Genomic DNA, 72,089 nt, shown 5'->3' with positions numbered 1-72,089 from the left:
CACACGGCCTAAAGTTAGCTGTTCTACTGATCAAATTTGCCCTTTTTCTCAAATATATCAAACAGCAAAACTCCTCAGATTCAATTACAAACACGATACAGTTGGCAGTCTATAAAAAGGATCAAGACAAGGATTTACTCCCAAGAGTATGATATTTATTTATAAATATGAGACACATTTAATTACAAACAGTGCCTTAACCAGTAAAAACAATAATTTATTAGTTCATCAACAACAAGAATATTATTTAAAATGGTATCCAGCCTATAGAAAAGCTGACTAAACGAGCGCAGACAATTACTGTTGAGGGGGCAACAAGCAGGTAAAATCTAAAGATTACTCACCGCCACTCACATGTGACCTGTACAGACACAGCAAACTGAAAAGAAAGTGATAAATTAGGAAAGACACACACGCACACACACACACACACACACACACACACACACACACACACACACACACACACACACACACACACACACACACACACACACACACACACACACACACACACACACACACAGGCAGTGAAGTGCACGTGAGGGCCTAATACCGCTGAATTCCACCTCCCAAGGCTGCCGCTCACGTCAGGGGGCTGGATCCCTCGTAAAAGACCCAAAACACAAAACACAACAGTATATCAGCTCATTGGATACAGATTTATACTGATAATAAAAACACTAATACTCTTGGGAGATTAGAAATTGGAACAACAATGTAAACAAAGGCATCAAAAACGAACTAACAAATCAAAACCAGGGACACAAAACAGCAGAAATGCCGCCATAAACCTTATCTTTATAAAAACTATGAGCGCTCTTACCTTATGTATCTCCAAAAGCGCAGCCCCTCACTAACCCACACAGTACTGCTGGTCTTGTTACCGTCACGTACAAAGCTACAGTCTGCTGGAGTAAGGTATAAAAGTCAACAACCAGAGCCTAACATGCCACTACGTCGATGATTGTGGAGACTTACCGGAAACGTCTCGCTCGAACGAGACAGAACTATCAGGTATCAGCTGTTTAAATATTGTTTACCAAGTGAATGGAATGCGGAAGTGGTTAGTACCACTGTGGCGCAATACTACGGTGGCCAAAAGGTAGTTTACATTTATGGTCGGCTACATTCTATCCCAGGGTTCTTAAATTGGCGGCCCGACAATTGACTTAAACCAAGGTCTAAAGTAGGCTGAGGTAGAACTACTAGTGCTAGGTACCTGGGAAGCTGTAGCCCCACTTGCTCTATTCCCTACTGCCTCTGGCAAATGGTGAGGGTTAGAGTGTCTACCAGCCGTATCACGTGTAGATCTCCTTACCACATCAGGACTTGGGGCTGGACCAGCGATGGCTTCATTGGGCAGCTCTGTGGGAGTTGTCACAGCTGGAGCTGCCATCAGTGTTGAAGGACGAGTCATTGAGGCAACCCTGGGCAGGGTCTGCCTTCTAAGAGAATAAGGGACTCTTTCCTCAATGGCAGGATGAGCCATCACCACGAGGTCCCCTTCCTCGATACTCCTAGTCCGTGAACTTGGCCTAGGTGATGGGACAGGACAACAACCAGGAATGGGTTTAAGCATAGAGCGATGAACTCGACGTACCTCGGCTGGCCTCTTCTTGTGGTGCAACAGCATACACTGCACCTCCTAGCTCAGGAGGTCTCACCACCTGAAAGACTTGAGGGGCCCAAGTATCTTGAATTTGGTTCCTTCCCCCAGGGCAGGGATTCCCAAAGTGTGGAACCCCCAGGGGTGCGCGAGCTGCCACCAGGGGGTGCGCGAGATGAAAAATGTAATGGTGGTCTGGTGCTGGTCAAAAACTAATAACGCTAGGATATTTACGCGCAAACTCGTTTAATCTTTCAAATATGATTAACTGGCTGAAATCAGGGAAACTGTCAAGTGGAACGTCTCATGACAAAGTTTTTACTCATGGAGGAGAGGGACCAAGAGAGAGTGAAGATTTGGAGGCAACAGAGACAGAGAGAATAGGAATGAGTCCGAGAGAAGAAAATGAGCGGGAGTCAGGAAATGATGCGCCGGAGGAAACCGAAGAGGAGGAAGGAGATGGCAAAAAAGAGGTGATGAGTGTAAAAATAGTATTGTTATGTAGTGTTTGTTGCAACACGGACGGGTTAGAGTGTGACACCTAGGAACGGTAGCTGTACAGAGTTGCAAATACTATGTTGTGAGCCAGTGATGGATTGAAATAAACAGTGTAAGCAAACTGGAATATGCTTTAAGCATCCATTCTGTGTCGGGTAGAGACAGGGCAGAATGAAACATGGTGGCAGCGGAAACTTAAAGAGGACGGAGCAGAAAAACTGACTTCTACGGTGCAGCTAACTAGCTAACGTTAGCGGGCCGGCTAACAAGAAAATCGCGGGAGTTCATCATTTTCAGAGGAGAGAGAGCTGTCATCCCGGACACACTCCGCAGTGAGATCATCCGCCGTATTCACTCCACTCACCTGGGGGTGGAGGGATGCCTCAGGCACGCGAGAGAATGTGTCTACTGGCCGGGAATGAACGAACATATTAAGACATTCATAGCAAAATGTGACATTTGCAGATCAGTTGATGTAAAACAACAAAAAGAGACATTACATCCACATGAGGTACCAAGTAGACCGTGGGCCAGGGTTGGTACAGATTTGTTCACTTATGACAACAAAGACTACCTAATTACAGTTGATTACTATTCCAACTTTTGGGAAATCGACTACTTACCAGATACAAAATCAAGTACTGTGATAAGGAAGCTGAAGGCTCACTTTGCCCGTCAGGGTATTCCAGATGTAGTTGTTTCAGATAACAGGCCACAGTACAATTCCCAAGAGTTCCAGCGTTTCTGTCAGCTGTGGGAGTTTCAGCACAGAACTTCATCTCCTGGATACCACAAAGCAACGGGAAGGCAGAGTCTGCTGTGAAAACAGCAAAACGACTGATGAGGAAAGCCAAAGCTGCAGGAGAGGACCCATACCTGTCAATGTTGGATCACCGCAACACACCAACTGAAGGACTAAAGACAAGCCAAGCTCAGAGACTGCTGTGTAGGAGAACCAGAACCCTACTACCAACAAGGGATAGTCTTCTGCAGCCAGAGGTAAAAAATTAAAAAAGGAGAAAATGTTGGAAAGCATTGTTAAATGTTATTTGTACAATATTGTTTTGAGATTTTGAGAAGATTTATTTTCAACATTGATAAGGAACAAACTTTTATTTGGTAATGTGTTTATTGTTAACAGAAGATACAAATAAAGTGACATGGTTTAGGTTTACAGTTAGGTGGTGTTATTCGAGTAAGACTGTTGAATAAGATATCACACTTCAAAAGGAAAAGAAAAAGGATGTAAAAATAGTATTTTTATGTAGTGTTTGTTGCAACACGGACGGGTTAGAGTGTGACACCTAGGAACGGTAGCTGTACAGAGTTGCAAATACTATGTTGTGAGCCAGTGATGGATTGAAATAAACAGTGGAAGCAAACTGGAATATGCTTTAATCGTCCATTCTGTGTCGGGTAGAGACAGGGCAGAATGAAACAATGAGGGTGAACACCAGACGGGGAAAAAATAAGGAAATATGATGAATCTGGGTCTGGGCTTCACTTGGATCGGCGATACAGATTGCCAAATGCCTCAGTGCTTGGTGTGCATTGAGGTTCTAGAAAACAGCTGTCTGAAGCCTTCTTATCTCCGTCGTCACCTGCACACAAAACATGGCAATATACATCAAAAGCCCCTCACATTTTTTAAACAAAGTTGGAGGAATTGCAGAAAAGCCAAAAACAAATGCAGTTTCATTCATGCGTTGGGTCTACGAAAGACGCATTACGGGCTTCATATCTGCTCAGTTACAGAGTAGGGAGAAAGGAGCAGCCGCACAAAATTGCCGAAGACGTGTGTTTGCCAGCGTCCAAAGAGATGGTGGAGTGTATGATTGGAGAGAAAGAGGCAAAAAAGTTGTAGAGGATTCCTGTGTCCAATAACACTGTGTCGCGCCGCATTGATGCCATGTCTGAAGACATCCTGGCTACACTAGTCAGCCGTGTGAAGAAAAGTGAGTTTTACTCTCTGCAAGTAGACGAGTCTATAGATGTTGCAAATCTGGCCAATCGTCTTGTGTATGTCCGTTACCTTTTTGAAGGAAAAGGTATAGCCAAATACCGCCAGCTCAGCTACCCAGCGATGCTCTGAGGCCCCCAATTTTGCAATTCCTAAATGGCTGAGGGGGTAATTATCAGTCCAAACTATGCATTTATGACCTAGCAGGTACTCACAGAACTTTTGTGTCATGGCCCACTTCATACCCAAAAATTTCAATTTCATGGAGCTATAGTTTTTCTCTGCTGGGTGTAGGCTGCGGCTGGCGTATACAATGGGTCTGACCTTCCCCTCCTGTTCCTGGGATAAGACCGCTCCCAATCTGTCATGGCTGGCATCCACCTATAAAATTAAGGGAAGTTTAAAGTCAGCATAGGTGAGTACAGGTGAGGATACCAGCATTGCCTTGAGGTCTTTAAAGCCATTTTCACACTGAGCTGTCCATGCGTCACTTAGACCAACGTTTTTGGTTTGTCTTTCTCTGCAACAGGGACTTGATGGTAACCACTGGCCAAATCTAGTGTGGAAAACCACTTGGATCCTGACAGTGCATCTAAAGACTCTTCAATCCTTGGGAAATGCGTCTTTGCGCGTTTTGCCATTTAACAGTGTAGTAATCCACACAAAGTCTCAGGCTGCCTTCTTTCTTTCCCACCGGGACAATAGGAGAGGCATAGGGGCTACAGCTTTCCTTTATAATCTGGCTGTCTAACGACTGACGAATGTGAGCCCTAACTTTGTTATAGTCAGATGGGGGAATTCGCCTGTACCTCTGCCTAATTTGCACCTCATCAACCAGGGGGATGTCATGCGCTAAAAGGTTGGTGCAACCCAGGTCAGAGTCAGAAGCTGCAAAGACAGACTCATGCTCTCTCAACATAGACCTTACCTTTTCCTGATCTGACTGAGCTACACAAGATAAAACTGCATTCTCTATATGCCGCCTTACTGGGTTCACCTGACCTTCTTGGGAGGAAAGGGTAACTGTCACACCACCTGACTCATGTGTTACAGTGGAAACACCATCTGGCAAACTTACAATTTGTGCCCGACTCAAAAGTCTTATAGGAAGGCAAGGATGGAGAACAACATCTGTCTCACCTACATTTACCACTGGAATGTACACCCTGCCCTTGGTGACCATTGCTGAAGAGAGCAACACACACTCAGGGAGAGAACGACCATCATCAAGGGGCTCAATCAACGCAGCACCTGTAGGCTCACTAAAGTGAGGGGAACATGTTGCAGTAACCCACTTTACTGTACCCCCTGGGGAGGTTATGGGACGCTTACCTCTCACTCTCGCCAAACCTGTTTTAGGGTGTGTTGCATGTAGCTGAACATGTTGACAATGTTGTAGTGCATGCTGCACTGTAGGAAGAGCAAACAGATCAGAGCCATCCTCACTGAACAGCTGGTGATAGCATGCTCTGATCACGTTCATGCCTAAGACAGGAACTTCTGAGGGGGATATTTGGCCAGGGGGGTCTTTAACAACCAAAACACCTCGCCGGGGTATAATCTTGCCCAAAACTTCTACATCTAGCTCTGCATACCCTACATATGGAATTTCCAACCCATTGGCAGCACGAAGCTGAAGCCAATGGCAAGACCTATGGGCATCCTTGAAGTGTTGCAGGAAGAAACTTTCAACCATAGTAGTGACCATTGATCCTGTAGGCAGTTAACAGGTAAACCTCCCAGACCTACAGCTAACTTTAGGCCGTGTGCACGGCCGTGGTCACATATGGGTTAAACTGAGGCTGCTGCAAGAGCACTGCATTCTCAAAGATCATCTTCATCACTGTGAGCTGAGAGAAACACATCTCGTGCAGTCTTTTGAGGAAACATGGCTTAGAGGCCAGGCATGAGGTTATTTCTGCTACCACTCAGATTCAATTTTTCCCCCCATCTTCTGAAAACAATCAGCCTCCAGGTTAAAAACAAAACCTCTAGACTAGCTGAATGTATTAATCCAGCACATTGGAAATAGGGAGGGAGGCCAAGCCATTGTGCCAGCTTAATAATTAAAATGCCACCAGATAAGCCGCTGTTTATTTCAGGGGATTCTCTCTCTCTAAGTGAGTGTCTGGAGGGGTGGGTGATGGTAAAGGGGTTTGTGGGAGCATAATCCTTGGCCTTTTCATTGGCCTGTAATGATACCAGGGCTTGGCGACTAATAGGGCATTATCCCGGCCCCTGCCTGGTCAGACAGCTGATTAATGTCATAGGAGAAGACACGGGGCTGGCTGGGGCCTGATAAAAGGGCTCTGGGATTGGAGGCAGCAGGATGATGAACGAGCTACAAAGCTAACGCCCGTGTCTCATTAGCACACCTCTGCTCTTTGGCGTTGAGCTAATGTTGCGCGTCGGCACTGCGGTCAGAGTGGCCAGAACAGCGAAGAGCTCTGTGGCTCTGAAGAGTCAGAGACCATAGCAAGGACGAAGTTGTACAGAGGGTGTGCGGGGGGCTCATCATTACAAGCACATAAAACAGACAGGTATTACAATACATCATGATCAGCGAATCAAATGAAGTACCAACGACAGGTGAATGCTGTGGAGATCCTGCTGGTGATAATAAATTAGCCATACATAGTCACACTTACAGCTTGGGCAAGTCAAATTGGAGAAGTCAGCTAGATCTTTACAGTGATCCAACTGAAAAACCCAGCCCAATGTTGACAACTCTTTCCCAATCAAAGTAGATAGCAGCACTAGCTCTAACAGTTGTGTCAGGATATCAGACATTAACCTATAAGTGCAGGATCCAACATAAGGTTAACAGACAAAATGATGTACTTTGCAGTAAATAATATTTGGATTTACCTGATATTGATACAAGCTTACCAGTCAGCAGCTCAATTCCTACTCAGTTCCTGCTTCATTGTTTGTCATTTGTTTTTTTATTAATTACTCGGCCATTAAGTCCCTTTAATTTATTGTATTTCTTTGTGTTGATTAAGCCATAGCTTTTTAATATAATGTCAGAATTAGAATCAGTATCAGGAATCATTTATTAGTCCTTCAGCGGGGAAATTCATATTTGTCACAGCAGAAGTGGCATAGCAGGTAAAAAAAGATATAATAATACAGAATAACCTAACATATTAGTATATAGCAGAAATGCACACATTGGTTATACTAGAATAAAGTAAGTAAGTAAATACACATCCATGGCTAAAAAATGATGTGTTGAGACATTATAAAAATGATGATTGATGATGATGATGGTGATTATAAGTTTCTATATTGCACGTTGCTGTTTATTGCACAAGATCGGTGTGTGTGTGTGTGTGTGTGTGTGTGTGTGTGTGTGTGTGTGTGTGTGTGTGTGTGTGTGTGTGTGTGTGTGTGTGTGTGTGTGTGTGTGTGTGTGTGCTTGTGTATGCATGTGAATGCATGTCATGTATGTGTCTGGGGCACATGCTACACATTTATGAGGATGTATCCTTTCTCATTTACTGCCACCAGCTGTACGCCCACTGCCCTCCCCCCTACACCTCTTTCCCACACACACCCCCATAAAAAGACAATTACCCCCTGGGCTACGGAGCTCATTGATAGCTAATTAGATTATTGTTAAAGTGCTGTTGTCCTTGTGGCTGAGAGGGCGATGTGACAGCATCTGACTGATAGAGGGAGTTGTCCCAGGATGAACCCCTGACCCCGACCCGCATCGGAGGGTCGCAGTGCCACATTCAAATGAGAAAAGAGCCCGTCTGCTGGTGCAACGCTCCACATCAACGCCCGTCCTCATCAACACAAACATTCATATACAATAGAGACGAAGGAACAGGGAAACACATCTACACAAAAAATTGTGTTGAGAATAATTATGAGCCAAATATTGAGCCATGTTCTGCTGATCCGTGCAATAATGAAAACAATCTAGCAGCACTAATCATGTGCTTCATCCTCCAGAACCCTCTCGTGTTGAGGTGTGTACGCAGGGAAACTGTGTACAGTGCAGTGTCTTTGAATAAAATCCCAGCAGCAGTCACTGTGGGTGGCGGGCGGCAGAGTTGTTTAGGGATATATGACCCCATGGGGGGGGTCAAAGGTTTATTAAAGAACCAGTAAGTACTTGTTCAAAATAGAGCTCTGACCCATTACCCTCTCTCCCCACCCCCCACCTGCTCTGCTAACACTGACACACACACACACACACACATAGCACCTGTTCCAAATGTGCTAGTTGCTGAGTGCTGGCTCTGAATTCAGTCATCACAGAACAACAAATACACTGTCAGGTGATAACATAAAATCATGTAATCAAGCTCCATATACTGTAAATAGTTTGTATATTTGTATTTATTTAAACCATTACATGTTTTAATAAATGTGTATCTAGTTAATATGATTTCATTAAAACAATCTTATTTGATTTTAAACATAAGAATGAGTACCATTTTGTCATATAGAGATTTAAGCAAGCAGGAGTGTAAGTTTGTAGAAAACAATATTTTTATTAAAGATAGCAAATAGTGGAAAACAGCATTGGTAATGGAAGAAACCCCAAGTTGCATGCATAAATGCAAAACAGTGTGTTCCTTTTAATGTATATGTTGTTTCTTGTCAAAACTTGTCAAAGATCTAACTCTGATTAAACTATTCTGAAAGATTGTGTCAATATCACTGGTAATAATGTGAACAGAAGTGATAGGTGCTGTGTAAACGCTGTGTGGCGGATCTAGAACATTTTACATGGGGTGGCAAGAACACAGACACAGAACACAGAAATACATGTAAACCATTAATTTACATGCCCAGTGATCAAACAAATCAAGAAAGTGCAGCTTTTAAAAAGTTAAAGTTTCAGCAAAATTAAAATAACAACAATAATTTCTGCTAGGATTTAGTCGATTAAAAATATAAAACAGCAGGTAAAAAATAGTAGTAGATTACCTTCACTTTTTCACAGTGCACAGTACAGTAAAATTACTCTGTTACAATTTAAGTCCATGGACATAAAGACATATATTTTAAGATAGCTTAAGGTGACGGTTGTTGTACTGTGCAGAAATATTTTACACAAATATCTAATATTCTATTGTGTCTTTGGAAGTGGCCTTCTTCCAGTCTTTAAAATAGCAAAATTTCTGCATGCAAAACAGTATGCTGCACCTTGAGACAGGGAATACTCACGCCATGGCAGAAATGTAGCACTCCTTGTGAAAACTTCTCTTTGCTGCTCCATGAAGTGTTTTGGGAAATGTGTTAAAGGTCTCCTATCATGCTATATTTTAACAATATATCATAGGGCCATATCTATACATAACATGTCTGTGAAGTGTTTTGTTCAAAATACCAAACAGATCCCCCATTGTAGCATGCCTCATTCCCCTCTATTTCAGCCCTGTTCCTGAAGTGCTGATTCTGTGACTGTAGCTTTAAATGAACTAGCTGCTGCTGGCCACGCCCCTTTGGAGCTGCTGGCCACGCCCATTTGGAGCTGCTGGTGGCCACGCCCCTTTGGAGCATCATGATCTCTCCTCTGAAGAGAGTTTTCTACCGGGAGAAACTCAGCTAAACGCTGCTGAGATTAAACGCCATATTATGTTCCAAACCACATCCAGCATTATTTCTGAAACACTTCTCAGTGTTTACCACTAGAACAGAGACATTATATGTATTATATAAACAACAACTCTAAGTCCCTCCTGCAGACATCCTGGTGAATACACACACACACAGAGGTGCTGCGGAGGGGATTCAGCTCGCGACTGTATATGGGGACGATAGGTTGGGACGTGTCACGTGGGCGGGACGTTGCCAGGAGTTCAATGTCAAGCCAGCCCACATTTCGGATATCACGTCATATCGGCAGCAAATCTGGATCAGCTCGTTTGTACCCCCGTTTTTAGAGATGTGGGTAAAGACGATAAGAGAGAGGGCTGTATTTTCTGACAGGGTGTGATAGAAACTTCTGAAGAAATGGAGACGAAACTCAGAGAGTCACAGGAGAGCTGGAACTTGATGGCAAACACTGATGGTTTATTTGAAGTTACGGCCGGAGAACTGACAAGACATTTGCTGCAGCCACAAGGTGACACAGCAGTTGCCAAATCAATTCTGAAGAACTCTTCTGTTGCTTGAGGTTTTAACTACTGTATAATCAACATTTATCATCAGCGAGATTAAACAAATATGGACCCTGAATCTACCTAAAGTTGTCGTCTATAGAAAAGAATGCACGCCAGGGAACTTACGTTCCAGAAGAGATGGACTTCTTGACGTCCCTGAACAACAAACTATTATCATCGCAGCTTGTGCTCAGTCATAGACTGGCAACTCCACACAGTGAAGGAGAAAATGATGAACTGTGTCAAAGTTTAACTACCTAAGCCAAAAATTCCCTAACACAGGGGACACATATTTATGTATAAAAGACAGCAAAAAGTGCATTTTGCATAATAGGGGACCTTTAAGATGGGGCTGCACTGCTGCATCACCTTTGCATGTTGATCAATCTAAAAGAAAGATAGGAGAGTGGCAAATACTGTCACAGTCTGCAGTCTCTCTATTTCCACATCCTGCCCCTCACCTGATCTCAGCTCCTGGCACACCTCTCTCCTCAGCCTGACTCTGCTCACCTGCTCACACACCTGCTTCACATCCAATCTGCCTGCTATTTAAGCTCCTGCCTCACTACACCTGTTCGCTCGCTCCATGCAAGACCCTCCCGCACTCTGTTCCGGACTGGGTTGTCGTTGCTGACTCTGCCTGTTTTGGCCCTACCTGTTATCTGGATTCCCCATCGAACACCTCAGCCTTATGTCCCCTCTTGATCCCAGCCTGTTGGTTTCCTGGTTCCTGTTTGCCTGTTCTGGTGGCTGCTAGGCCTTTCTCCGGTTCGTGTTCCAGAGTGGGTTTTCTCTATTTCCTGCTGTGGATTTATACTGCCCTGAACTGAGAGGCAACATCAGTTCTCCTGAGAGTTTTTGTGAAGGATTTTGCATTGTGAACTGCTTTATGCCTGCATCTAGTTTACTAAAAGTCATTACAAACTAAAACTCTTGTCTAAAGTGCTGCAATTGGGTCCTCACTACCCCTGTTACAAATATACAGGGGCATCTCAATAAATTAGAATAATTAGAATTTATTTCATTAAGTCAATTAAAAAAATTAAACTCATATATTATATGGATTCATTACACACAAAGTTAAATATTTTAAGCCTTTATTTGTCTTAATCTTGATGATTACAGCTTACAGTTAATGAAAACCCAAAAATCGGTATCTCAGAAAATTAGTATATTACACAAGACCAATAAAAAAAAACGATTTTCAGTACAAAAATGTCGTCTTTCTGAAAAGAATGTTCATTTGTATGCACTCAGTACTTGGTTGGGCCTCCTTTTGCATGAATCACTGCATCAATGCAACGTGGCATGGCCTTCAGCTCATCTGCATTTTTGGGTCTCGTGTCTCTCATCTTCCTCTTGATAATACCCCATAGGTTCTCTACAGGGTTCAGGTCAGGCGAGTTTTCTGGCCAATCAAGCACAGTAATTCCGTGGTCATTAAACCAGGTGTTAGTATTTTTGGCCGTGTGGGCAGGTGCCAAGTCCTGCTGGAAAATGAAATCAGCATCTCCATAAAGCTTGTCAGAAGAAGGAAGCAAGTGCACTAAAACTTCCTGGTAGACAGCTCTTTTGACTTTGGACTTGAGAAAACACAGTGGATCAACACCAGCAGTGGACATTGCGCCCCAAATCATCACTGACTCTGGAAACTTCACACTGGACTTCAAGCAACCTGGATTCCTCCTCCAGACTCTGGGACCTTGATTTCCAAATGAAATGCAAAATGTACTTTCATCTGAAAAGAGGACTTTGGACCACTGAGCAATAGACCTGTTCTTTTTCTCCTTAGCCAAGGTAAGGCGCTTTTGACGTTGTCTCTGATTCAGGAGTGGCTTGACACGAGGAATGCGACAGTTGTAGCCCATGTCCTGGATACGTCTGTACGTAGAGGCTGTTGATGCACTGACCCCAGTCTCAGTCCATTCCTTGAGAAGCACCCCCAGATTGTTGAATGGCCTTTTCTGGACAATCCTCCTAAAGCTGCAGTTATCCCTGTTGCTTGTGCACTTTTTCCTTCCACTCAACTTTCTATGAATATGCTTGGATACAGCACTCTGTGAACAGCCATCTTCTTTAGCAATGACCTTTTGAGGCTTACCCTCCTTGTGGAGGATGTCAATGACTGTCTTCTGGACAACTGTCAAGTCAGCAGTCTTCCCCATGATTATGAAGCCTACTGAACCAGATTGAGAAACCATTTAAAGGCTCAGGACACCTTTGCAGGTGTTTTGAGTTAATTAGCTGACTAGAGTGACACCGTGAGTCTGCAATATTGAACTTTTCCACGATATTCTAATTTATTGAGATGCACCTGTAATAATCTAATGCAGTCGTAAAGTTGTTTATCATAGCATTTGTTTGATCACTAAAATAATAAGATACATTTGTAAATCTTTACCTAAGTAATACTGTATAACACATGAAACGGAAAGTAGGGATAAACATTTTGTTTTACATCAGTGACATGGGTTTAAAAACATACCATTTGGTCCTGCTAGAATGGCAACTGCCTCCCTGCCATCTTCCTCAGCCTCCCTCTGAATTCCTGCTTCTATCCCTCTTTCTGAGTCTGAACCCTCTTCTTCATTTCTCACACCAACTTCTTCTCTAGCCATATCTTCCTCTCCTTCTGGGGCCTTCTCCTGTTGTGACCCTCTTGGTCGCTCAGTGTTTCCTCCTCATTTCCCTCTCTCTTGTCCTCCTTTTCACTTCTCTGACTTTTTGTGCTAAAGAAATAAGCAATATCCCCTTGTCTTATTGTTGAATTAGTCCATGTACTCTGGCCTGCAAGACTTAAGATGTAAAGCACTGGTTAAAATCATTGTAACACTGTATGGCCATGTAGACAATAAACAAACTAAAATCAAATCAGAAAAGTAAAAAAAACTAAGGCATTTATGTTTACAATTGTCAGGGTCTCAGGTTTGTATTTATTGTTTACGGTTTTATTTTGAAGTATATCTTGTTTTGTCACTTCCTGTCTTGTCTTGTTCACTTCCTGTCTTGTCTAGTTTACTTCCTGTCTTTAGTTTCCCTCCTGTCTGATTGTCTGATCGTGCTCACCTGTTGCCCCTGTGTGTCTGTGCTTTCCTTTGTGTTCTTTGTCGTGTCACCGTCATTGTTTGTCCTCTCTTGCTGTTTCCCCGTGATGTCTTGGATCGCCCTTTATCAGCCCTCCTTTTTCAGCCCTCCTTTTTCCACTGGTTCGTCTGAATTTTAATTTGATACTTTTCCTTGGTTGTACTTTTTGTCTGCGTTTTAGTCAACAGCTTTTTTTATAGATAAAAGCTCACCCTCTGTTACGTTGGAACCCCTGCCTCCTCTATTTGCGTCTGCACCTGGGTCCTTCCCCTAATCCTGACAGTACAACACGACCAAAGAATGGACCCAGCAGAAAAATTCAAGGATGCCTTCCCAGGACAAGAGGTCTTGATGGCCCACCAGTTAACCTCGACCCAGGTACCTCTGCTGCCTGACCTCCACGTCATGATGCAGCGGCTGGCTGCCATGATAGAACAGCTGGTCCCCATAGAGGCTATTCTACCTCCGCCCTTAGCTCCGGCACCTGTTCCAGCTCCTGACCTGACTGGATACGCTATGGAGCCTCGTGTGGGAACGGTCGAACGCTACACTGCCCTTGTCCCGTCCTCCTTGTCTCTTCAAGGTTTTGCCCCGGCCTTCACATTGTTCCCAGGTCGAGTCCCGGCACACATGCTTCCAACTGCGGTCTGGCCCACTCCATTCCCTCCTACCCTGTTGGTGGTCCGACCGACCCCAGCCATTCCTGTCCTGACGGCGGCCCGGTCGACTCCAGCCACTCCTGCCCTGTCGGCAGCCCGGCTGACTCCAACCACTCCTGTCCGGTCGGTGGCCCAGCCCACACCAGTCCCGCCTGTCCAGTCGGCTCCAGCATTGCCTCCAGTCTCGCCAGTCGTGTCGACTCCGGCCTGGCCACTTCTGTTGACTCCGGCCTGGCCTGTCGTGTTGACTCCGGCCTCGCCTGTCCAGTCGGCTCCAGCCTCGCCTGTCCAGTCGACTCCAGCCTTGCATCCAGTCTCGCCTGTTCCTGCTCCGTTGGGGGTCCTGCCTTCACTTGTTCCGATGGGGGTCCCGCCGACACCTGTTCCTGCTCCATTGGGGGTCCTGCCGTCACCTGTTCCGATGGGGGTCTCGCCAACACCTGCTCCTGTCCTCTTTGGGGTCCCATGGAGACCTGTTCTGCCGGGGGTCCAGCGGACATCATGTCCTGCTCCGTTGGGGGTCCCACCGTCACCTGTTCTGATGGGGGTCCCGCCAACACCTGCACCTGCTCCGTTGGGGGCCCTGCTATCGCCTGTTCCGATGGGGGTCCCGCCAACACCTGCTCCGTTCCCGTTGGGGTCCCACCATCACCTGTTCCGATGGGGGTCCCGCAAACACCTGATCCTGCGCCGTTGGGGGTCTCGCCGTCACCTGTTCTGATGGGGGTCCCGCCAACACCTGCACCTGCTCCGTTGGGGGCCCTGTCATCGCCAGTTCCGTTGGGGGTCCCGCCAACACCTGCTCCGTTGGGGGCCCCGCCGTCACCTGTTCCGATGGGGGTCCCGCCAACACCTGATCCTGCGCCGTTGGGGGCCCCGCCATCACCTGTTCCGATAGGGGTCCCGCCAACACCTGTTCCTGCTCCAGGTCCTCCGGCGCGGCCCCGCAGCCCTCCAGAGGGGTCCCACTGCTTCCTACGTCATCCTCGAGCATGGTCCTGTCATCCTCCAGCCCGACCTCCAAAGGCATCTCGCCGCATTCCAGCCCGTCCTCCAGAGGCGTCTCGCCGTCTTCCAGCCCGTCCTGCAGAGGCGTCTCGCCGTCTTCCAGCCCCTCCTGCAGACGCGTCTCGCCGTCTTCCAGCCCTTCCTCCAGAGGCGTCTTGCCGCCCTCCTGCCCGTCATCCAGAGGCTTCTCGCCGTCCTCCAGAGGCATCTCGTCGCCCTCCTGCCCAGCCCCCAATGTGTCCCAGTCGCAGCCTCCAGCCCCATCTTCGTCGCCGGCCCTGTCTCCGGCCCCCAGTGTTCCTTCGCTGTGACCTACGCCCCTGTTTCTGGGGCCTCACGGCCTCTGCCTTGCCTTGGGACTTCACCTAAGGACAGCTTAGTTGCTACACTCTCTGCCGGCTGCTGTGTGACCCGGAGTCACACACAGTAGTTTTTGTTTTGAAATAGAAAAAATGAAATGCAAGACTTCACAAAAATACTGCTATTAAATCATCATATAGCTATATGTTTTCTACTTCTTTTTCATATATCACTTAAACAACTTCTAACTTGAAATACCTCTTTAATTATTTATTATAAAAAACACACAAAACATTAATTATTTTCCATACAATAGAGTAGGGGAGAGGGGGCTTTGGTGATTAGAGTCTTGGATTTCTAAAAGATTAGCCTCTGTGTCTTCAATAATGTTCTCTCCCTGAAAGACCAAGGGCTACCGTGGTGTCCCTGAGCAAGGCACCGCTCCCTACACTGCAGCCCACTGCTCCTAACACTAGGATGGGTCAAATGTAGAATTCTCGAATTTCCCCAGAGGGATTAATAAAAGTACATCTTTCTTTCTTTCTTTTTGTTGTTGACATTGATGAATCAGATTTTGATTTGAAAATGATTTCACACACAAAGAAAAATCCCTCTTGGGGCCCCTGGTAGTCACACAGCTCCATAATACAACTGGCAAAAAGAAGGATTTCATGCTTTTTTTTCAAAATGCATGGTTTTATACTGCAATAATGTCAATGAGGCATTTTTTGGTAATCTTTGACATATCCAAGATTCTAATAACCACCGAAGCCCCATCCCCCTGCTCTTTATTATATGGACAATAATCTTTTTTTTTGTTTTTTTTTTTGTAATGAATAATGAAATAATGCAAGTAATTAAACAGGCATTTCATGGGTTAAAATCCTGAAAATGATTGAATGTTTGGTAGTGATCAAGTTAGAAGTTGTTTAAGAGATTTATGAAAGAACGTCATTTCTGTTTTCTAGAGATTTTATTTTTATTATTTAGAAGTACAAAATTAAAATCATCCTGTTTTTAATTTAGTTAATTTAGTAATCCCTTTTTGACCATGATAAGGATAAACGCCTTGAATCTCAATTTTGAAACAAATTAAATATCCACTCTTTGTTCGTTTGTTTTTGAATATCCTTTTGTAAAAAGAAAATCCAATGACCAAAACATACACAGACCTATGAGCAAGGTCAAGCTCTAGTTCTGTCTCGGATCATTGAATGTGACCTCCCCCCAAACACAGATCAGCCCTCATTCCCATCCTGAAGCGGGAAGAGTTTCTCAAAGTCATATTAAAAGAGGCTCAATCTTTCCTGTGATGCATTGATGTCTAGACGGCTCCTCTCCCATGAAAGACTCGGAGGCCTTGTCCCTTACATTCATCCTCTCCTCCCTTTGTCTTGTCCCTCTGTCCCTCCAACTTTCCTGCTGGCACAGGACAATTACCAGCTAGAGCTACTTCCTAAATGTGTTGTCGGGGGCCTAGCGTTTCCCTGCTGGGCCCCGGCAGCCAAGGTCCCAGGGCGGGACCCCCGTGATCGACCATGCAGAGCCGCAACACAAGAGAAGGACTGGCTGCTGTCCAAGGCCTGGCGGATGCAGGTGTCAATCATTGCAGGAACGGAGGACAGTGGGAAAAAACTACCCAGATGATGACAGCAATTTAGCCAGCCCTATCATGGATTTCACCAGTGTGACTTTAGGCAATCTCAGGTTCTAGTGCTACACTGAAAGCTGGTATTTTATATTTTGATCTAGATTAAAAATCTTTCTTGTAATACCAATATATGCTCCATAGGTTTTCAGCTCATACCGTCCCTGCCCCAGATCTTATTTCATCCCAAATTGGATCCTGCGCTCTATCTCTTATTGCCCCCCTCCCAGGCTTATCACTAGCTAATGACTACATCGACACACCAGCGAGGGGGGAGGTCCAACAGTGTGTCTAGTTCTTTCATGCCAAAGGGGCCTCTGCCACAAAAGGCCTCCACAAAAGACCCCTCTTATTCTCTCATTATTGACATCCTTAATTGTTTGTGCTGTCTGATAATGGCCCTCCAAGCCTAACCATATCAGCAATAACCTTCTGTCTCGGCTGTATGGGCTGGAATGGTTGGGGGCTACTGTAGCCATTTTGAGGCATGTGCCCCTGCTGAGGGACTATAATAAATAATGAACTATCGACAAGGGTTTTGAGCTGTTCTCTCTGCCACTTTCACTTAAAGCGTTCTGTATTGATAACTGTTGCCTGAATTTTGCACAAGTACATGTGAATTCTCCAACTCTCCAGAGATCATCAGGGAATCCCATTTACATATTGTTTATTACCAGCTTTATGTGTATGCAAGCACAGCAATTTGAATTTGGAACCACAGGCACTGCGACGTTGTTGTCTTATTAATTACGTGCAGGGGTGTAAGTACAAATCTCTTGATACGTCAGGCATGGTCTTCAAATGCGCTGCTATCTTATGAGAGGAAACATTAGCCTTAATTAAATGACACACTTTTATTAGCACAGCTTGTAACGGAGGCTTCCATTCCTGTCAGCAGTGGATGCCTGACACCGGTTGTTATGCCAGTCAATGGCCTTTAAGAAATAACAACTGTCTAATCCCATCGCAACTCGTGTAATTACAGGGAATGCTCTTGTCATTAGTCAGGCACAAATTGCCCACTTACCCTGGCTTATAAATATTTGAAAGACACTTCTTATAAATTGTTGGGGTATAAAATATAAATTTGCCTGAAAGCAAATTAATAAGTTATTTATGAGGAGTGTTAATCTGTCATATTTTTCAAAGCTGCACTTCGTTTATGTGAGAAGGTCTAGAGACAATCCGCCATCATGAGCAAGCAATCTTTAGTCAGCTTCTGGTGCATTGAAACTAATCATATAAAAACTGAACACACACAGTACTCCTGCTGATAATGCACACTCACACACTCATTAGACATGAGCACACTATTCAATCAGTATTATAAAGCTGAGTTTTTGTTTTTATTTAGTTATGTCCAGCTTTAGTGAAGCAGTTTTTATGACTATCTGATATGATACCATATCCAGAGGTGTTGGATAGAAACATTTAATCCCCTGCTGCTTGCTTAGCTGTTTTTACTGTTACTCTTTGTGAGAATCCTAATCTCCCTTTTAGCTGCCTTCACAGACTGGACAGAGATTCAGAGGTCTGGAACCTAGAGCTTTACTAATTCCTAAATCTGTGTTGTTGAGATTAGAACAAGTAACAACCCAGTAATATACACAGATGGGTTTTGTCTCAACGCATTTGGCCTTGGGGGATGTGATGGTTTTTACGGAGGTGGTGAAGTCCATAGGGATTTGGCTTGGGAACCAGAAGGTCACCGGTTCAAGAATCTGAAAGACCAAGTACGTCCGAGGTATCCCTGAGCCAGGCAACGTTCCCTAAACTGCTCCCCTACATATGGCAGCCCACTGCTCCTAACACTAGGATGGGTCAAATGCAGGATGTACATTTCCCCTCTGTGGGACCAGTAAGGGGTCCTTCTTGTTCTTCTAAGGTGACTTTGCTAGGGTTAGCGTCGGTTGTTAGCAGGCTACTGACAGCTAGCATTAGCTTGTGGTGCCTCACCATGTATGATGTAGCTTGATATACACAAATTGCCAGCAACGGCACTTCTCTAATAAAGAAATGTCTGAACTCCCCAAAAAAATATGGACCTACCCTGAGGAGAAAAGCAAAATCCTCATGAGAATAACAGCGTGTCTGAGTGGAGTTGATGTGCTGTCATTCATAGAGGAAGTCACACCCTCACTGAAGCCCCGCCTTAATGTGGCCTGACGGATTGCGTTACCATATTCATTGTGACACCCTGAGTGTTGTCATGTTAATGTCAATGCAGAAGACCTGGGTGCTGTTTTACTTTGCCAAAGGTGCTGATTCTCTGACTGTAGCTTTAAATGCTAATGAGCAGCTGAGGCCATGCCTCTTTGCGGAAGACTTTCTGGCTCTCCGCCCCCCACCTGAGCAGCTCCATGGTAACGGTGAACACTGCGGAGGAGAAGTGTTTCACATTGTCCACTGGCAGAAGCGGTGCCAGATTGTTGCAGCCTGAAACAGCACAGCATCTTCTGAGACATCCTGCTGAAACGTGGCCAAAAACACAGACACACAGAGGTGTTGTGGGGGGTGGACCCAGGTAAGACGTTGGGCGGTTTGTTGTTAATGCCGTACAACCCACAAAATACAAGAGGACGTCAACTGTGAACCGAAACCTTAGTCATCAAACTTTGGAGCGTCTTTCACATCTGAACACCTCACACCTCGATCAGGAGGGAAAGACAGACAACCTACTTAGCTGACACTTTCTGAATCTCTAAACACACACGGGAGTAGGGCTGAACGATTATGGAAAATAATCTAATTGCGATTTTTCGCGCCAATATTGCGATTGCGATGCGATATGCGATTATTTTTTAAGGACTTGGTCTTCTGTATTATTGACAAGCAAAACATCATATAGTATGGCCAATACTATATTACATTAATTTTAAACTGTTCTTTCCTGGAAGACATGCCTCTGTTATGATGACATGAGTTTGCATGAATGATGACTGACAACTAATTCAATCAAAACAGTATATTTGAACATACACAATAGTATATTTTGAGTAGTAACATCTCTGAGCATAGTATAGTAACATCTGAGCATAAAGTGCTGACAAGGAACCCTGGTGTAAACATTAAAATGAAAGTCAGTACAATGTGCAGAAATATATTTATATATATATATAAAAAAACAATCTGTGGCTTTACCACACTCGACTTTCGACATCTGTGAACTGCTAGAAAGTCATTAAATTAAAAAATAATATTAAATAAATAAAACTAGTCAGTAACATTACACATAAAGTGCAAACATAATATAGCAATTGTATACACACACAAACACACCTTTAAATTAAAACTGGCTGAACATCTTGATTATCTGCAGTAACAGTAACACAGCACAAACTAAAGTGCACAATGAGTATGGCTCTGCCAGCCATACTCATCATAGCTCAAGGTTTTTTGCTAGGAAGACCAGCATATCAACTTTTGCTGGCTTTAAGGATGAGCGAGTGCAAGTCACTATATTCCCTCCAGTGCTGAACAAACGCTCTGAGGGGGCACTTGTGGCTGGCACACATAGATATTTGCGGGCCATCTTGCACAGTCGTGGAAAGTGAATGTTGTGCACCTTCCACCAGGCTAAGGGATCATCCTCTCCGTCAATGACAGGGCTCAACAGGTAACTATTCAACTCTGCCTCCACGACATCTTCAAGTGGCAGAGGCAAAGCTGAAGAGGCCACACTGGTTTTAAAAAGACTACCAAGAGACTTCTTTGCCTTTCCCCCAGAGGCCTGTGCACTTGGAGAATTTTGAGCGGTTTCAGTGCGAGACCTCTTCTCCTGCCAGATGGGAAAAGAGACATTAGTTTTGCAGTTAGCTTATGTATACCTATTATAGTATGTGTTTGTGGAAAAATTATTTTCAAGGATTAACCTGATTATGTGTACGTCTTGCTGATTCCACCATTTCTGTCTTCAGTGGGGCCTTAATGGCAGGAAGGTTGTCTGCGCTGATGTATTGCGTTTTGAACCTAGGGTCCATGAAAGACGCAACATCCAAAAGCTCCTGGGTGATGAGGTCACTATACTTGTCGTTGAGGTAAGCCAGGACCTTGGTTTTAATTGATCTAGTCAGATCAGTGTCCTCAGCATCTTCAGCCAAGACTGATGTTGCCAGAAGATGGAGAACTGGCTTGAGGTAGGAGATGCTCACATACTCCTCTCCAGAAAGAGCATCAGTAAATTCGGAGAGAGGATGCAGTGCCTTATGAATGGACTTCAACACGGCAGCATCCTGCCAGGTTGGGATGAGGGGGCGTGCATGTCGGTCACCTGACAATACCTTTGATATGGCTGTCATCTGTTCCAGCACTCTGGCAATCATTTTCTCTTTGGACCCCCATCTTGTAGGGCACTCAGTAATGAGAGAGTGCTCAGGAAGCTTAAGCTCCTTCTGTGCCTCAGTGAGCGCTGCCTTTTTCTTCCAACTGTGGGAGAAGTGCCCCACCAACTTCCTGCACTGCCCTATTGCTCTGGATACTCTATCATCTTTGATTGCATTTTCTGGAGGAAAAAAAAATTAAGTAAAAAAGTAAAATTAGTGTACCGTATTTTCCGGACTATAAGGCGCACTTAAAAGCCTTACATTTTCTCAAAAAACAACAGTGCGTTTTATAATCCAGTGCGCCTTATATATGGATTACGGTAATTCTGGTTGTGCTTACTGACCTCGAAGTGATTTTGTGTGGTACACAGCGCTCACGGCGCTCTGTCAAAATGTTTTAGTACGACTTTGGTAAACTACAAAGCCGCACCGCTTGCAGCATTACGGCTACCGTAGTCAGGAGCGTCGCGGAGTTGCACCAAATGGCACCGGTCAAGAGACACGCTTACGACGCGGACTTCAAACTCAAGGCTATCAGTCACGCAGTAGAACATGGGAATAGAGCAGCTGGGAGAGAATTCAACATTAATGAATCAATGATACGGAAGTGGAGGAAGCAAGAAGATGACCTGCGCCAAGTAAAGAAGACCACACAGAGTTTTCGAGGAAACAACGCGAGATGGCCGCAGTTAGAGGACAACATTGAACAGTGGATTATTGAACAGAGAGCAGCAGGTAGAAGCGTCTCTACAGTCTATTCGAATAAAGGCAACAGCGTTAGCACGGGACATGAATATCAATGACTTTCGAGGCGGTCCTTCTTGGTGCTTTCGTTTTATGAAAAGACGTCATCTCTCCATCCACACACGAACTACCGTCTCGCAGCAACTGCCAAAAGATTACGAAGAAAAGCTGGCCGCTTTCCGCGCATACTGCGAAAAGAAGATCACTGAAAAGAAGATCCGGCCAGAGCACATCACTAACATGGACGAGGTTCCCCTCACCTTTGATATCCCCGTGAACCGCACTGTGGAGAAAACAGGGACCAGAACGGTGTCTATACGTACGACAGGGAACGAGAAGTCATCCTTCACTGTAGTTCTCGGTTGCCAGGCTAATGGCCAGAAACTTCCACCCATGGTCATTTTCAAGAGGAAGACTTTGCCAAAAGAGAATTTCCCAGCCGGCGTCATTATCAAAGTTAACCCGAAGGGCTGGATGGACGAGGAAAAGATGAGGGAGTGGCTGAGAGAAATTTACGTCAAGAGACCGGATGGCTTTTTCCAAAAATCTCCGTCCCTATTGATCTGCGACTCCATGCGCACCCATCTCACCGATGCTGTCAAAAAACAAGTGAAGCAAACTAATTCGGAGTTTGCCATCATTCCGGGTGGAATAACTAAAGTACTCCAGCCGCTAGATATTGGTGTAAACAGGGCGTTCAAAGTTAAACTGCGAGCTGCGTGGGAGCAGTGGATGACAGAAGGCGAACACACATTCACCAAGACAGGGAGACAGCGCCGGGCGATTTACGCCACTATCTGCCAATGGACCGTGGATGCCTGGGCTAATGTATCAGTCTCAACTGTGGTCCGAGCTTTCACGAAGGCCGGAATCGTCACTGAGCTGCCAGGTAGCAGCAACGACACTGACTCGGATAATGACGAAAGGGATCCGGGCATGCTGGATGCCGTAATCGCCCAACTGTTCAACTCGGACACTGAAGATGAAGAATTTGAGGGATTTGTGGACGAGGAAGGAACTGAAAAAGAGTATTGTGTTGTATTTTACATGTTATAAGTGAACAATTTTCAGAGTTATTGTGAATACGCTAACGTTATTGTATTTTACGTGTTATAACTGAACTTATTACTGACTTATCTGACTGTTTTGTTTCTGTTATATAATTAATAATTATATAATATGTATCCGTTTTACGGCATGTAGAAAAGGAGTGTGTAGGAGAGCGACATGCGGGGTGGGCGTGTGTGTGCGGAAGAAGTAGTTTTGGGAAAGTGAAGATGTTGCCAGGTTGGCTGCGTTGTCGGGTGTTCGAAGACAATAAAAAAGGATTACTCCAGCTCCGCTGTTTCCCCCTCCTCTTTCCTCAGAGAGTGTCACATACCCAGCTGCTCTTCACTACGGTATAGAGCATAACAACGCTGGAGGTAACAACATTTCGCTTAATGCGCCTTATAGTCCGGTGCGCCTTTATATATGAAAACATTTCGAAAATAGACCATTCATTGACAGTGCGCCTTATAGTGCGGAAAATACGGTAACTCAAACAATTGCAGTTGTGTGATACAAGGTTTCACCATTTCTCTCTCTCTCTCAAATTTGCTTTATTAGCATGACTATGGGAACAGTGTTGCCAAAGCTATGGTTACATACATCATGACATACAAGAACATCAGACCATAAGACAAAAACAAAAAAGAAAATACATAAGGAGAGGTGGGTACATCAGCGTTGGGTTGACATAACATAACTAGAATTAACAGCATTAAAGAACAAGGGAAATAATAGTGTGGTGTGTGTTTGTGGGAGAGAGTGATACACAGGCGCGTGCATGCACACACACGCACACGCACACACACACACTCTCTCTCCCTCTCTCTCTCTCAGCAGAAACTTACCAATAGCAAGATGTAATCTGTGTCCGAAACACTGGAGTCTGGTCCATTCGTTCAGCTGTGCTGCTTTCACCATATTTGACGCGTTGTCCGTCGTTATGCAGACAAGGTTGTCTTCAGTGAGATCCCAGCACGCAAGCCCCTCTCTCAGGCCAGCAGCAATGTTTTCGCCTGTGTGGTCTTCGGGGAAGTAGGCCGTTTGAAGGCTGCGAGCTTCGAGGTGGAGGCAGTGCTTAATTTGTAAATCATAAGGTGCCGGAACGCAAAGTACATGACAGCTCAGGGATGACGAGACGCGTACAGGTCCCGGAACGTATACATAAAAGGTGCTGAAAACAACATGAAAATGTCCACTTGCAACGCTGTGGGACATACAAGCCTCGATTTCAAATAGTATCCATGGTATAAATGTTATGACGATAATTTACAATTATTTTAGGATAGTACGCACAACGCACAACAACACATCACCACAGGTGGGACTTCAGTATACAGCCAGCAATCAATTTCTCAACAGGTTTAATGTGTAAAAAAAATATTTATTATTCAAAGATTGGCACGGCGGCCTATTAATAGACAGTATGTTTGCTCACCATATTTAGTTGTTTAAAACACCCCACATCACGAGCATGTCCGGATTGTCCTCCATCTCTTTTTTTCTACTTTTACTGCGTGTGTCTGTGGCAGTTCTGTGTCCTTTGGCCACCCAGGACCTCACGTACGGGACTGGATTGAATTTAGCCAGGGGGGGTCCAACAAGATTTAGGAAGAGTAAAGATGACATGGTGGATGTGAGCAAAGAGCTACGGTTGGGAGTGCAAATCAAGTTCATTTGTGAAAATCCGCGCTCACATTCAGCACTTGCAATTGGAATGCTGTTGACAGCAACAAGTAACTCCATCAGCTCATCGGGGGGGTCTTTGCCATCTGAGTCTCTGTACCTTCTGTAGGCCCGTATGACTGCGCGCGGGTTGGCAATGTTGAAGCGCTGACACAGTGACTCGACCTCAGTCTCTCCATACAGCGCACCTGCGTCCTCGGGCCAGTATTGTGCGTAAAGCACCTTCAACTCCTCAATGAACTTGTTATATCCAGTTTTATCTGGCATCCGGCCTCCTTGAGATAACATACGGTCCTCCAAGTTCTTGGCCACAGTTAGAAACAACTGCTTGGGGTCGAGTGATCTGTCGCTTGATTTTCCTCCATTCAGCGTGATGCCATGGAAAGAGTTTTCCTCAATTCCCCTTTGGCTCAGTTCAGTGTAGCGACCTGGCCGATCCGACATGGCCTCAAGTACCCTGATTTCCCGACAAATTGACTTGTGTGCTGAAATGATGGTAATGTCTCGTTTTTGAAGCTCGACTGAGAGCTCAGATAATTCTTGCAATGCATCGCACATTATGCCTAAATTGTTCACAAACGCATGCGAAGATAAGCGCATAGCAAGCCCACTGTATGTTTGCTTTGTGACACTGTTACGGGAGGGATCTTCTGATGCAGTTTTGAAATGCTTGTAAAGTGCTGGGTAGTTCTTCCACACTGCTTCAATGGTTCTAAAACTTGATGCCACCCATCTAGTGTCTAAAATACGACCTATTTTGCATAGCTGGACATCCAAGCTCTCAGCTGACTCTCTCAGCTCCATTCGATTTTTGTTAGATGTGCTATACAGTGCATATATCTTGTCCATCAATATTTTAAAGTGATTTATAGCACCCATCTCTTTCACTACGTCTGCGACTGCAAGCTCAAGCCTGTGGGCTGAGCAGTGCCACACAGTAATGTTGGGAAACATGGCCTGGAGCCGACTCGCCACTCCGCTTTTACGCCCTAACATAACCGAAGCACCATCACAAGTTACTCCAATGAGGGTCTTAGAGAGAAAATCCTGTGTCAAATGCAGGCGCTCCAGAGCAGACAACAGTTTGTGGACAATACCTTGAGCAGTTAGATCATCTAGCTCTACGAGTTCAGTAAAAATGTTTGTAGGCTTGTCCATATCGGGCAACTGAGCCCTAATGTATATTATCAAGCAGCTCTTTTTGCTTAAACTGGTTGACTCATCCAGCATTACACTGATTTTGGGAGTGCACTGTACTATTTTTTCAAACTGTTTTCTTTTCATTTCTTCAGAAATATGTTTCTGTATGTTTCCACATGCAACATTGGAATGTAAAATTCTCCCCATATCGAGTCCATTTAATTCTTGGCAATCAATCTCCTGTTCGAAGCCATATGCGGGACGGTGGCGTTTAGCCTCCTTGTACGCCGTGCGAAATACGCGAGCTGTAGTGGCCATCTGTTCAGACTGACTATTAATTATAGATTGTCCTAAAGTGTCCACTTTTGCCTTTTCGAGAATGTTTGCTGCTGCTAGGTGAGCCTTGGTACGGGCATGTTCAAATACCTTTTTTCTAAGTGCGCGTTGCTGTTTTATAATATCTGAAGCAGATGAGGTTACTGTGCATAAAACCCACTCTTTTGCCAGTTTCATCCCCGACGTCTTCTCTGCCCCCAAAGTCCCCACCGCCTTACACGTTGTCAGGCCCGTCGCGTTCAGGTAGGCATGGTAGGCAATTGCCTAGGGCCCCCGAGTAGGAGGAGGCCCCCCAAAGACGACAGGTTAAGATTTTTTTTTTTTTTTTTTTTTTTTTTTTCAAAATTCAAAGAAAAGTCTGATACAAATGCAACATGAATCAAACAACATGCATACCAATAAGACAGGTCATGTATTCAACAACAATGACGATTTTAAATAGCTTCATAATAATAAGCAGTCATCTGTATATGAAGGGCTCTGCTGCGACTGCGAGGGCAGCAACAGCGCCTCCCTAGAGCATGCGATGTCCGAAAAGCGCAACGACACATTGTAGTCGAAATACCCCAGCTCGAGGGGGCCCCCCTTTCCCATGCATTAGCGCGACAGCGTCAAGTGCAAGTGAAAAGTGAAAAATTAAAATGAAGCGAAATTATCTCTCCGGCAATCAAAAAAAGAAGAAGAAAAGGGAAGAGGAGCAGAAAAGAAAACAAGACACCGGTAAGTAGAATATACACAATCAACATGAAAATTGTGCCAGGCAGGGTATACCATATTTTGCTAGAGTAGCGAGGTTGTAACGACGACTAGCTAGGAACCAGTGGTTTGGCATGCTAGCATGCTAACCAAACTTAAACTGCTACCTTTGACTTCACTATAAGTTCATAACGTTATCAGCTGGCCAAATTGATCAACGATTAATTCCTCTTAATATCCTAAATAAACTTCACATATGTTTTCAGTCGTTAGAGCCTTGAGACAACCAGTGAAATAGTTATTCCTGTAGTAGCTAGCTATTTAATAGGAGATTAACATGGGAGTTTACAATAATTTTGCTAGAATACCATTGGGTTGATTTACTTACTTTATTTACATTTTAACGGTTAACATCCCGGCGCAGATCAGCCACATGAAGAAAACAGCCACTTTAGTGTCAATTAATCCTTTTCTAAACCTATTCTGCTGTTTGTTGTTGTTGGTCTCCATGATAGCTGTAAATACCACTGGACCACCGTTAAAAACTGTACCGATAGCTTTGAGCTTTTTCTATGGGACACAGACAGTACACAGACACACACAGACACACCACGGGTGCGGGGATGGCGCTGTTGCCACTCACAGAATTGATTTCAGGAAAACAGCTCGTCTTAGTGACTGTATTTCTGTTTTCAAACCAGTGAAAACGGGATTATTGTAAGATTTTATTATTATTATTTTTTTTACTTTTTTTTGGTGAAGCAGTGCTTCACCTGTAGTCGTATAGAAACCGCCACTAAACCGCCTAGTAGGAACTGTGTGTAATGCTTTTAATATCTATTTCACCACAATTATCAGACTGTAAAATGATAGGATTTCAAAAGCATTTGAAAAATAACCAAGCTAATCATACAGTACTTATTCTTTCTCCAAGGGGCATTGCTGAAATTTCTTCATCCCGCTCTACCAAGTGTTGTCTCTGGTGCTACTGAAGGTAACGTTCTTTTCTACCTATTATTAGTGCCTTCTATCAACACACTTGATGTTATCAAAATGACTTTACATTTTTCTAATTCAAGTCATAGTTGTGTGTATTCATTCCACTTGCCCACAGAGTCTTCTGGACATTTCAAATATGTGGGACATTCACTAATGTTAATGAATAACTGAGTTGTTGAGATCAATGCATGCAAAATGTGCAATATAAATAAAAAGAATATTATTTATGTATTTATTTATTTTTGCACCAGGGCCATCAACATCGTCTTCGTCACATGTTTATGAGGAGGAGCAAGTGGAAGACAACATTGCGGCGTCCACACCACTTCCCAGCAGTGGTTCAACAGAAGGTGCATTAAGCCGCACAATTTCAACTTATCACCTATCATAGTGACCCAAAGTTATAGCAGCATGTGCTGTGAAAGTGTATTAAAATGACCATTTGCTATAAAGCGTTACACAAGTAGATCACCATACCTTAAGCATTTAGTTGTCGTACTTCACACATGAAACTGTGCCATGAATTAATTTGTAATTACATATTTTTCAGCAGTGCCATCAACTCCATCACGACTTGAGGAGGAGCAAGTGGAAGCATCCACACCACTTCCCAGCAGTGGTTCAACAGAAGGTGCATTAAGCCGCACAATTTCAACTTATCACCTAACACCCATGTGCTATGAAAGTGTATTAAAATGACCCTTTCTTTTTAAAGCATTATACAAGTAGATCACCATTCCCTAGTTGCTGTACTTACCACATGGCAATTGTGCTATAAATTAATTTGCAACTATATGTTTTCAACAGTGCCATCAACTCCATCTCCACTTCATGAGGAGGACAAAGAGGAAGATGACATTGACATGGCAGAGACCACCCCACCATCCAGAACTGGGGTACCTGTAGGTATTGCAAGCACCACATTAAGTGATGACCCAGGATGTTGGCCCAGTGTCCTAACAAGCAGTATGCGCTGTGAAATAGTCAAAAAAGGACCTGTGCAAATCATGGACATTGAATTCCCGCAAAACTTAGACAATCCTCCTCGAAGATTCACCAAGGACAGTTACAAAAGAACCATGAAAAATGGTGAGAATATACATCGATCGTGGCTGGTGTATTCCATCCACACAGATGGAGTGTTCTGTTTCCCTTGTACTGTTTTCGGGAAGCGTGAGCGTGACAATGCCTTAACGACCTGTGGCTACGGTGGATGGAAGAACCTTTCCTATCGCCTAAAAAAACACGAGTGCACAAAGGTGCACTGTGACAATGTGAAAAAGTGGCACGACCTTCAGAGGAGACTGCAAACCAGTACACTGATTGATCAAAGACAGATGGAGTTGATGCAACTTGAAGTTGAACACTGGAAAGGCGTGATTCGGAGAGTGATTGCCATAGTTTCCCATCTGGCAGAACGCAACCAGGCTTTGAGAGGAACTACCAGTACCGTGTATGATCGCCACAATGGGAATTTTCTGGCTCAAGTGGAACTCCTAGCACAGTTTGATCCGGTAATGAATGAACACATCAGACGAATACAATGCAAAGAGACAAAGGTGCATTACCTGAGTGGAGTCATTCAGAACGAAATCATTCAGCTGGTCGGAGACAAAATCCTACAGGAGATTGCAAGAAGAGTGCACAAAGCAAAATACTTCTCCGTGATCATGGATTGCACTCCTGACATCAGCCACAAGGAACAACTTTCTGTTGTTCTCAGGATTGTCAACTGTGAAACACCTGTTTCTATTGCTGAGCATTTTTTGGGATTTGTACATGTTGAAGACACAACTGGTAAAGGGCTCAGTGAAATCCTGCTTGACCAGTTGGAGAAGCACAACCTCAGCATTTCAGATTGCCGTGGGCAGTCATACGACAATGGCAGCAATATGATGGGCCACAAACAGGGTGTGCAGGCAAGAATTTTAGAGCTGAACAACAAGGCGCTATGCATCCCATGCAGCAGTCACACACTAAATCTGGTTGTGTCAGATGCTGCCAAGTCTTCAGTGTTGTCCATGTCTTTTTTTGGTATGCTGCAACGACTGTACAACCTTTTCAGTTCCTCTGTGCACCGCTGGGCAATTTTGAAGCAGCATGTGAAGCAGCTCACCCTTAAGCCACTTTCAGGGACGAGATGGGAGGCCCGAATTGACAGTGTGAAGGTAGTGCGGTACCATCTACCTGAAATACTAGACGGACTGTCAGCACTGGAGACATATGCTACAGAGAAGGGGGACTCAGAGACCATGTCCTCAGCAAAAAGCTTACATGGTGAGCTTAAAACATGGTCCTTTCTTCTGTGCACAATAACCTGGTACAACGTTTTGTATCAGGTTAACCATATGAGCAAGCTCCTCCAGAGCCCGGATGTTTCAATGCAAACACTGAAAAAAGAAACCGAGGGAGTGACAGAGTACCTAGAAGATTTCAGGGAAAATGGACTCGCATCAAGCCAAACGGATGCAATGGAGATTGCAGAAGATCTGGAAATTGAGAGGAAATTGCCTGAGAAAAGGCAACGTAAAAAGAAAAGGCAGTTCCTTTACGAGAGTACAGATGAAACCCAATCGACCCCAGAAGAGGCCTTCAGAAGGGACTTCTTCCTGCCTTTGGTTGACACTGCCATCACCAGCCTAAAAGACAGATTTTCCAGACTGGAGGGGGTGTATGCCCTGTACGACTTCCTGTTCAGCATTGATATCATGAGGGCCACAATCAAGACTGGGAAATTGCATGAGAGATGCAGGAAAGTGGAACAAACCCTCCATGATATTGATGCAGACGACTTGGCATTGGAGATCAACTCTGCTGTCCACACCTTTCCAGATGAAGTATCCAGGTGCCCATTTAAAATGCTGGACTACATATACAGTGAGAAGCTGTTGGACCTGTACAGCAATTTAAGCATTGCACTGCGCCTACTTCTGACCCTTCCTGTCTCGGTTGCCTCCGGAGAGAGGAGCTTTTCATCTCTGAAGCGCATAAAGAATTACATGAGGTCAACTATGAGCCAAGAGAGGCTCTCTGGACTGGCACTCATGTCAATTGAGAGTGACGTCCGCAGGTCTTTGGACTTGGAGGGGATTGTGTCTGCATTTGCTGAGGCCAAGGGCCGCAAGCAGCAGTTTCAGTAGGAAATAAAAAAAATAATAAAGGCTACTTTTCAGTGTATGTTTGACCTCTTTTGTGATTAAAACGCACAGAATTGCGGAAATTTTTTTTTTAAAGGCCCCCAACAACTTCTTTGCCTAGGGCCCCCAAAATCCTAGAAACGGGCCTGCACGTTGTGCAACCCAAACCTGATTTTCCCCTAAAAAGCCAGGGATAGTAAGTCTGCTTCACTTTTAGCTGAGCTTCTGTCCAAGCAGTTGTGCATCCCATCCCTGACCTGTCGCTGGACGTCCCACACTCCTCTACGCTCTCCTCTCCTACTGACTCTTCCTGCTGTAAGCCTGATGTCGCGGTTCCACTTGCCTGCTCCAGCTGTTGTACCGGGCTAGTTGATGCCAGGGTACCCACCGGTTGCTGTTGATGGTCCACCTGGCCGACGGTAGCTGGCTCCTGCTCCGGCTGGCGGTGAACCTGACCCGCTGCTGACACGGTGCCAGCCTCCTGCCCGGGCTTGGCTAGCTGTCGGTTAGCTAGCTGGCTAGCTGTTGCGGCGCTAACCTCCTCCTGGTTTTGACCATCAACATGACCGCTGCAGCTGCCCTCGTCGCTGCTTGTGGAGGCTTTTCTGACTCGTTCTGAAGTGTCTATTACCTCTTCCTTCTTTTTGAAGAAAGACAGTAAATTTAACTGTCTTTTTGACATGCTTGCATTTAATTAGTTTCTTCCTCTCTGCGAAGTGCTCCTCATGTGGCGAATTTCAAAAGTGAACGCGTTTGTCCATTGGTCCAGCTTTTCAGTGCGTCAACACAGATCTCCGAATTTCAAATCTTAATCTTAATAAACGACATGAAATTCTTGGGATTTTTTTCTGTAAATTAATATCTGTATATTTTATTTCATTTTAACCATTTTTTAATTTTTATTTTTTGTGAGAGGTACCGGATCTGCCCAAATAGGTGCCGGAACACAGGGTGGCCAAAATGAAGAGGTGCCGGATCCTGTTCCGGCAGGATCCGGCTCAAATTAACCACTGGTGTGGAGGTCTTCAGAGATATAATGGACCGTAAGGCTTTGATAAGGCTCCGCTGTACGGCTTGACCACATGTCTGTTGTAGCCGCAAAAAACTCCACAGCCTTCAAGTCCGCTGCTACTTTCTGCCTAAACTGCATATGTAGCTCCGGAAGGGCAGTCTGACTAAAATACGTGCGGGAGGGCATTTTGTACCTCTTATCCAGCGTAGTTACCAAATTATTGAACCCAAGCTTGGTCACCATATTGACGGCCATCATGTCTTTCGCGATGCATTGGGTTACTGCTTAGGTAATTTCCGTGTGCCGCTTTGAACTGCGTTCATATGGCGTAACACCTTCAAACAGTTCGGTCAGTGATCCTTGCCGATTAACTTTACTAGGATTATTCTGCACACTGCTTGATTTTGTAGCCATACATCTATCATAGGGGAGAGTGGGGTGATTTGTGCCAGGGGGGAAGTTGTGCCACCCCTTGTTTCTAGGGAACCATCCATCCATCCATCCATCTTCTCCCGCTTTTCCGTCAGGGTCGCGGAGGTAACAGCTCCAGCAGAGAGCCCCAAACTTTCCTTTCCCTGGCCACATCAACCAGCTCTGACTGGGGGATTCCAAGGCGCTCCCAGGCCAGTGAAGAGATATAATCCCTCCACCTGGTCCTAGGTCTACCCCTCGGTCTCTTCCCAGCTGGACGTGCCTGGAACACCTCCCTAGGGAGGCGCCCAGGTGGCACCCTCACTAGGTGCCCGAACCACCTCAACTGGCTCCTTTCAACGCGAAGGAGCAGCGGTTCTACTCCGAGTCCCTCCCGGATGACTGAACTTCTCACCTTATCCCTAAGGGAGATGCCAGCCACCCTGCGGAGAAATCCCATTTCGGCCGCTTGTATCCGCGATCTCGTTCTTTCGGTCATGACCCATCCTTCATGACCATAGGTGAGGGTAGGAACGAAGATGGCCCGGTAGACAGAGAGCTTTGCCTTCTGGCTCAGCTCTCTTTTCGTCACAACAGTGCGGTAAAGCGACTGCAGTACCGCTCCCGCTGCTCCGATTCTCCGGCCCATCTCACGCTCCATTGTTCCCTCACTCGAGAACAAGACCCCGAGATACTTGAACTCCTTCACTTGGGGTAAGGCTTCATTCCCTACCTGGAGTGGACAATCCATCTGTTTCCTGCTGAGAACCATGGCCTCAGATTTGGAGGTGCTGATCCTCATCCCAGCCGCTTCACACTCGGCCGCGAACCGATCCAGTGAGTGCTGAAGGTCACAGACCGATGAAGCCATTAGAACCACATCATCTGCAAAAAGCAGTGGTGCAATCCTTAGCCCACCGAACTGCAAACCCCCTCCCCCACGACTACGCCTCGAAATCCTGTCCATGAATATCACAAACAGGATTGGTGACAAAGCGCAGCCCTGGCGGAGGCCAACCCTCACCGGAAAACGGTCCGACGTGCTACCGAGGACCCGGACACAGCTCTCGCTTTGGGAGTACAGAGATTGGATGGCCCTGAGCAAAGACCCCCTCACCCCATACTCCCGCAGCACCTCCCACAGTATCTCCCTGGGAACCCGGTCATACGCCTTCTCCAAATCCACAAAGCACATGTAGACCGGATGAGCGTACTCCCAGGCCCCCTCCAGGATCCTTGCGAGAGTGAAAAGCTGGTCCGTCGTTCCACGACCAGGACGAAAACCGCATTGTTCCTCTTCAATCTGAGGTTCGACAATCGGCCGGACCCTCCTTTCCAGCACCTTAGAGTAAACTTTCCCGGGGAGGCTGAGTAATGTGATGCCTCTTCTAGGGAACCATGGCAAAAAAAAAAAAAAAATTTTGAAGAGTCAGCCATTTTACTCATTCTGCAAAGAAGACAGCCTCATTGCATGAAAGGTAAGCACATTTAAGTTCAAAAAACAGTTTTTTGCCTTTCAAAGTAAAATATCTATGATCAATGTTTTTTTATTGTTGTGTCTGAACAGTTATAGACAAGTTTAAAAACATTTCACACATGTTTTATTGCTTTAGTAAGCTACACTATGAGTCTATACAGCTAGCATGATGTTACCTCAAAACTGCTGGATGATGCATTTTTTACAAAATGGTAGGGTTGGGGTGATTTGTGCCAAAGGGCCTGGGTTAAGTTGTGCCAGTGGCACAACTCACCCCCACTTATGAATATTTTAAACATATTATTTTATTGTAATTGTACATTGTATTCTCACATTTTATCACTAAAACTATGTGACATTCTAGACCATCATGCCACGGAGTTATAAGAGGAAGACAGGCAGGGCCTCCACTCCTCTAGAGGACATGGATAGAGCAGTGAAAGAGGTGGAGAAGGGGAAGTCCATTCGTCAGGTGGCGATGCAGATGAACATATGCAGGATGACATTAAAACGATACATGGAGAAGAAAAAGATAGATGGAAAAGACATCAGGCCAGGATATAAAAGAACTGGACTTGCCAATCAAGTCTTTGACGAACATATGGAGAAAGAGCTGGCAGAACATATAAAGGCACTAGCAGCAATGTTTCACGGTCTAAGTCCCATGAAATGCTGTGAACTGGCTTTGGAGTATGCCCGAAGAAATGACACCGATATCCCTGCCAGCTGGATCAGAGAGAAAAAAGCAGGTTGGGTTAAGTGTGCATTTATTAAGAAAAAGTAATAGGGAGCAAGAAATAATTATTTTCCCAGGGAATGCTTATTATCAGTTATCACCATGCAGATAGCAACAGAGAAGCAAAATTGGGTATTTACTCTATTTAGAGCGTATAACTTAAACTAACAGTAGGCCTATGTAAAAATGAATGTAAACTGCAATGGGTCAATAAGGGACAAATGCTAATACACTTTAATCTTTTCTAGGGCGTGATTGGTTTGAGGCCTTTAAAGCACGCCACCATTTGTCATGCCGCACTCCTGAAGCAACCTCTCTTGGTAGAGCTACTGCCTTTAATAGGCACAACGTGGGGGAGTTCTTTGATAACCTCTCTAAAGTGATGGACAGGTAATAATCATGGCCTTTACATGTCAGCCCCAGAAAGACACCCCTGTACAGTGTACTCTCTCACACTGACCAGGAAGCCTGGGAAGGAGAGGGGGAACATCATCTATAGAGGGTTCCCTGTCCTCAGTAGCAGAGTTGACATTTACATAACCACATCCATGTACCTAAAACTGCTGTAAACTTCTCTGATCAACATAATGTTAATCTCATTTCAGGTATAACTTCCCTCCACACAAGATCTACAACATGGATGAAACTGGTGTGACAACGGTACAGATACCCAAGCAGATTGTCACAGAGAAAGGGAAGAAACAAGTGGGTTCAGTGACATCAGCTGAAAGAGGAGAGCTTGTAACTGTGGCCTGTGCAGTGAATGCCACAGGAAATGTAATCCCACCCATGTTTGTTTTCCCCCGTGTACGTTTCAAAGAACAGTTTCTGAATGGATCACCAGCAGGATCCGTAGGTCATTCTACGAGGTCTGGTTGGATGAATGAAGAAGCCTTCACCATCTTCATGGAGCACTTCATCCACCAAACCAACTGCTCCACCAATCATCCAGTCCTGCTCATTCTGGACAACCATGAGTCTCATATCTCACTGAAGGCAGTGACCACTGCTAAAGAAAATGGTGTTGTAATGCTCACCCTGCCACCTCATACCTCACACCGCTTGCAACCGTTAGACAAAACAGTCTACTATTCACTGAAAACATTCTACAACAGTGCAATAGATGGATGGATGCGCACTAATCCTGGTAGAACCGTAACAATTTACGTGATCCCAGAACTTGTGAACCAAGCATTTATGCTGGCAATGACACCCAGAAACATAACATCAGGTTTCAGAGCGACGGGCATATTCCCATTCAACAGGGATATCTTCCCAGATGAAGATTATGAGATCAAAATATACTGTTTTACTTCAATAATCAATGGCACAATTTACCCCAATGTATTCTCTCCATTGGCACAACTTACCCCGCACTGGGGGTAAGTTGTGCCACAAGACCACTTTTTTTCAGAAAGCTATATTTCTTAAATACTATATTTCTGATCCAAAGTGATTGTTGCCAGGGATGCACCACATCCTGAAATATATGTATATATTTTAGTTGGAAGCATTACTGTTATGGCCTCGTTTTAAAGTCACTTTAAGTAAAAACTGGCACAACTCACCCCACTCTCCCCTACACTGTTTTGTGCTGCGTTTTTAGGTGCTGGTACAAATTGGTAGTGTTGCCCCGTGATGTACCAACTCTGACCAGGCAGGTTTTACACAGTACCTGACTCTGTGCAACATCTTCTTTCTTAAAACCGAAATAGTCCCACACGACTGATGTGTATTTCCTCTTTGAAACTAGCCCCGCAGGGTCTGGTTCTGTTGAGCCTGAGGCCATTGCGTAGGTTACAGCTAGCTTTGCTTGCGAGTTCTCTCCGGTAGACTGTTTCAAAACTTTGCTCCCTGTGTCACGTGACCAGAGTGCAGCCTCTGTGGTAAGACAATCTCGTTTTACTCCCGCATATCACGTGAACAGAGTATAATCGCAGCCTTTCTTTATAATGTTGATGTATTTTTATACGTGTGTACCCCTTGTACGTTTGTATGTTGATATGTACTGTATGATTTTTTAAATGATATACATTTTTTTAAATCGCAGACTTTCGCGATTAGAACATCGCACTTGGTCATATCGCGATATTATCGCAAATGCGATATATCGTTCAGCCCTACACGGGAGACATATACATTAAAGACATTAAAAAGTGCATTTTGGACAATAGGGGACCTTTAAGGTCTCTGACCAGGCAGGATGGAAAGTCTTAGGATAACTTCTGCAGGGCTGTGTAATATAACTTTGTTTTCTTGTAACTTGTCTGTAAATATTGTCTGTATTAGTATTGAACTTGTTGAATAGTAACAAAGAATAATAAATGATAGTAAGTAGCGGAACTGTATGCAACTATCTTCTGGCTGCATACGCTCTGTGATGTGATCGGGAGAGGTTCCAGTGCGGCTGTCGGTCTTCCTACGATCACAGTACGGCAGAGTGATGAGGGGCAGAGGGTAGCAGGGAGCTTCTGAAAGGACATTGGGAAGCTGAACACGTCTATTTGTAGTGGCTGCACCAGAGGGGGTTTCAACACTAGCCTACCTATGAGCGGACAAAATGTAGCGTCAACACAACTTCCTCCTCTGCCTCTAGACAAAGTTTGCCTGGCTGAAAACATATTCCAACTGGACTGCTTGATTTGGTTTTTCTATTGCAGACCAAATTTACTAAAGGTGTGGGCACAACATTCAGCATACACAAATACATCATAAACAGTAAAAAAAAACATGGTCACACAATCAAAGCCATATTCCACCCATGGCAGACACACAACAGCAAACTGAACTTATGTGAAACTAATGTTATTAAAAGTGCAAAGACACAGCCCTGAACAGAAGAATGCTTTCTGCTCTGTACTGTAGAGCTCTGTCAGAGTCTATCTGGGGTGTGTGTGCACCTGCGCCGTGGCTGCAACTCTCACGTGTCTGTTAAAGTGCAATGGCTGATGGGATACATTTCTTGCTCTGTTAATTTGCAGTGTGCCCATAATACGAAATTTAACAAGGTGTGTGTCTTTAAACTACTGACAATCTTTCTCTGTGTTGGAATTCAACCGACGCTGGAATGGCTGCCATACATGTGGAGATAAAGATTTTAAAAAGTTTGGAGTGTTTTTTTCCGGAGCTGAATAACTCCTTGCTGAATGGTATGGCAGATTGTGAGTGAGCACAACAAATGGTAACTGTACAGCATCTCAATTAGCTGAAGCAATTTCCTACTGCGTCAACCATTGTGACATTTAGCCACTGTATTCTTACTTGAATATGTTGCACAGTGCAGCTATGAACAATGGCAGCAGTGGAATATATGGTGCAGGTATTGTGGAATAATGTCTGTCACAGGGTTGCAGAGGATCCCTCACCATGCAGCCCACCCACACTTACATAATGTGAGAGCCGAGACCCTGACCCCCTCTGCATTCTTCACTCTCTCTATTACAACTCCTCTCCATCACACACATACACACTCTTAGATGGTTCATTGGCCGTTGCTTTTGGATGTGAGGGTGTGTGCACCGAGCACTTAAAGGTGAGAGTTCTGCATGAGAATACCATGATACCAGACACCTGTCTCATACCTGTCATGCAGTTGTTCTCATTTCCACTATTGAAGGCCCTCAAACCATATACAATACAAACACACATTGTCCCCTCTGTGTATGCGTTCTCCAACCTGTCAGTACTATCTGAGTCAAGAATATAAACCCATAACCTAGACCTTCAACACATTCTCTCTCTCCATGCACCGGATGGCACCTCGAGCTTCCTTATTTCTGGTGGCGTACAACTGAGTCCTGACATCACAGGCTAGCTGCCATTCCACTGGGATCTCTAACTCAGTGGACTCTATTATTTTAGTGGTGTTTTATCCGTCTCCGAAAAACGTACACCTACTAGATGTTTAGAATTTATATTGTCTGAATCTGATCTGAAGATCTATATTTAATTTAAACTACAACCAAATTACAATTCTCATAAAAGGACAAATGCAACATGATTTGTTATACATCACTATTCCTGATGGTTTCCTGTCATCTGATATCCATCTAATATTATAAATGACATGCTTTTTGTTCAATGTAGAGCCTTATTGTTGCACAAACCCTCTTTCTGAGCATCTTTGTGTCATTTATTTTTGGGTGTTTCTCTTTTTTGTGACCAACTTCTTATTGAGTCTCCAGTCACCATTACAGAGAGACACAAATATACAGCGAGTTGTAAAGGAAAATACAAAAAAGAAAAGAAAATAAGAATCGGGCAATGAATCCTCTCCAAATCATCCTCCAATACATATGGTCGATGTGTACAGCTCTGAGATTAGTAAGATATGGAAGAAAGATATCTATTGTTTGATAAATATAGTATTTTAGGGTGTCAATTGGTTATGAGCTATTTAATGTTTGGGAGACATCTGAACCCCAATGATCTCAGAGATAATGTCAATCACATGTCTCCAGAACTCTCTAACTGCAGTACATTCATAACATGTGTATAGTCTTTTGGTTACAGAGCAGGCCTATGGGGATTATCCTCAGCTGACATCATTTCGTGGTTGACAGGTAATATCTGCGAGTCATTTTGTACTGCATCCGTGGGTGATCGCGATTATGTAATTTTAGAATGATGGTATTCCATACTACAGAGATGCCTATATATACAAGTAGTTTCTCTTGCATCTTTTTATATGAAGTAATACAGCTACCACTATTTGAACTGAGTAGGACCTTAGGGTGTGTTGTCAGAGGTTGGTTCATAGGAACTCAATATGTGCGCATGGCCGTGCATAGTTGCAAGCAGAAAAAGAAAGAAGGGCCAGGCAGATTGTATGTGTATTTCAAGTCTTGGGAGGACATTAAACCACTGTCATTGGTGATATCAGAAAGATGATAAACTACCCGGGTTTGCCATGGTGGGAATTGAATTTGTTTTTTCCAATACGTAACTAAATTGATGTATTATCAATCCAGTCTACAGCCCAGTTGTACGATTTCCCTACATGTTTCCACACTTTTACAGCTTGGCCAATTATTGGTCAAAAAGTATGCACACAATCAGTTAGTGACATAGCAGAAAATAATACGTCCCCGAGTAGAAGCTGTGATGATGTACTTCTTTCAGCTTCAATTCAAGGTACATTTGTACTTTCCCTAACACGTTTGGTAGTGTAAAGCAATGGCAATAAAGCTCATAATTGGGAACATTAAGACCTCCCCTTTTTTATCATACTGTAAAACTTTGTTTCTGTTTTTTGGGTATTGATTCTTCCAGATGTATTTCGAAATCCTGCTCAGCAGTTTATCCTGAAAACAGATGTAGATAAAGGCAGCATGCTAGCTGAAAAAACACTCTTGTTTTTATTTTAATGATCTGCTATATAATGAATTATTCAGTTCCTTCTATTTTATGTCATTTGTAAGCACTTGCCAACAGTTGACACAAAAGAATCACGTTTAATAATGCTCACGCTTGTGCATGAACTCACAGGTGATAACAGAGATGCTGTGCAGGAAATTGCGCTTGTTAACAGGTGCACAGGACAATGAAGGCAGGCCATGACAAAAAGATGAACATAATTTCAATAGTTAATCAATGTAAATGGAGCAGATGTGCAACCAAATTGTTCATGCCAACTGCCCCAAAAATATTTTAGTGGAAAACCATTGCATTTGAATGAAGCAAAAGAGCACTTTGTAGAGTGGTCTTTTGCATACCCAAATCAGAGTAAGAAAGAAAAGTACACATTACAGTACAAAAATAATTGAAAGAAATATGTTTTATCCAAGAAAGGAGAGTATGTAAAGGGGGAGAGGAACATGAGTAAAAAGGCAACCAGGAAAGAAAAATTTGAGAAGGGTTCGTAGAGGAGGGTGCCTAATTTAAGACAGGCCAGAGGCCAGGTGTCCAGCTGCTGCTGCAACAGTGTGGACCGGCAGCGCAGAGTAAACACACATTCCTATCATAGGAATGCATGCACTTGTCCATATATACTTGTGTGTGTGTGTGTGTGTGTGTGTGTGTGTGTGTGTGTGTGTGTGTGTGTGTGTGTGTGTGTGTGTGTGTGTGTATGTGTGCATACTGACCCCTCCCACAGAGTCGCAAAACACCTAGACTGAAAAAGACATAAAGGACTTCTTGTGTGTCCTTTGTTGTCATTTTGGTGAACTAACAACTAAACTAAACAAATGAAATGTTGGGATCCAAAAGCACATCACCATGGTTTGAATCACCACCACAACTGAAAATCAAGCACAGCTAAAATAAATGTCATTGCATATTTCAATATTTTCCCCTGTTCGAAGACCTCTGTTGCTCTCCCCAAGGTTTCTTCCATTTCCCCCCTTTAACTGGGGGGTTTCTTTGGGAGTTTTTTCTTGTCTGATGTGAGGGTCTTAAGACAGAGTGGGTCATATTCATATTCTGTACAAACTGTAAAGTCCAGAGACAAATGTAACATTTGTGATATTGGGCTATATAAATAAACTTTGATTGATTGATTGTCCACTTGAGAGACTTCTCATGAACATGGTATTATACAGCTCTGGAAAAAATGAAGAGACCACTCCAAATGTGTCTTAAATCTTTATCTCTACATGTATGGCAGCCATTCCAGTGTCTGCTGAATTCCAACACAGAGAAACATTGTCAGTATTTTATAGAATACAATAAAAACATTTAAATAATAATTGAACTCATATACCTATAAATAATAAAACAAGAGAAAATTATAATGCTGAAGTGGTCTCGTAATTTTCCCGCGGCTATAGTAGTCGGGATTTGGAAAGGGGATTTTGGTCATTGCTAAAATGATTGTGTAGAACAGAGACATTCAGCAATTCATTGCCTATTTCTACATCTAGTGGGCACAGACCAACATGAACAGGCAGGAGTCAGGTTTGTGTTTACCTGATGAATCGGTCCGGTTAGTCTCCACCAACTCCTGAAAAGATCTACGTCTCTTTCTAACTTACTACCTACTAACAGCAGCTGAGGAGGGGCTTTGCAACAAGTTGATCAAAGCTTTCCACTGAACAGACCATAGCACCAAAAGCCCCAGGAATTGAAGTTAGGAGAAATTCATTGTGCCGATGACCCTCTGACATATCATTTAGTCATTATATCCATTGATACTAATCTAGCATCTGTCCATGTAAATATAAATGGAATTAGTTTTGCTTCCATTTTAAACACAATACGCAGGGCGTCGCAGTGACACTGGTGTACAACAAGAGGACCAACTACTGGCTTTTGATGATATTGTACGTATGATGCAGCTTCTGCTAGGCCCCCCCCCCCCCATCCCCTCGTGTTTTTGATAGATATTATTAATTCATTATTATTATAACAAAAAATGGCAGAAATACTGCTGCATACATCCTTTGTAGCACTGTGAGGTGCCGGCATGCACTCACACCGTGAAGACATTCCACACATCGCCACCCCCAAGCTGAGAAGTGTCCGGAGAGCCACTGACCTCTGACCCCGCTCAGCCTGCAATGCAAACCTCCCATTGGCAGAGCAGGTGGCAGGGGAAGAGCTGAGGGGAGAGCGGCCACTTTGAAATGATTATGTGACCCCCCCTCAGACCTTAGACCCTCTCTGACCTGAAGAGCACCTGCACCGGCTGCTCTATGATATGTGGACAACCTGTTGCCATGCATTATGGAGTCTGATGCAAATTGTACATTAAGATTTAGGTCACCCAACCATAGACACAGTGCTCCACAGCAACTTCTGACAGCAATCGCATCATGATCTCCACTACAAGCAGCGGTCTCTCTTCCTGAGGGAGCTTTCTTTTTTTTTAAGTCTTTGTTTGATAGATCCTTTATTGAAACAGTTCTTACCCTTTTCTTCATCTGGTATTCTTCACGCAATGTCACACAGAGAAAAAGGATTCTACTACCGTAAATGTCAATAAGGGGCTAGAGGTATGCAGCAAATTGTTGGGAATATTACTTTAGATTATACTTTACTTGTTAAAGTTTGGTATGTGTAACCAGGCAGAAGTAATGTTAGCTGCTTATGTTCACATTCAACTCTGTCAGTGCACAGTACAAAGAGACTTGTTATCTAAAATGATGAAAACACATTTTTCCTTAATATCTTTACACAGTGTGTCTTTTATTTTATTCAAGTAGTAATTAGTTTATTGTTTACTTTATTATTACTCTATTTGTATTGAGTCTTGTTACTATTTCATCCTTAATTTCTATTTTTTTGTAGCATATCTTTGTACTTCTATAGCATTTCTGGATTGGCTATCATTTTAGCTCAAGTTGTTATTATCTTTACGTTTGACCTGTCTACCTGGTTTGGCTCTAAATATGTGCTTTTTCTGGAGAGGCAAACATTTGATAACATAAAGATGTAGACCCAGGTTGTGGGCAGCAGCATGAAGGATCTTTGAAGTAGTAATACATAAGGATCAGGTTAATGTTGCAGGATCATCTTGGCATGCAGAAGAGGCTTAAATGATCTTGAAATGTCTGAACATTAAAGCTGACCATTTTTAAAGAAATCGTTAAAGCAAAAGTTCAAGTTCCCACTAAAGACACCCTCTCTGTTCATTCCCCTCTCTCTTCGCTTTATTCACTGCCTGGGACTCATCACTTGTTTTGTTATTTAGTGTATTATACACCTTCTTTATTTCATCTCTGTTGTTTTGCATTAATTTGTATTTAAGTTATAGAAATGTGTCTCAAACAGAACATACATTTTATTGGTCTCTGACATTAAAATAAACAGGGCACTGTTTTTACTTCCCAGCTGATGTACAAATGAGTGCTGCACTTCAGAAAACAGTGAAAGGCAATATGACTTCTATACTGTGTATATTATATATGAATAATATTAACCCATCATAAAGCACGGAGCGTGCCAAACGAGACAGGTCTTTTGTTTAAAGCGGGTTGGGTGGCTAGCTGCCAGGTCTGGGGGGTGAGGGGTGCTGTTAAGTCTGAGCAGAGAGACATCTTCACCTCTTTAAAGTCGCTCTGTCTGTAAGTTCAGAGAGTGCTCTACTTGATATGCACCTGCACATATTAAAAGAGCCCCTATTATGCTTTTGGGGGTTTTCACTTCTGTGTAGTGTGTTCTATAGATTTTAGTGCATGTAAATGTCTGAAAAGACTACAATCCCTGTTCCCTCCAGAGATGGTTACTCCTTTTACTACAGCAGCAGCTCTGTTAACGAGCACTGTTTCTGTAAACCTGACCCTGTGTGTGATTCCAGGCTGCTCTCCTTCCTGTTTTTCTTAGCCGTCTGGACACCAGAGCTCTCTGGGAAACAGGCTTTGGGCAAAGGGCAGGTCACAGAGCCACAACATTCAATCCCTAAAAAGAGCAGCTCCCCTTGCTCCCTGCTGTCCACTGCCTGCCACTGCTCTGCTGCCAACAAAACTATAAGGCTAGCTGAAGCAAGGGTACAGAAAGAAATGCAGCGGCGGTGTTCCAGATGCTCTGGGCTGCCCGTCATCTTGCACTTGAGCTCTTACGTGCATGGTTTTTTTTTTAGACTCATCTTTTTGTAGTTGGCTTTTAGCATGCCTTTTAACAAGCTGGTTAACACATCACAGTGCATGGTCCCTGGCCCCCAGATACCATGCTCACCTGCTGCACTGCGCAGCATGGTGTGCTTGGGCTCCCCGCTCAGGGGCAGCTTGCAGTCTGTGGCTACAGGCAGTCAGTCAGCAGACTGTCCCCCTCCATTCATCCTTGCTGGTTCTGTAGCCCACACAACTGTTAACTGTATTACAATACTGCTGGAATGCCCTCTTTTCACACCCTTACCCATAATTGTTGCAAATGCTGCCCACCGCTCAATCTCCCTTCCATGGAGCTGCACTACAGCATCCCTCCAGTTCTGCTTGCGGGTGATGTAATAACAAATTCCCCCTCCAACCTTGTATGTCATATGTATTGTATGAATATGTACATTTTCCAAAGAACCAACAAAGACAAACTAGATCTAATCCGCTGCACTGGTATCCCACCCTGTAACCTCACTGATGCTGAGTTCCTCATCTCTGACCATAAAAGTGTGCTATTTGTTAAAGCAACAAACCATCTCCTTCTGAAACTTAAAAGCAAAAAGACCGGACTCTCACTTCCAACTCTACGAAAGTCCTCCTCTCATTATAACCTCATCAGTTCTAGTTATAACATCAACTTCAGGGCCACCTTGACCCAAACAACCTTCATGAACCCTTTCAATTGGGTTCCCGCCCGAAACACAGCACTGGAAGAGCTCTCTTCAAAATCCCTAAAGACCTCCTGATTATGTTCAGCCTCATCCTCCAAGCCATCTCCCACCCCCTCATCGAGAGTCTGACTGACATTGTGATCACTGGTGTTGCACTGTCATGACAGACAGCAAATTATGTTCAACAAAGCAACAACATGTCAAGGTGCTCTGCTCTTGCACATGGTGTCCCTCAGGGGTCAGTCCATGCCGGTTCATCTCGCTACCTCCTCACTCTTGGCACCGCAATGTCCCCTTCCTCTGCTAAGCAAATTATACACAGGTCTACATCTCCAAGCAAATGTCCACTCATCTTCAGCCGTTTTTCTAACCATCTCCATGACACACCTCCTCATGCTATGCTTTTAGCTGCATTGCGCCTAGCTCTGGAACTCCCTCCCCCGACACATCAGACCCCAAAACTAAACAAATCCAACCCTAATTTATAAAGGGTCCTAAACTGTATTTACATTTAAGATATATAGTAGGTATGATAAACACAGACACATTAAAATAAATACTAAATGCATTTAAGAGTAGACTTGATGAGAAGGCTCCAGATATTTAATGAATTTAAGCTTTGAAATATTTGCTAAGAAGCCTTCAGCACTTTATAAAGACAGACACACATTGATCTTGATCTTTGATCAATTCCCAATTTTGTGTCCTGATTTTTCCCATTAACAAACTGTTTGTGTCCTCTTCTTTTAGCTCTGTTTGGGTCGCCTACATCTCCTGAGAATGTATCTGCTACCTGCTAACAGCAGCAGCTGAGGAGGGGCTTTACACTGCCTGCTGGTAATGCAGTTGATGAGAGCTACAGACCATATTACCAAAATAATACTCTGTATTTCTGAGAGGAGACATATAGTCATTGGATCCATTGCTAACATGAAAATACAGATTTATGCAGCTTTAATTTAGCATTTGTAAATGTTAATGTAAATGGGTTGTGTCCTGCTTCTCTTCTGTACACAATATGCAGATTTGTCACAGAAACAAAATGGTGTATCAGTCAAGTTCAAGCAAAATCTATTGTCATAGAAACTGCTTTGGAAATATTGTTAACCCAGATGCAGACTTATTCAGGTCTGATGAGACACTGCAGCATGACCAATCTCTAAATTACCCTGCAGGACCATCCCCTTTCTTTTGACTCCAATTTACAGTCAGGGGTGTTTTGAATATCAACAACACATCTACAATGCATAAGTTCATTCTACATTCAACAGGGAGGGTGGTGATTCCATGCAGAGAAATAGGGCCTTGAATTTCAGGAGGCCATCTGGCCACATGCTGTGTTTCTCATCCAAACTCATTTGGATGTGTGACTGGGAACGAATCAAGGAGAATTACTTCTACTCAGCTGAAAGGCGTTCTCACATACACACAGGTTCACATTCACAAACAGTACACACACTCACACATGTCCACAAACGTAAACACTCTGCATGCTGCAGGAGCAATTTTTAGTCCATCTTTCACTGACTTTTAGGATCTTCATATAAAAGCACCCTTTGGAATGTTACAAATGTTTTTAAGATAAGGTACCCCAACCTGAGGGACTATTTGCTCTTGCCTGATTGTTTGCTTTTGGCCTCAGAAACGTTGTTCTTTGGAAATACACCATGGGAGTTAAATGTTTTCCCCTAGTAGCACTTTTTCAACACACATGATCTATATTACAATTCAAGACACAAACACAGAAAACAGACAGGGGACAAACAGAGAGAAACAGGAAGAACCCTAAACAGGAGCCTCCCGCGACAGGATGGGACCGAAGAAAGTCTCTGATCATGTCAGGGTCTAATATTGAGGAATATGGGTCCCAGGAACGCTCCTCAGGGCCATACCCATCCCAGTCCACCAGGTACTGAAGGTCCCTGACTTGGCGGTGTACATCCATAAGGTGGTGCACACTTTATGAATGATGGTCATCAATGAGTGGGGGAGGAGGGAAAATGGTCAGATGGCTCAGATCACTAGAATGGCCAGGTTTGATTTGGAAAACATGGAAAGTGGAATGGATTCCTTGGAAGCTTGACGTGAACAGCGGGGGGTTAAATAATGTTTCATTGATGATGGGGCCAATTTCTTGCAATCTGTGTGGATGTTTTTTTTCTTTTCGGATGATAGCCAAACTGACTACCATGTTGTGTGTGGTGTGGCGGCCCGTCTATGGCGGGTAGCAGACAGCGGAATACTGGCAGAGGTCTGGAGGAGAGCGGCGCGTTTTTCCTCCAGATCCTATGGCAACAGTGGATGTGCTGTTGAACTGAAGGGACGGTCAATTCCTTCTTGGGGAAAAATGGTGGTTGCTAACTGAAGAAGCCTCAAAGAGGGCCAACATCGGGCAGAACTGGTGAGGGAGTTATGTTAAATCCAGGAAAGCAGGGAGCTCCATTGGTGATGGTTTCTGGTGAGCAACACAGAGCAGGGCTGATTCCAGGTCATGATTGGTCCTTTCAGTTTGGCTGTTTGACTAGCACAGACTGCATCTGTCAGAGTTTAGGCTGAAAGATGAACCTAGTGAATGACAAAATGCTTTCAAAACCTCGGATGTCAACTGGGGGCCATGGTAGGAGTCCATGTCAGCAGGTATTCCATTGAGACGGAAAACATGTTCTGAGAGACCGGCGGTTTTTCAAGGCCAAAGGAACTTTGGGCAGGGCTACAACGTGTGTTCTCCAGATTTAGAGAAAATCTGTTATTTTGTATCTCGGGTGAGATTCCATTAGGTCGCCTGGATCCGGTTGTTGTTTCAGAACATCCTTATGGTGGTCTTAATCTCCCAGAAGAAGGAACCGACAACAACACTGAGGGGGAAAATAATGTTTACAGTAGGCTCTGAACCATTTTAAAAAAAAAACAGTCCAGACAGGGTATGAGGTTTGGCAGAAACCAGAGCGATAGGGCAGTTTTGATCTTCCTCGGATCTGCTTCCAACTTGCATTTCCCAATAATGTATCCCAAATAGCTCACCTGTTCTTGGTGGAACTTAAACTTTTCAGATTTAACAAACAGTTTATTTTCAAGCAGCATCTGGAGAACCTGGCAGATGAGGCTCTCATTTTCCTCTCGGCTCTAGGAAAAATCTAAAGGTCGTCAAGCTAAACAAAGACGAAATGGTTCAGGAAATCTCTTAGGAGATCATTAACAAGAGTAATTGGGCTCCAAAGTAACGTGAAGGGGTGTTAAAGGCGGTTTTCCATTCATCCCCCTAGCAGATGTGTGGTAAGCATTTCAAACTGGTGGAGTTTAAGAAACAGGGAGAAACACATAGAAACACCAAAAATATTGAGGTTGCCAGGAATCATCCTGCCAGCACAGAGGACAAAACCGAAACCTTTGTTCAAAAATCTGGCTGCTTTTGCTATAACCACGCGCACTGTACAGAAATAGAGGGCAGGTGGATATACTGCTCTTTTTCAACACACGTTGACTATGAGGTTGCAGTTGAACTGCTTCCAGGAAAAAAAACATTCTGATTAAGAAATTCTGGTTTTAGAGAGAATAAAGCGAAACAATGAATATTAAACAATACACACACAGTTAGGAAATCCTTTTGAAATATGTTTTCTTTCAAATGCATACACATGATTTGACCAAGAAACTAACACACACCTCTGTGTCCCTAGATTGGGTTATTGTGTTTCCCAATGATTGAAAAAGTGCAGTCAGCTGTAGCAACAATGCAGAACAACCTCGATCTCAACGTCAGCAAAACAAAGGAGCTGATTGTGGACTACAGGAAGAGGCAGAGAAAGGCACACACACCCATCACCATCGACGGGACTCCTGTGGAGAGAGTCAGCAGCTTCAGGTTCCTCGGGGTAAACATCAGTGAGGACCTGACATGGACACATCACACCAGGGTCATATCCAAGACGGCTCGACAGCGGCTCTTCTTCCTCCGCAGGATATTAAAGGACCCCCATCACCCCAGCAACAATCTGTTCTGTCTGCTTCCGTCTTGCAGATGGTACCGCAGCATCCGGACCAAGACCACCAGACTCCGAGACAGTTTTATACCACAGGCTATAAGACTGCTGAACTCCTGAGCTCTGTGAATGTCTCACTCACATCTGTTATAGTACACACATACATATATATATTATACACATCTGCCATACACATCTGTTTATAGTACACACATACATATATATATATATATATATATATATATATATTATACACATCTGCCATACACATCTGTTTATAGTACACACATACATATATATATATATATATATATATATATTATACACATCTGCCATACATATCTGTTTATAGTACACATATCTATATATTATACATATCTGCCATATACATCTGTTAATACATAATATATGCATCTGTCCATACCTCCTCATTCAACAGAGTAAAGTATTTAAATACTTTCAATGTACTCCACATATGTATATATTTCACATCCTTAAATCTTTATTGTTGTTATTGTAAATATTCTTCTCTTTTTTTGCACTATTTTATTTATCTTATTTGCACCATGTATGTTGAGTTGTTGGAGGAGCATGGGACATAAGATTTTCATTGCCAACATATACGTTGTATATGCTGTGCATATGACCAATAAAACCTTGAAACCTTGAAACCTTGAGAAGGGCCTCAAGGATGAGAAGGTGTGAATTCCCACCTGTTTTTCTAAGGCAAGAATGATACACTTTTGTTATCTGCTCTTCAGGAGTCTTGCCGGCAGCAATGCTAAAGGCTCCCTCTCTCCTCTAAGATGACTCAGCGGTTTGTGAATTCTTCAGGCCCCATCTGGCTCCAGGTGTAACGGCCTCGGCCACATGCTCAGGCAGGACACGCCCTTTCAAATGCCTGTGGACACAGCCATGTTGTCACGCTCTCATTTTGGTGTCACGGTACATCTCAGTCACTCAGCATCGGGCTGAAAGCCACTACTTAGCTGCCTTTTGCATAGCTGCCACTAACACTGAGTAGCAGAGCTTCAGGCATTCATAATAACGTTCCTTACCAAGAGGGAAACTACAAAGGGTTACATCATATCTTGAATGATCACATGTGTATAGGCTGTGTTGTTGAGTTGTGAGCCTCAATATGAAACAACACGTCAGGTAAAAGCTACAAGCTACAAGCTAGGAGCTATGGAGATGCCACATCTATAGATGAGAGTAACACCTACAATACAGATTCTGAAGTTTTCGACAATCACATCAAAAATCAAGATAACCGCGTCGTTTTTTATCTACAAAATGCCAATTATGATGCTCAGACAGGCAAACTATATTAAAAAAAATGTCATTAGAGAGGATGTGTCGATTTATAGTTTAATTTAAATCAATAGGGAACTATGAGGCTCTTCCTGGCGAAATTATGGCCCCGCCCACTTTGGGGGGGGGGAATAATGCATCAGAGCGAAGCGGAAAATAATAGTTTCTTCATGTCTTAAAGCTGCTGAGTCATACTGCACCGCAAACAATAAATAAATCCAGCGTTACTGTTTCTTAACTTCCTCTACGGAAGAAAGGAGAGTAAAAGAAAGGATATAATTCATAAATCACAGTTTTAGTGTAAGCCTGCTGCCCGCCACTCATCCTCCAGCAGACTGACCGGACATCATTTCCCTATTGATTTATATTCAACTATAAATGGACGCAGATCATTGATCTCCATTGACATTTTTTAATAGTTTGTCTGTCTGACCATCATAGTTGGGCTTTTTGTAGATAAAAAAAAGTGCTGTTATCTGAATGTATTGAGGTGATTGGCCAAAACTTCCGAATCTCTATTGACCGCCATTCAAATGACAGCGAATGATTTCCCCCAAAATTGGACGGGACCATAATTTCGCCAGGAAGGGACGTAGGTATCGCCGACTTTCAGAAAGCTTGTCAGCAAAATCCCGGTTGAAATAATAACACAATAAAATATATATGTTTAAATGCTGCTTCGCACTGCGTTCTTCTTATTGGTGTCCTCAGTGTGCCTATTGAGCCGGACTGAGCGATGTGGGGCAAGCTCCTGGCTGCCTCTCCCTCACTGTGAAAATGAACATGTACTGTGAAAACTAAACTGCGTATGCTCAGAGTATTTTTCTATTCAATTTGTGCGGCGCAGCCCCACTAAAACATCTCATAAATCAAAGCTGATGACCAGGGACGTGCACAGGTACGGGCTAATGTTGCCCGGGCAATGGCCCGTTTGCCCTGTATTGCTGACCTGCCCTTCTGGAGAGAGCGAGAGTTTTTAATTTTTTCTGTTGTGGCCGAATCAAAATGGCCAAAATTAGTATTGTAGCGTCTCGCTGCGGGAAACACATCTCGTCAGCGCTGTCATCTGCCCCCAGTCACGTGACTCAGTTTACAATCTGACAGCTGAAAGTAAAGGAAAGCCCTCTGAGTCCTGCCTCATACCGCTAAAGTGATCATACCAAATGCCTGCCTGGCTTTGGTGGTCAATCCCCGGGTCAATCTGTCCCCGGAAATGTCCCCGTTTTCAAATATGGTTTAAAAACACATAGCAAGGTGAAATAAACGTATAACAAAGTTGATGTTTCAATGGTGTGGTGCTTGTTCGCAGCAACACAATTATTGTAGCCTTAGCGTTAGTAGCTTTCTTCTTCTTCTTCTTCTTCTTCTTCTACACAGTGTGACGACAAAAGTGTTTTAAACCAGGTACTTTCTTATTATTCATATTATTCATATTCATCTATATCGCTAAGTGTGTGATTACACATTTTACGTTTTATATATATAATATTTATTATACTGTAGGCTATTGGTGCCGATGCGTTAAGACCGCCTCTAGTGTCAGATTTTGGAAAATTGGGGACTTTACTTCCTCTTGACACCGTCGGTTAGTTACAAAAAACACCTAAATATACTTGTTATTGTGCTTCTATGTCTTTTCATCTGCTCGGTAAACTCCCTCAACACTCGCTCTCTTCTCTTGATCGCCCTCTCACAAAGGGAGAACACTTCACTGACCCGCTTCATTGTAGGATTTCTGCGATGTCTCTACCGCTTTAGTTTGACCATCTCCGTTATTAAGTTATGGAATACTAAAGAAATAAGTAGTTCAATACCTTTCAGTGACTGCGCAAATAACGAATGATAAGAATAAGAATAATGTGTATTGAACTGGTTTCATTAATAAGTGAGTTTATTTAAGGTAATTAGTTAGAAGCCCTTTTTCCAGTTTAGAGCAATAGCCCCTCCCAGGGGCGCAGATAGGTTTTTGAAACTGTGGGGGACAAAGCTGTCAGCAACGCCCCCCCTCCCCCCAACCCTGTGTTGTGCGAAGAATATACTCTGATGCCCTCAGGGCGGCGCTATTACTCAGCCATGACATAACCCATCAAACTTATTTGCCCATCATTGCAAGAAATAAAGCATATTGGTACTGCTTCCAATCACTCACCAAGCATGCCACATGCAGTATGCAAAAACTGTTTTATTTAAACATTAACTGACTTTAAGCACACTGATTCACACCAAAAGAGCAGGCTGTAAAAAACAAAAATGTAATTAAAACACTTCTTACTGTGCCTTACAAACACAAACAGCAAAGCCTACATATATACAAAAATAAGTTTGTAAAAAAGTACTCTACATGAGTTTTCAATAAGTGGCCTCAAATGCAAAAACAGATTAAGTGAAAGATCCAAAAATCTCTCTCCTCCGATCCTTGCCCTGAATATACTGTTGGGCAATGTCTTTGCTATTAAGTTTGTCCAGCCTCTCTTGGTGGATATGGCACACTGCCATTCCATTCACCCTTTTTTGGGTGGTGGTAGACCGCAACCATGTTTTAAGCCTGCGCAAGCCACTGAAACTCCTCTCTGCCTCAGCAGACGATGCAGGCACAACCATTAACAATCGGACCACTGTCTCAACTTGCGCAAAAAGGGCACGAACTTCAACAGGCATTGCTTTTAGGAGCTGTGCAGCATCTGCAGTGGTTTTGTAATTGTACTTGTTCTTAAACATAGCTAATTGGATTTTCAAATCTTCCCACTGGAGCTCAGGGTATTTCTCTGCATTTCTCTGGGCATCTCTCTCTACATTGCTTGCAGTGGGGGTCAGCAGCAAGGCCTCCAATTCCTTAAGTGCATCTATTCCAGGCTGCATAAACCTGTCGGTAAGTTGTGTGTCTACTTTGTCCAGGACTCGGTAGAACTCCACTCTGTGGAACTCCACAGCAGATGCAGGCCTGTGTGCAGGTGCTGGCCCAGAATACCTCTTAGGGGGCCTTTGTGTGCGAGGTAGAGCAATGGGCTCTAGAGACAGCTTCTCAACCATGTCCTCTGCTTCCTTAAAGACTGCCTCAAAGTGGTCTGACTTTCTTTTGGATCTTAAACTCTCTTGGACAACAGAGACTGCAGAGACCATGCCCTCCACTGTCTGGGTTCTTTTCTGGAGAGATGTATTCAGCAATTCCAGTTCCCTAATCACATCTAAGGCCAGCATGAGCCCCAGTACAACATTGCCTTGTTGCAGCCTAACATGTAGGCCCTCTGCCCGACTTGCAGATTCCGAATTGCTTGCAGACATCTGATCGAGTGATTGCAGCACTGTGCCATATTGCCCGAGAACAGCACGGATAGCAGGTGTGCGTACTGTCCACCTTGTGGGACATAAAGGCCTGATAGACTGCACTGGCCCTTCTCCTTCAGATGCGGCAATGGCTTTGAATTTGTCTTTCAGTTTGCCAGACTGACCACAAAATGTGCCAAGGTCATGGATCCAGTCAAGGGCATTTCTGATGAAAGGGGAGGTTGTGCAAGCTTGCTGTGTGACTAAATTTACACAGTGTGCACCACAATGGATATATGGTGCTAATGGCTGGCTTCTTTGGATGACTGCTTGGGCGCCTGCATATTTGCCAGACATATTTGAAGCACCATCGTATGCCTGACCTCTAAGGCTCGATATTGGCAGATTTAATCTCAACAGCACATCCAAAATGATTTTGGCAAGATTTTCGCCTGTTGTTGAAGTTGTCTCATACAACCCAATGAACTCTTCATGCACCATCAAATCTTTGTCAACATAACGTAGACACAGGGCCTCCTGCTCCACGCCTGAGATATCCCTTGTCCCATCCATTATGATGGCATACTGTAAAACTGGGAGGGACTGTATCTCATGTGCAATTTCCCTGATGATTGATGTACTCATCAAATCTAACATCTCATTTTGGCAATCCCAAGATGTGTGCACTCCCCTCTTTCCAGACAACCATCTTGTAAAAGCTGGATCCCCCTCAGCTTTGTATTTCAGGAGCTGGTTAAAGTTGCCTTCATGATTTTCATGCCCCCTAAAGGTCATCCCCTGCCTTGCCAGGTGCATAACACCCCCTATTATTTTTAACAGGCTTTCTCTGCTTTCTGCCTGTTGCGCACTGACTGCACTGCTCAATTGTGTGGTTATAGGTTTACTTTCATATGCAGCTGTTGTGACAGCCACTTTGTGACCAGCTGATTTTTCGTGGATGGAGAATCTTTCCAGGGCTTTTTCTCCAGTTTCTAAAGCCGGAGTTTACAAAAGCTGGGTCTATGCTCTTGGCTTGAGCTGGTTTTGCACTTCTGTAATATTTAGAGCACTGAAAACACAGAACACCATCGATGCCAGGATTGACATGCAGCCAGGGATGCTTTTCATACCATGCTTTCTGGAATGACAGAGTACGGTCCTTCATCACTTGTTTTTTCACAAATTTAGGGTCAGGTTGATTTGGTTTCGCATATGTACTAATCATGTCAACCTCCTCTCCCTTTCCTACATCTGCCTCTGGCCTTGCCATCTCGTCTCCTGTCCATCCTTCTTCTGACCCTCCTCCTCTCTCTCCTTCTTCTGTCCCTCCCTCTTCTCCCTCTCTTCCTTCTGCCTCTTCCAGCTGTAGGCCTAATGCACTACTACTGCTGCTACCCTCCAGTGGTGGATCACTTTCAGTTTCACCTCTCTCACTGCCATCTTCAGGAACTACCTGCAGGCCAGGACCATGATAACATTTTAATATACTATAAACATTATAACTGCTTTAAGGCATTAGCACCATTAACAGTAACTTAACGTGGACATACAAGCTACCACAGAGGCTACCGGTCCCAGACGGCATATCTCTACAAGAGATTGTAAGATTCTATAAGTATGCCAACATAATGTGTTGCTATGGGAGGCAAACTTCCTGTCTGTATAAATGAGTGTGTCAACCAGCATCATAGTAGCCTACAAGCATTTTATTTTCATAAGCTTCAAAATAATAAAATATATGTAATTTTGTGTAGTGCACTTTTGTCTATAATGGTTAGTAATGCCTACAAAGTTCGATTCTGGACAAAAAATAATGTACTGTGTCTGGTAAGATAGCAAGCTAACAGGCTCAGTCATTCAAGTTCAATGGAGGTTCAATGGGGATCTGCTAAACGCCAACACTGATTCACCTTAAATTGAACACATTGCGTCAGTCTAAATGATTGAATATTACCATGTCCATTTCAGTTAATATCTGTCATGATATCTGACTGAGTGTTAGTAATTAAAATTACTGTTTATAGTTTAAAATGATCACGTTAGCGCCACTACAGTGGCATTTGTCTAGCTCTAAAGTTCGTTTTTCTCATGATTCAACCTGTAACAACTTAGGCTAAGCCTACACCATTAGATACACCATCACAGATTCAAGTACACATTTCCAAAAGACCCCCAACAACTCCAGAAAGTTGCAATGGCCGATTAAACTGATAATAAATAAATAAATAAATGCATAAAGGTTGATTCCCTCCCCTTGTGAAATTGGCACTTCTCTTCCTCTACGTTCTCACTGTCTGTCTCTAGGCCTACTCCATACAGTTTTTCTTAAACGGCGACATTACTCCGAACAGACAACCAAAAAAATGCAAGGTGATATGATACCGTAATGCACAGTTTACTTACAGTTGATGCTTTTAAAAAAAACGATGCAATAGTTTTCTGCTTCTTAGGTCTGGCTGGCCTCATCCTGCATGTGTTATGGGGTCCTGAATTAGGAGGTGTCTCACTGATGCCTGTCATACTCGTTCTGGGTAACCATGGAAACCAGGCGTGAGACAACGCCAGAAAGATAACTTTTAGAATCTCTGAAAACGAAGATCCGTCTTTGATCTGACTGTTTTATGTGAGTTGTTGCAAAGCAGTAAATTAGTCTTTTGATTGTCTGAGAGGTTCGCCTTATGCAAAGACAGAAAGCTGATTTTTTTTTCCAAATAAAAGTGAGGGGGACGGATTGAAGGTCGTTCGAATCTGTGTACGTCAGAACCCCCACGACGTACACGCTATCTGCGCCCCTGGCCCCTCCAAATGTCTGTGCACGTCCCTGCTGATGACCGTACTTGTGTGCAGCGTAAAGTGCAGTTATGAAGAGGAGATGAGAGGGCTTAGACTACATCACAAGCGGAAAATAATACAAACATAAAATGAAAGCAGTTGAGCATCTACTGGAGCTTTGGTGAGTGAAAGTATAGTTTATGTTGATTGTGTGTTTAACCTTTAGGCTATCGATCTGCTGGATAGATTGATATTGTAACCACAGTGCTAGTGTTGGTGATTTCCTTATACAGGTTGTTGGCATGGGCGGCAGGAAATGTAGGCTAGGGAAGGCACAACCTACCAAATATTTTTGTCATTGCATCCTGGTAAAATTAAAATATAATGTATAATGTATGTCTCTTTGACATTAGCGATGCTATGCAGCCTCCGCTATTGCAGGATCATACTATTGACCTGACGCTGGGCAAGCGCCTACGCGGGCATGTTTCAATCCCCTCTGTGGCCAATCACATCACGATCCGACACCGAAGCCTTCTCTTGAAATTAAACCCACCAATTACAGAGAAGCAAGTTTCAAAATAAGCTTTAGCTAGTGTACATTGGAGGTCAAAAATGTATATACGAACATTTTTCAAGGCAAACATTAAAACAAGTAATCCCAATGCCACAACGAACACCCCCCAAGATAGTTGAGCCGAGAGCAGAGCCGGGAGCGGCGGGAGGCGAGCAGGGAGCTGCTCCGCCGGTAACATCTAAAACCACTGGTTCTGTTGCAGCCCAGTTGAGTGGCCCAGTCTCACAAAGCAACTGTTAAATGTAACGGGGAATATGCAGCCAATATCCTGGATATGATGCTTTATCTTGGCAAACAGGGGCTGCCTCTACGAAGGCACGATGAACGGGAGAGCTCTTCGAATCGAGGAAACCTTTTGGAGCTATGCAAATGGTACTCAAAGCGCAGCACAGCTTTCAGTTCAAGGATAAATGGCCCATTCATAGGCGCCGATTTATGTTTCTGCCGGTGGGTGCTCTAAAAAGTTTAAAGCCCGACCCTCGACGCCCAAGATAAACCTTATGCAAAAAACATAGCCTACGTGACTTTTTGCCCTATGGATTTGGAAAAAGTAGTCAAACGCATGGATTTCAGCGCCATGTATTCTTCTGTAGCCTAACAATATAAATGGGTAAAACACCATAAGAGCTCTCTTACGGGTCCATTAAACCATACAATTTGTTAACTTTGTGCATGTGCATCCATCCGTAACCAGATCTGAAGTCGTAATGACAAGTTCACGTTCCCACGGTGACATAAACACATTTTCGATACCTTTATCAAAATAAAAGTCTTTTGCATCTAAGACGGAAGGTGGCATAAGCCTCTATGAATTATTCAAATAATAAATGATCATTTAGGCACATATCAAATTAGGCACAAATGAATGTAAATAATACTACTTCCATAGGGTTATTTAGGCTACAGGTTGTTTATGTCAAACAATGTCAGAGTAGGTCTGAAAAGCCAGGTTTAATTTTGGCCGGTAAAAATATGATGGTAATATGCTGGTAATTATTTTCATCTACCAGTCATGTTGGCTGGTAAGCCAAAAAGTTAATGTCGAGCCCTGGATGCAGAGTTTGAGGATTCAAACGCACGAGGGGGTGAGTGCAATCAATAATCTTTACTGAAAAGGTTCGGTAAACAGGTAGGCAGTTCAAAAACAAATAAAACAATATCCAGTATGGGAAAGGCAGTAGAGGAGTCCGATGGTCACAGTCACAGTCCAGGTTCGATGCACGGCAGGCAGGTCAGATATAGAAGTACCGGCGAGGAAGAGGCAAAAGAGTCGTCGTTGAGGCAGGCAGGATGGTTCGATGCACAGGTAGATGATCTGAAGTAATAATCAATTCCACCAAGATGATTTAGTAAAACGACTCGCATTAACTAAGGCCAAGTGCACAATCCAACGCAAATTCGACACCACCGTGGCTGTGAGACACGTACGCCGCCAGCCAAACAAGTTATAATCGGCCATCTAATGCTGTTGTTACACACACAAAGCATACAGGTCCACGCAGTAAAATGCAGTCAATTAACCATCAACACATAGGCCCACACAGCTACTAAATATCAAAATTGGATTTGTTTTCACTCACCATTGACGCTACTTCTTTATGAGGAAAGTGGCACTCCTCGCAGCAGTGCGCTTGATGAATTCGTCTGCGATTACATCCAGATTCCTATTTCTTGATACATCCTTGTGAGTGTTCAATACAGCAATATGGGTCAGTCTTGCTTGCCCCATCGTGGACCTCAAATAAGTTTTAAGTCGCCGCAGGCCTGAAAATGACCTCTCTGAACTGCAGGATGTTACTGGGACAGTCAGTGCGAGTTTCACTAGTTTGGTCATCTCTGGCAACATGATTCTCAGGTGCTCTCCCTGATTGCCTTTTAGGAAGTCCACTACATCTTGAAAAGAAGCTAGGCGAACTCCTCGTTGCTTTGCTAAGTCAATGCACATATCACGATGCAGCCTGAGCCTTTTCTCATCCAAATCATCCCTATAGAACTCCATGATGCTTTTGCAGTCACCCTTCCCGATCAGAAAATCCTCAACATCTTGCATGCGTTCGAATACAGAAGGACTAAACCTGCAGTCCAGGCATGTTGACGCTGTATCCATGATCTCAAAGAATTGCTGTCGGTACATTGTTTCTGGTGTTTGAAAGCAGTGCGGCAAACCTCCATCTTCCAGTCGGCGGGGTATTTTTCTTGGCCTTGGCACAGCTGGGCTCTCCAAATTCAAGTCATGTGCTGCTGCAGTTGTGTTTTCCCAAAATCCTTGGAATCCTTCTTCACGAAGACACTTTATGTCTTCTCTGAGCGTGTCAACCATCTGCCTAGCTTTCTGTAGGTGCAAACTCCTCTTTTGGAGTGCAGCATTGACTGTTTCCATGCGAGAGAAGAATTTCAGCATGAGTTTCAAAGAGAAAAAAGTGCTAAATTTCTGCAGGTGCAAAAGAAAACCGTAGGCTTTACCTCCTGCGTCACCTTTTTCGTTCAGAGACAGGTCCTCCAGAAATTCCAGTAGCGCGCTGTAGTTGGAAGCAATGGCTTGTAACGAGGCCGTTGTCATGGTCCAGCGCGTCGGGCATAACGGTTTCAAAGATGATGCGTCTTTGCCTTGAAACTCTTGGAACCAGGTGAGTCGCTTTGGGGAATTTCTGATGAGTGTTACCATGTCACGAATAAGTACCATGAAGTTCCGACATGGTGGAATGTTTTGGGCGACATCATGCACAACCAAATTCATAACATGAGCAGTGCAATGGATGTACTGTGCTCGGGGCTCCAGCTCCCGCATGCGAGCCTGTAGACCTGTTCTAATGCCATGTCATAGCATTGTCCTCTGCATTTACTGACTGGCAGTGAGAATCTAACCAAAACGTCTTTTAAAAGCTGAAAAAGGGTTTCTGCTGTCGTTTTTGATGTCTGATAAAATCCAAGAAAAAGTTCCTCTGGTTCCAGATCTTCAGTCACAAAACGGAAGCAGATAGACACCTGCTCTTTGACCGTAATATCGGCGGTCTCATCCATAATCACAGAGAAAAACTCAGCAGACTTAATTTCTCCAATTAGCGTTCTCATCACATCATGGGCCATAATTTCAGTCATCTCGTTGAGGATGTCATGAGATAGCCACTTGCTCTCCTTCCGAGCCAGCCATGACTGTAACTCTGGGATATCTTCTGCACGTAAGTTTAGCAACTGTATCAAATTGGAAGCCTGGTCTGTTTTTCCTCGAATGGCCAATCCCTGACACGAGAGATATTGAATAGACGATAGGACAGCCAACAAAGCTATTCTGGCATCAGACATCTGCTTTAGTTTTCCAGCAGAAATAGAAGCGGCAACATTAACACCTGCATTAGCAGCAGCAACAATGCTAGCAGCAATGCGATGCAAATTTGACTTTTCATGAGATCTGAATCGTTCCAGTGCTTTAGACCAGCTGGAAAAGCCATCCTGTACAAAACCTTTGAACGATTCTTGATCGTGTGTTGTTGATGGAAGCGGAGCATTCATTTTTTTAGCAGTTGTGCAAACTTCACAAAATACCTTGTCTTTGGTGGTGGCATATGCTATCCACGGGAATTTCGTCTTCCAACTAGCCTGAAATGACCGTCCTTTTTTCCGCACACCTTCACTGCTTTGGTTATCTTCGTTAGGCCTACCGTTAGTTGACTGGGCACTTGTGGAAGTTTGAGCATCGCTTGATGTTTTTTTTGGGGGGTTTTATCAGAAATCTCTCCATTTCGTAAGCCAGCTGCGCTCTACATTGGCGGTTAAACGGTTTAAATCTTCGTGGGTGCTCGGCAATCTCCGTGTGTGCGGTTAAATCTCCGTGGGTGCTCGGCAATCTCCGTGGGTGCTCGGGCCCCGAAGCACCCACGGTATCGGCGCCTATGGCCCCATTCAATAGCGTTGGTAGCGTTGAGGATTAACAGTTTTAACATCATTTTTGTGAACGCACGTTCATTTAAGCAGGAGCAAATGACTGTGCATCAGATATGCAAAGGTACTGGAAATAAAAGAGCGAATCATTTGATTTGTGGATTGTTCGGAAGGGGCGGACGTATGTTAATGGTGTTCAACAAAAACTATGCCAGGATCACCGGTCGGCTGTATACATCCATTGCATGGCCCACAAATTGAACCTTCTTCTGGTGGATGCGTGTAAATCAAATCGCACAGCAATGGTTTTTTTTCTCACCCTTGGGAGTCTGTACACCTTCTTTGCCCAACCGGGAACTCATCATGCATACCAACAGCAACGAAAAGAGCTTGGTGATACAGCGGAGCATACATCACTGAGCGACACAAGGTGGGCTTGTAGATGGAAAAACGTGTCTGCTATAAAATACTCTATGAAGGCCCTGATCTCCACCTTGTCCGAACTGTCCATGCCACCGTATCGTAGGTTTGTGGAGGCGTCTGGTCTGTATAAGTGCAGATTTCTGCGTGAGTCTGATTATTTTCCACCAGTTGCTCAGCATGGTGCATGTCGTACACAAGGCACTTCAAGGAAAAGATACGACCCTGTCTAAGGATGCAAGTGTCATTGAGTCCATGATGAAATGCTTGGAAAACATGAGGACTACAAGTGAAAGTGGGAGGACATCTGGACAGAAATCAAAGCATTCTGTCAGTCAGTTGGCGTGTGTATGGAAGACAACGACGAGAGACCGCACAAGAGGCCTGCCAAACAGCCGTCTGGTCTCTACTGCGCCGTTGTCAGCAGCACCCTTGGGCAAAGAGAGTACCAAACAAGCAAAGACAAAAACAGCTTGAAAAAGAAATGGGCAATTCAGCTATTCGATCCTGTGCTGGATACACTAAGTGGGTGTTCAACACTCAGTCAATGGACACCAGTGTTGGGTGTAACGCGTTACAAAAGTAACGGAGTTCCAGTAATGTACCTATTACTTTTGCTGTGACGCAGTAACGCATTACTTCTGAAATTTGGTGTTGTGTCTCGGCAAATATGCTGAATTATGGTTATGGTTTTTTGACCTTAGTTTATGTATATGTATTGTCTAGTCTGTGTCCAATAATCCTTTTTGTTGTCTGCCATTTCCTGTGTGTCATTTCCGGTTTTATTTGATCACTAACATCCTTTCTCATTTCAGGTAGCTTGATTTCCCCTTGACCTGATTAACTGCCCCGCCCTTATTGTTTACACCTGTGTTCACCTTGTATATTTAAGCTGTGTTTGTCTCTGTGCCCAGTGCCAGATCGTTTTGAGTTATCACCACTGTAGTGTGCGTTATGCTTAGAATTTTGTGACTATGGAATATTACCTCTAGTAAAAAATCTTTTTTTGGAAACTCTTTTTGTGTCGAGTCGTGCATTTGGGTTTTATCATTTTATTGTGCCCAAGACGTAACATTTTGGTAATAAAATACCTGTTACAATCCTCAGTAATGCAATTAAAACACATTTTAACCAGAAATGATGTGGTGTTTGTTTATAAGAATTCACAAACATCGCTAGACATTCCGACACCAGAGAAATAATTGTGCGGGTAGAATAGTAACTCAGTAAGCCTGTTTACTATTGGTTAAGAGGGCTGTAGAAACAGATTCACAATGCAGAGCTGCAGGCTCACAATGCAGAGCTGCAGGCTCGGAGAAAAGAAAAGAGAAAGACAGGAGTGCGCGCAGGCCAAAGCAACAGAAGGTAACTTTCTCTGGTCTGCCTCTTGAACCCCGAGAAGTTCAGACACTCGTGGCAGTGTTGAAGATCTGCAGCCTCTGTCCTCTGTGGAATCGCCGGCTTTTAGAAAGCTTGTCAGCCAAATCCCCGTTAACACACCAATGACAAGGTGAGCTAACGTTGCCATAGAGACTCGTTCATATACAGCAGGTTACAGGGCTGTGCAGAGGCTCCACTAACATGTTATTAATAACACACAGAGACGTGGTGCTGCAACGTAGGTTCCCTGGCGCACAATCTTTTCCATGGCACGTTCAGGGTCCATATTTGTCTGGTCTCGCTGATGAGGAATGTTGATTATACACTCTGAACTGGTTAAAACCTCGTATTGTAGTAGAGTTCTTCAGAATTGGTCGTGGCAACTGCTCTGTCAACTCGTGGCTGCAGCAAATGTCTTGTCAATTCTCCGGCTGTGAACTTCATAATAAACCTTCAGTGATTGCCATCAAAGTTCCAGCTCTACTGTGTCTCTCTGAGTTTCGTCTACATTGCTTCAGAAGTTTCCATCACACTTACGAACTCACCTTCAAAATGTTGTGCATATGGGAGAAACTATATACGAGACGCTAAGAGAAGTCTTTCACATTCAAATCGTCAAAAATGGTACATTCTCCTTTAGCCTCCGATCTCCCCATTTGAGATATAAACTATTCCTTTTTGTCACATTGGATATACGCTTAACCCACCCCAAATTTTTAAAACAACTCCCTAGGAGGAGTAAATAAAAGTATGCTACAAATGTGGGAAAAACACACATTTTTCAAAGTAACCAATCTGAAATGTCCGCAATGACCTGCATAAACTATATGCCACTACTACACAATAGGAGATGCTACTGAGCTATTTTACCAGAAATGTAAGATTTTTTGTACATTCTCTTAAAGGTCATGGGTTGTGACGTGTGCCCCAAGTTTTGCGTTAAAAGCTCATTTTTGCTATTTGCAAATTGAGCAAACGTCATAGGCCACACCCACATTAGTCAGTCAGGACGATACTTAGAATCTCAGTTAATACTGGTCCCTAGAGCATGTGTATCAAATTTTGCAATATTCTGTCAATGTGTTTTGGAGTTAAACATTGTTGATTGGACCCTTTGTTGATGAGTTTCTTTCTAAGACCTGCATGTCTGTGCAAAATTGTGCGCAAATCCAAGCATCCTAAGTCCCTCGAACATGCATTCTATATATGGGTTCTGGCACTCTCGTGAAATGTATACACAGTTACTGTGGAGCTACTAATTAAAGCCTGATACAAGTACAAGATAACAGTATCATGGTGGCAATAATAACAGCAAATCTGAGGCAGAACAATGAAACAAAGCATACAGTATGTTGTACTGTGTGTATTTTAGGCAGAGCAGTACTTTAAAGGCAAAGGCCAAAGTCAAAGTCTGTAAAAAGAAAACAGATTGTTTGTCCCTAAACGACATACATGACCATCACTGCAGCGATAGGGGCTTTAAACACACATTTAAACAAAACTACGTGCTACCATTAAGCAATGGATGGATGGATGGATGGATGGATGGATGGATGGATGGATGGATGGATGTGGATGGATGGATGTGGATGGATGGATGGATGGATGGATGGATGGATGGATGGATGGATGGATGGATGGATGGATGGATGGATGGATGGATGGATGGATGGATGGATGGATGGATGGATGGATGGATGCAGTGGTTAATTTGAGCCGGATCCTGCCGGAACAGGATCCGGCACCTCTTCATTTTGGCCACCCTGTGTTCCGGCACCTATTTGGGCAGATCCGGTACCTCTCACAAAAAATAAAAATTAAAAAATGGTTAAAATGAAATAAAATATACAGATATTAATTTACAGAAAAAAATCCCAAGAATTTCATGTCGTTTATTAAGATTAAGATTTGAAAGAGTCGGAGATCTGTGTTGACGCACTGAAAAGCTGGACCAATGGACAAACGCGTTCACTTTTGAAATTCGCCACATGAGGAGCACTTCGCAGAGAGGAAGAAACTAATTAAATGCAAGCATGTCAAAAAGACAGTTAAATTTACTGTCTTTCTTCAAAAAGAAGGAAGAGGTAATAGACACTTCAGAACGAGTCAGAAAAGCCTCCACAAGCAGCGACGAGGGCAGCTGCAGCGGTCATGTTGATGGTCAAAACCAGGAGGAGGTTAGCGCCGCAACAAGCTAGCCAGCTAGCTAACCGACAGCTAGCCAAGCCCGGGCAGGAGGCTGGCACCGTGTCAGCAGCGGGTCAGGTTCACCGCCAGCCGGAGCAGGAGCCAGCTACCGTCGGCCAGGTGGACCATCAACAGCAACCGGTGGGTACCCTGGCATCAACTAGCCCGGTACAACAGCTGGAGCAGGCAAGTGGAACCGCGACATCAGGCTTACAGCAGGAAGAGTCAGTAGGAGAGGAGAGCGTAGAGGAGTGTGGGACGTCCAGCGACAGGTCAGGGATGGGATGCACAACTGCTTGGACAGAAGCTCAGCTAAAAGTGAAGCAGACTTACTATCCCTGGCTTTTTAGGGGAAAATCAGGTTTGGGTTGCACAACGTGTAAGGCGGTGGGGACTTTGGGGGCAGAGAAGACGTCGGGGATGAAACTGGCAAAAGAGTGGGTTTTATGCACAGTAACCTCATCTGCTTCAGATATTATAAAACAGCAACGCGCACTTAGAAAAAAGGTATTTGAACATGCCCGTACCAAGGCTCACCTAGCAGCAGCAAACATTCTCGAAAAGGCAAAAGTGGACACTTTAGGACAATCTATAATTAATAGTCAGTCTGAACAGATGGCCACTACAGCTCGCGTATTTCGCACGGCGTACAAGGAGGCTAAACGCCACCGTCCCGCATATGGCTTCGAACAGGAGATTGATTGCCAAGAATTAAATGGACTCGATATGGGGAGAATTTTACATTCCAATGTTGCATGTGGAAACATACAGAAACATATTTCTGAAGAAATGAAAAGAAAACAGTTTGAAAAAATAGTACAGTGCACTCCCAAAATCAGTGTAATGCTGGATGAGTCAACCAGTTTAAGCAAAAAGAGCTGCTTGATAATATACATTAGGGCTCAGTTGCCCGATATGGACAAGCCTACAAACATTTTTACTGAACTCGTAGAGCTAGATGATCTAACTGCTCAAGGTATTGTCCACAAACTGTTGTCTGCTCTGGAGCGCCTGCATTTGACACAGGATTTTCTCTCTAAGACCCTCATTGGAGTAACTTGTGATGGTGCTTCGGTTATGTTAGGGCGTAAAAGCGGAGTGGCGAGTCGGCTCCAGGCCATGTTTCCCAACATTACTGTGTGGCACTGCTCAGCCCACAGGCTTGAGCTTGCAGTCGCAGACGTAGTGAAAGAGATGGGTGCTATAAATCACTTTAAAATATTGATGGACAAGATATATGCACTGTATAGCACATCTAACAAAAATCGAATGGAGCTGAGAGAGTCAGCTGAGAGCTTGGATGTCCAGCTATGCAAAATAGGTCGTATTTTAGACACTAGATGGGTGGCATCAAGTTTTAGAACCATTGAAGCAGTGTGGAAGAACTACCCAGCACTTTACAAGCATTTCAAAACTGCATCAGAAGATCCCTCCCGTAACAGTGTCACAAAGCAAACATACAGTGGGCTTGCTATGCGCTTATCTTCGCATGCGTTTGTGAACAATTTAGGCATAATGTGCGATGCATTGCAAGAATTATCTGAGCTCTCAGTCGAGCTTCAAAAACGAGACATTACCATCATTTCAGCACACAAGTCAATTTGTCGGGAAATCAGGGTACTTGAGGCCATGTCGGATCGGCCAGGTCGCTACACTGAACTGAGCCAAAGGGGAATTGAGGAAAACTCTTTCCATGGCATCACGCTGAATGGAGGAAAATCAAGCGACAGATCACTCGACCCCAAGCAGTTGTTTCTAACTGTGGCCAAGAACTTGGAGGACCGTATGTTATCTCAAGGAGGCCGGATGCCAGATAAAACTGGATATAACAAGTTCATTGAGGAGTTGAAGGTGCTTTACGCACAATACTGGCCCGAGGACGCAGGTGCGCTGTATGGAGAGACTGAGGTCGAGTCACTGTGTCAGCGCTTCAACATTGCCAACCCGCGCGCAGTCATACGGGCCTACAGAAGGTACAGAGACTCAGATGGCAAAGACCCCCCCGATGAGCTGATGGAGTTACTTGTTGCTGTCAACAGCATTCCAATTGCAAGTGCTGAATGTGAGCGCGGATTTTCACAAATGAACTTGATTTGCACTCCCAACCGTAGCTCTTTGCTCACATCCACCATGTCATCTTTACTCTTCCTAAATCTTGTTGGACCCCCCCTGGCTAAATTCAATCCAGTCCCGTACGTGAGGTCCTGGGTGGCCAAAGGACACAGAACTGCCACAGACACACGCAGTAAAAGTAGAAAAAAAGAGATGGAGGACAATCCGGACATGCTCGTGATGTGGGGTGTTTTAAACAACTAAATATGGTGAGCAAACATACTGTCTATTAATAGGCCGCCGTGCCAATCTTTGAATAATAAATATTTTTTTTACACGTTAAACCTGTTGAGAAATGGATTGCTGGCTGTATACTGAAGTCCCACCTGTGGTGATGTGTTGTTGTTGTGCGTTGTGCGTACTATCCTAAAATAATTGTAAATTATCGTCATAACATTTATACCATGGATACTATTTGAAATCGAGGCTTGTATGTCCCACAGCGTTGCAAGTGGACATTTTCATGTTGTTTTCAGCACCTTTTATGTATACGTTCCGGGACCTGTACGCGTCTCGTCATCCCTGAGCTGTCATGTACTTTGCGTTCCGGCACCTTATGATTTACAAATTAAGCACTGGATGGATGGATGGATGGGTGGATGGGTGGATAGATGGATAGATGGATAGATGGATAGATGGATAGATGGATAGATGGATAGATGGATAGATGGATAGATAGATAGATAGATAGATAGATAGATAGGCGGGGGGGGGCTTGTTGAAGCCAGGATGAGTGGTGGAGGTCAGGTGTGAAGTAGAGGAGACAGCATCAGTGGGGCGGGGAGCTGAACCTATTGAAGAAGGTGTTCAGCTCGTTAGCCCTCCCCTTGAACCCTGTGATGGCCTTCATTCCAGTCCACACATCCTTGCTATTGTTCTGCTGGAGCTTGGCCTCCAGCTTCTTCCTATGCATCCCTGCTCTTCCTCAGCTTGTCCCTCAGGTTGTGCTGGATGCTCCTCAGCAATGATTTGTCCCCAGACTTGAATGCTCTCTTCTCATTGTTTAAAAGCTGTTTCAGGTCACTTCTAATCCAGGGTTTATTGTTCGGGAAGCAGTGTACAGTTGTAGCTGGTAATGTTGTTTGCTCACAGAAGTTGATGTAATTGGTGATGCAGTCGGTCATGTTGTTGATGTCCTCTCCATGTGGCACGCAAAACACATCCCAGTCCGTGGTCTTGAAGCAGTCCTGTAGAGCCTCATTGGCCTCAGGGGTCCACTTCCTAACTGTCTGAGTAGATACAGGCTGCCTCTGTACAAGAGGGACATATTTTGTTGCCAAAAAGACAAGGTTGTGGTCTGATCTGCCCAGACGGGGAGAGCAGTGGCACAGTATGCATATTAGCATATACAAGGTCCAGAGTGTTGTTGTCTCTGGTAGGGCATTTTATATACTGTGTGAATGTAGGTAGAGTTTTGTCCAGTTTTGCATGAATAAAATCCCCAGTGATGGTGATGAAAGCATTTGGGTGTAGTGTTTGGAATTTTGCCACAGTGGAGTGGATGACCTCACCAGCCACCTCCGCATCAGCTGATGGAGGAATGTAAACAGCAACAACAATGGCGTAGTGAAATTCACGGGGCCGGTAGTAAGGACGTAATCCAACAGCTAACAGTTCAATGTCCGGGCTACGGAAACGCTCCTTCACAGTAACATGTCCAGGATTACACCATCTTTCATTCACATACAGAGCAATGCCTCCTCCTTTGTTCTTACCGCTCAGGCTACGTGCACGTAACTAAGGAGTTCTACTTCCGGCGCCTTGAGTGTACGCGTACCCATTTCCGGTTCACTGCAGTTTTTGGTTTTGATCGTGAAAAGATGGCATATTTCACCCGGTGTCTACAAGGTCTCCCAAAGATTGACGTGAATGACCTTCCACAGGATTGTCGACCACTGTTCACCTGCACCTGGTTGTAAGCGTGAAAAGGGATTTAAACTGTACATATCAAGTTACATCCACAACTTTGAAGGTAAGTCAAGCTGTTTGCGTTACCTAACGTCTCAGCTGTCAGCTCAGCTGTTAACGTAAGCGAGCTACATTGAATATCTAGCAGCTAAATACTTCTAAATCAAATCGTGTAAATGTACTAAATACTTTAAGTGTTATTCAATACGTTGTTATGTTGATACGATTAGCAACTGGTTGTGTGTATTTTAATTTCGGTGTTGTATTTCCCCTCAGTGTCCAGGAAAGATCCAGTGACAGGAGTAGTGTGTGTGAGGGCGTTATGTCATCCGTCAATGGACAAGTCAAAACCACCTCACAGTTTGAGTGTAGGATGAATGTAGCGTTAAGATAGTTACCCATGTTCCTGGGTTAACCGTGTTATTTTGGTTCTTTGCTCTCTAGGTTAACCAATTCACGTTATAATCTACCAGTGTATGCTGACGTTACTACTGTGTTTTCACTGATAGCAACCAGTGGTGTAGTATAGTTTGCTTTCCCATGTATGGTGAACATCCCAGCTAGGTAAAATACATAAGATATGTCTAAAAGTTTATTTGAACCTGTGGAATCTAGCTAGGTATACTGCAATTTTTAAGTGGGGATAATATGTGTACCTGCAAATCAAATAGACTGTATCACTGACAACATCAACACAGAACAAATCTAAAGAAAAAGATTATTAATCCCTTTTTTTTTACATCTTGCTACAGGTGGGGCTGAAGGATTCAATTCCTGTAGAGCTGGTCCATCACAGCTGTACATGTGTAGCTGGATCAGTGTTGTGTAACCATTGTGTGGCTCTACTTTTCCAGTCTGCACATTATTCACAGCTTGACATTCCAGTTGTTCCACCAGTGCTGAGCTGTACGGAGAGTGAACAACAGTGGCACAAGCCAAGAACCATGGCAAGTCTCGGAATAATGTAACTATAATTACAATACTACATCTACCCACCGACATCATAAGCTCATCCCTGCTATTTGTGACCTATATTCACAGGGTATTAAACCAGGTCCCATCGAAAAGATGGCTATGATGTCTGCCAAACCAAAGCAGAGGACCATGGCCGAGGGAGTAAGGTGAGAATTTGTTTTCTAGTTAGTAGCCTTTTAATTAATTTGTTAGGCCTACTTTTCTCAACCAATCAAGAAAACTGTAGTTTTGTTATGTTTAGTTATTAGGCTACATGATGTATCTTACTGATGTTTATCCAATTTTCATATAGGTCCACACTGTACAAAGCCACCAGTGGAGAGTTGCTGGACCTGTCTGTTCTCAAAGTGTCAGAGATCTACAAAGAGTTCACCCCTGTTTCTGCACCAACCATTTGTACAATGGGTATCACCTGTGAGGTGCCACTGGTGAACTGTGCACTGGGTTTGGTACAAGTAGGTAGTCCTCTTTCATATCAACAACCCATGGCAAGAAGTCGCTCTGTTGCTCACCCTGATGCTCCACCACGTCCAGATTTGCCATTGGCTAGCTGCAGACTGGAAACATCGTGCTTTATGTCTGTTTTCTCTAAGCATCAACAGCTGCACTTCAAGTCACTTGAGGTTACCTGGGAAATGGCTAAGAACATAGAGGGTGCCACTAGGGGCCAAAGTGCATCTACAGACTGGCATAGACTGAGAAAACCTAGACTCACCTCATCACATTTTTGGGAAATATGCCATGCAAAACCTTGCACCTTAGAAAAGATGGCTGACCGGTTGCTCAAAGGGGTCCGTCAGACAGCAGCAATGAAGAGGGGTCTCGAAATGGAAGATGATGCCATCGAGGAGTATTGCCAGCTCAAGAGGGTGAACCACTACCCTTGTGGTTTTGTTATACACCCTGACACACCCTGGTTAGGCACATCCCCAGATGGGGTTGTCTTTGACCCAACAGAGTGTTCTGAATTCGGCCTTGTGGAAATAAAATGTCCAAACATTAAAAGCTATGTGGATTATCCACATCTGAAAATGAAAGACGGCAACCTGGGATTGAAGCCAGGTCATGGCTACTACTGGCAGGTGCAGGGTCAGCTGCTCCTAACGGGGATGGAGTGGTGCGATTTTGTGGTGTTTGCGGAGGAAGACACCCTGATTCAAAGAATATACAGGGACAGTGATGTGATACAAAAAATAAGAGAGAGAGCAGACTTCTTTTTTTTCTACACATACCTACATAAATATCTGTTGTATGATCAGTAAACAATGAATTCTTAGAAATGTCTTGTTCTGGTTGATTTCTCCTTATAATGTGAGGCCTTCAAGTGGGTTGTTTTAAGTTTATTTATGGAGTTGTAAAATGTTTAGGATTGACCACTTCACTTAAAGTGTACACACCAATGTATTGCTAGATTTTAAACCAATATTCAATATGTGTGAGGACCACTTGAGGGAAATGAAGGGAAGTAAAGTTGATATAGATTTCAAATAAATAATTTAATTAAAATACAAGTCAGTATATGTAAGGCAAAACAAAATTGTGGTGTGAATCAGTATATTGTTTGTCAAATAAATAAAAGAGGAGCAGACAGCCATGAAGCAAACAGTCAAATTTCTACCTGGCAATTATGTTTTCTCCATTCTTTAACCAGAGGTCCATTTTGGTAATTGGACAAGATGCAAGCTACGGTGAAAAGCTGGTTAATGCTCCCACAAATCGACAAAGGGATTACAGTATCAAAAAGTTTGTTTTCTTTGACATGCCTTATTAGCCTCTCGACGTGAACTCGCAGCCATGCGATTGACTGTGTCTCCAGGACGTCCTGTGCTGCCATTTGCTCCTTGTTGGAGCGGAAGGCAGGCCTGTGCAGTTTTCCTGCCACAAGATTGTCCACCCTGAAGCCCTTGTCCACCATCACAGCCATGTCAGGGGAGAGGAGAGGTATGATGCCTGACAGTCTAAAAAGCTCACGATCACTGACAGAGCCCCCATAGAGCGCAGAAACAAATGTCAGAGGACCATGTGGTGCCATGCCAATCATGTCCTTGAAGGTACAGTGCGATTTGTAATGTGAATACACCTCACTCTGTAGCACAAGTGAGGATGGAGTTTGGCACCGCAGCTCTGTGCAGTCAACAATGACCTGAGTGTCTGCATATTCCTTGAACTCAGGAGGTAAGTTGGCTTTTATCTCCTCAGGGGTCATCCAGATACACACAGCTCCCAGTATGCAGTATAGAAAGTTGGCCCAGGTTGTGATGATCCTGCTGGCTGTTGTTCGATGGATGTGAAATTGGTGCCCAAGCTCTCTCTGTGTGCATCCAGTTGATAAATAATTTAGAAAAAGAAATAGCTCATCTATTGGCAGCAACTTGGTTGATTTGTGGGATGTTTTCTTCTCTGCCACACAGACCGATGTTTCTTTGGCACTTGTCACACGGATCATCCTTGATGTTGCTGGCTGATGAGCCTCCAGAATGCCA

The 72,089-nt window shown here is 43.9% G+C and overlaps 1 protein-coding gene and 2 long non-coding RNA genes across 3 annotated transcripts; 1 reads left to right on the top strand and 2 right to left on the bottom strand.

Moving 5' to 3' along the window:
* Positions 1-19,841: 19,841 nt before the first annotated feature.
* On the bottom strand, positions 19,842-21,427 carry LOC134866996 (uncharacterized). Its single transcript, XR_010166104.1, has 2 exons — positions 20,764-21,427; positions 19,842-20,669 (listed from the first exon to the last, which is right to left on the bottom strand). It is a non-coding gene; the product is annotated as an uncharacterized LOC134866996 (long non-coding RNA).
* Positions 21,428-27,669: 6,242 nt separating this feature from the next.
* LOC134867617 (uncharacterized) lies at positions 27,670-28,492 on the top strand. The gene is made up of 3 exons (XR_010166152.1): positions 27,670-27,856; positions 28,113-28,211; positions 28,412-28,492. It is a non-coding gene; the product is annotated as an uncharacterized LOC134867617 (long non-coding RNA).
* A 28,696-nt stretch (positions 28,493-57,188) lies between these two features.
* On the bottom strand, positions 57,189-59,889 carry LOC134866979 (zinc finger MYM-type protein 1-like). The gene is made up of 2 exons (XM_063887224.1): positions 59,209-59,889; positions 57,189-59,115 (listed from the first exon to the last, which is right to left on the bottom strand). Exons 1-2 carry the CDS (start codon positions 59,531-59,533, stop codon positions 58,334-58,336), a joined length of 1,107 nt encoding a protein of 368 aa, XP_063743294.1. The 5' UTR covers positions 59,534-59,889; the 3' UTR covers positions 57,189-58,333.
* Positions 59,890-72,089: the final 12,200 nt, after the last annotated feature.

Source organism: Eleginops maclovinus, chromosome 7, assembly GCF_036324505.1.
Source record: "Eleginops maclovinus isolate JMC-PN-2008 ecotype Puerto Natales chromosome 7, JC_Emac_rtc_rv5, whole genome shotgun sequence".
Taxonomy (NCBI): domain Eukaryota; kingdom Metazoa; phylum Chordata; class Actinopteri; order Perciformes; family Eleginopidae; genus Eleginops; species Eleginops maclovinus.
Note: the sequence above shows the minus strand (reverse complement) of the source record. Positions and strands in the feature narration are given on the sequence as shown.

Bases quoted from the DNA above. Each gene is read 5' to 3' on its own strand.
- LOC134866979 (XM_063887224.1), bottom strand. From the start codon at position 59,533: ATGCGGGAGCTGGAGCCCCGAGCACAGTACATCCATTGCACTGCTCAT. The intron at 59,116-59,208 runs GTAAAGCCTACG...GCATGGAAACAG, and splicing joins CGAAAAAGGTGACGCAGGAG to TCAATGCTGCACTCCAAAAG.